A 72089-nucleotide genomic window follows, 5' to 3' on the forward strand; every position below is an offset into this window, starting at 1 on the left:
CTCAGCGCAAATTGGACGATGAAGAGGAGGAGCAGGAGACGGTTGCCTCCGCTACAGAGGGTAGTACCCATGGAAGTTTAATTCCATCTGTTCAGCGTGGGTGTTCAGAAGAGGATGAGGAGATTGAGAGTGATCCTCCTGATGACAACAGCGTAGTCTTGCCTGTTGGTACTCTGGCACACATGGCTGACTTCATGTTAGGCTGCCTTTCCCGCGTGTTATACGCATTTTAGACAACACGGTCGACCCCCGCTACAAAGAGAACTTCTCATCTCTCATGTGGAGAGGACGAGCAAAAGGCTGGAATACCAGGAGGTCCTTGTCGAAAAATTGCTCCAAAAATCTGTGATGGCTAACCTCCGGCTGTGATAAAACTACAACTCCCAAGATATACTGTTGCTTGGCTGTGCTCAGAACCCCATAGAAATGGAATGGAGAATGCTGGGAATTGTAGTTTCACCACAACTGGAGTGTCGGAGGTCAGCCATCACTCTAGACCAGGGATGCTCAACCTGCAGCCCTCCAGCTGGTGCAAGACTACAACTCCCGGCATGTCCTGACAGCAGGGCAGGTGGGAGTTGTAGTTTTACAACAGCTGGAGGGTCGCAGGTTAAACATCCTTGCTCTAGAGTCTAGACCATGTGACTGATCAGTGGGGTCCCAGGTGTCGGACCCAGGGCAGGGGGTCTTAGCCCAATCTTCTTAATAAATGTAGACCAGTATCAATTGCAGAGCATCACCCCCATCATGCCCGTCCTCACCTGTAGAGCATCACCCCCATCATGCCCGTCCTCACCTGCAGAGCATCACCCCCATCCTGCAGAGCATCACCTCCATCCTGCCTGTCCTCACCTGCAGAGCATCACCCCCATCCTGCCCGTCCTCACCTGCAGAGCATCACCCCCATCCTGCCCGTCCTCACCTGCAGAGCATCACCCCCATCATGCCCGTCCTCACCTGCAGAGCATCACCCCCATCATGCCCGTCCTCACCTGCAGAGCATCACCCCCATCATGCCCGTCCTCACCTGCAGAGCATCACCCCCAATATGCCCGTCCTCACCTGCAGAGCATCACCCCCAACTAATGTCCTCAACTGCAGAGCATCACCCCAACTAATGTCCTCACCCCCAACATATGTTCTCGTCTACAGAGCATCACCCCTCCATTCTGCAGACTATTCCGTCCACCCATAGCCCCTGCCTGCAGAGCATCCCACCCCTCACACAGGGCACAGCCCAGAGGAAGCAGCAGATGACTCCCCAGCTCCGCACAGCGTCTCACGTCAGAGCTGAGAATAAGCCACGCCCCTTCCTGGCCCCGGCCACGTGACCTCCTTTAACCCTCTCCGCGCCGCCAGATCCCGGAAGCCCTGCGGACCCTCGTGTGTTTGAGGTAACGTGTGTGTCTGCAGTGTGTGATGTGAGGCCAAGGTACTGGGACCGCACAGCAGCCGCCTGACCCCCCCCCCCCCCCCTCCTCACAATGCTGCACTATCCAGCATGCAGCTGTTGTGAAACTACGACTCCCAGCATGCGCCATTCATGTATGGGTGTTCAAGCATAATGTGCATGCTGAGAGTTGTAGTTTCCCAACAGCTGGAGGACCAAAGGGTGCTGAGCCCTGCTGTAGTGAATGGGAGCCCCAGCCTGAGCTCTGCTAATGTGGGGGCGCAGTCAGTGATTGCTGGGGGGCACTGTGGCCATTGTCACCTCTTGGCTGATAGAGCAGGGGACCCCCACCCTCTTATGATGGCTGAGTGCCCCATCATATAATGACATATCACCGGGATACGCAATACATTACAATGGCTGGTCCCCAAGAGTGAAGGCAGAATTCATTTTTCCCTCTAGAGCAGCGCTCTCCTCCATCAGATGATCCATGTGCAGGGAGAAACCTCAAAGGGAACCTGTCATGGGATTCGTGTGGCCCAAACCACGGGCGGCATGAAATCCCCACAGGCGCCCTGCCTAGGCCTGATGCACACCGCCAGGCTTGTCACCCATACGCTGACGGTGACCTATTCATCTCTATGGGGCCGTGCAGATCTGTATTTATTGCTGATCCCTGTGGCCATTCTACAAATTCTAGAACAAGGGTGGGCAACCTCCAGCTGTTGTGAAACTACAACTCCCAGCATGCATACTTCCTCTACTCTTCTCAGAACTCTCACAGAAATGAATGGAGCCTGCTGGGAATTGTAGTCTCACAACAGCTGGAGTTTCAAAGGTTGCTGATCCCTGTCTTAGAACATGTCTTATTCTGGTCCATATCGTGGATGAGTCATTTCTATTAGGGTCCATTCACTGTAATTCTGGGTCCGCATCTGTTCCGCAATTTTGTGGAACGGGAGACCCATTCATTTCAGTGGGGCCGCAAAAGATGCGGACGGCACCGGTGTGGTTTTTCCGTGACTCCACAAAAACGATAACGTGTGTGCTATTCTTCGCGGACAAGAATAGGCATTTCTATCATAGTGCAAAATGCAGACCGCACACAGCCAGTATCCATGTTTTGCGGACCGGAAAACACTTACGGTCGTGTGAATGCGCACAGAAGGTGCCTGTTGTTTGTGGACTTCAATATGGTTATGGCCGTGCGCATGAAGCGTTGCACTCAGCTGTGTTTTAGGGATTGTTCACACGATGTCTGCACTATGTGCTCCACATAGGAACTTGAATGTTACTGGCAGTGGGTATGAAACCACTGCGCCAACCAACCACTTTGACTTTGGGCTAGACGTAAGGGCATTATCCTGACAGTCCCCTGGTTTTCACCCTTTAACCTCTATACTGGGATCTGGACTCCGCTGCAGGGGAGTCACCAGGCTGCTACCTCTTGGAATAGTCCTGCAGTGAGTGACAGCTGACTATGGTGATCGGAGACCCTGGTGCAAAGAACCAAGGGTTCAGAGCAGGCAGAGGTCATGCGAATCCATAAGGCCTCTTTCACACGGGAGTTGCGGGAAAATGTGCGGGTGCGTTGCGGGAACACCCGCGATTTTTCCGTGCGAGTGCAAAACATTGTAATGCGTTTTGCACTCGCGTGAGAAAAATCGCGCATGTTTGGTACCCAAACCCGAACTTCACAGAAGTCCGGGCTTGGGATCAATGTTCTGTAGATTGTATTATTTTCCCTTATAACATGGTTGACAGAATGCAAAGTAAAATAGCGCTGGAGGGGTTAAAAAAAAATGAAAAAAAATGTTTAACTCACCTTAGTCCACTTGATAGCGCAGCCGGCATCTGCTACTGTATTCTTTCTTTAGGACCTGGGTAAAGGACCTTTGATGATGTCACTCCGGTCATCACATGGTATGTCACATGATCTTTTACCATGGTGAATCACCATGGTAAAAGATCATGTGATGTACCATGTGATGACCGGAGTGACGTCATCAAAGGTCCTGTAACTGTATTTAATGCTCACCATAGGTCCTTCAACAAAGGAGACGCCGGGCTACGCGAGCAAGTGGATTAAGGTGAGTTAAATTATTTTTTATTTTTTTTAACCCCTCCAGCGCTATTTTACTTTGCATTCTGTATTCAGAATGCTATTATTTTCCCTTATAACCATGTTATAAGGGAAAATAATAATGATCGGGTCTCCATCCTGATCGTCACCTAGCAACCGTGCGTGAAAATCGCACCGCATCCGCACTTGCTTGCGGATGCTTGCGATTTTCACGCAACCCTATTCACTTCTATGGGGCCTGCGTTGCGTGAAAAACGCAGAATATAGAGCATGCTGCGATTTTCACGCAACGCACAAGTGATGCGTGAAAATCACCGCTCATCTGAACAGCCCCATAGAAATGAATGGGTCGGTATTCAGTGCGGGTGCAATGCATTCAACTCACGCATCGCATCCGCGCGGAATACTCGCCGGCGTGAAAGGGGCCTTAAACTTGTCCAAGGTCAGGGCAGGCAGCAGATGGTCAATACTATAAAAAAATCTATGGTCAGGACAGGTAGCGGAGTGTCAGAGACGTTAAACAGGTAGAGGGCCGGTACATAGGCAAACAGAACAGCACACAAGACGCTAGTCAGCTAGAAACCAAAAGCTCAGGCACCCTCCTAAAGAGGAAGGTGACTAAGATACCCTAAAGTGACCAACCATTGGCTGGAGGAAACTAGGTGCGTGCGACCTGGCCCTTTAAGGGCTGGGAAGCACATGCGCCTTAGACGCAGGTTGGAGGTCTTCACTGAGGAGCACGGGCTGCGGCCAGCAGAAGCTGGGTGGGGCGCTCTGGTGGGCAGCGGAGGGTAAGTGGGTCTGGACAGCAGGAACAGGAGAAGCAGGGTGAGTCACACGATGCCTGTGCCCACCCGGAGGACTGTAACAGCGGCCTGTGGACAGCTCATGCATTAAATGGACACCAAAAAGTCATTCCTTTGGCCTCCACTGGGTCGGCATCTGTCAGGATTTCCATTTTTTAAAATGGAATAATTAGCTCCACAGTCTCCATACAGAGCCATGCACAGTCACCTATGTGGCCGTGGGCATATACATGCCATAGGGCATATACATTGTTTTCTACCAGCCTGTTACCTGATGGCCTAGCGTTTGACCTTCTGTGCTCATCCTGATAAGTTGAGGCCTCTGTAGTTTTGGCTGGCGCTGTGCCCATAGTCTGTTTGAGCTGGTTTTATTGCCAGGAGTAGAGTAGGGTTTTGGTTGCCAGTCATTGTTCGGGGTTATTGATGTGGTTACCTGTATCCGGCACAGATTAATGGTGATGCAGCCTTCCATAGAGCGTAGAAATCTGGCACATATCATGGGGCACGACCTTTCCGGACTTTGGTTTTCCACAAGGGGATTGTTGATTTGGTTCAGGTCCTGACGATGGCCCCAGACTACAGAATGTAAGTTCCCGTCAGCCCAGGATACTGATCTGCTACCGTGCAGCGTAATGGTGTCTGGTCTGACAGTAGGGCCCATGTCCATGGCCTGATACTGAGGGCAATGAGCGGCGATGAACCGTTTGTTCCCAATCATTACCTGTTTGTCAGCTGCTTTTCCACGCAGCGACCGCCCCCTCTGTATAGGAATGAACAATCGCTGCCACGATCATTCATCCCCATACAGATTCATTGTTTCTCAGAGGACGATGTGCTGCCTACATAAACAGCGGATCAACGTCGGGGATGAGCATTTGTACAAATGTTTGTTCCCAGTAATCTTCCCATGAAAAGGACCCCCTGAATAAAGGGGTTGTGCAGCCTGTGCCTCAGGATAGGTCGTCATTGTCTGATCGGCAGGGGTCTGACACCCGGGACCTATCCACTGTTTGAAGAGAAGGCAGTGCTCCATGTGAGCGCTGCTTCCTCTTCATTACACTGCCTGTTGTCTCGGAAGTTTCGGCAGTGCAGTGTAATGACGAGTACTCCCCCCCCCCCCCCCCCCCCCATAGTACTTGTAATTACGCTACGCCACTGATGCATAGTGTAAAGTCCAAGAAGCAGCAATCGCATGGAGCGCCGCCTCCTTTTCAAACAGCTGATTGACAGGGGTCCAGGGTGTCGGACCCCCGCCGATCAGATATTGATGAACTATCCTGAGGATAGGCCATCAATACGAACAGGCTGCACAACCCCTTTAACAGCCTCTTGTCTGGATCCCAGCGATTTCCCCCCACCAAAGGTCCATGCTGCAGAAACATTAATGTCTGGGGGCGAGCGGAGCCGTAACTGGCTGCCGTAGCTTTCCATTACATGGTCGGGAGGGGGTTAAGGGTAAATAATGTTTTTCCTTGTATTAAGGACTGTGCCAGTAACTCCAGGGACCACTTTACTGATTGAATTGATAATGTAGTTGACCGTCCTTGTTTCCTGGCTGCTCTGTGTAATGATGAACCCGTAGTAATGTTGTGTAATTACTCCGTAGTCGCCCTAAATCCGATAAGTATGATTGACGCCCGTTCAGCTGTCATCCTTCCTGTTCTCCGTCTTCTCTGATCCAGTTCAGTGCTTCTGACTACAGCTGATAAGGAGCATATCGCGCGCTCGCCCATGTGTTAGGGCTCATGCACACGACCGTTGGGTGTTTTGCGGAATGGAATAGCCTGCCCCCTAATAGAACAGTTCTATCCTTGTCCGTAATGCGGACAATAATAGGACAGGTTCTATTTTTTTGCGGAACAGCCATACGGACACAGAATGCACACGGGGTAATTATTATATTTTTTTTTGCGGCCCCATTGAAGTGAATGGTTCCGCATGTAGGCCGAAAAAAAAAAAAAGAAAAAAACGTTCGTGTGTATGAGCCATTAAGGTGTGTTTTTTGGGTTAGTGCCCTTTTGTTTTTAAAAGCATGTAAATAAAAAACCCATAAAAATGCCAGTTGATAAAACACATCAAAAACGCTACAACAATGCTGAGCAATTTAGGTGTTTTTGAGGGTAAAAAAAAAACACAACACGAAACTGTGGTAACTATAGTTTCCCTAAGGCCCCTTTCACACGGGCGTGTTTTCCGCGCGGGTGCAATGCATGAGGTGAACGCATTGCACCCGCACTGAATCCGGACCCATTCATTTCAATGGGGCTGTGCAGATAAGCGGTGATTTTCACGCATCACTTGTGCGTTGCGAGAAAATCACAGCATGTTTTATATTGTGCGTTTTTCACGCAATGCAGGCCCCATAGAAGTGAATGGGGCTGCCTGAAAAATCGCAAGCAAGTGCGGATGCAGTGCGATTTACGCATGGTTGCCAGGTGACTATCGGGATGGGGAACCGATCTTTATTATTTTCCCTTATATTTTCCCTCACTGCGCTCATCACATGGTCCATCACCATTGTGATGGACCATGTGATGAGCGCAGTGACGTCACCAAAGGTCCTTTTCCTCCCAGGTCCTCAAAAAGAAGAAAGAAAACGAGCCGGGCTGCGCGAACAAGTGGATGAGGTGAGTTTAATTTTAATTTTTTTTAACCCCTCCATCCCTAATTCACTTCTGTATTCAGAATGCTATTATTTTCCCTTATAACCATGTTATAAGGGAAAATAATAAAATCTATGCAACACCGATCCCAAACCCGAACTTCTGTGAAAAAGCCCGGGTTCGGGTCTGGGTACCAAACATGCCGATTTTTCTCACGCACGTGCAAAACGCATTAAAACGCTTTGCACTCGCTCTGAAAAATCACGCATTTTCCCGCAATGCACCTGCATCTTTTCCCGCAACGCACCCGCACCGCCCGTGTGAACCCAGCCTAAGGCTCCCTGCACACCTTGTGGATTTGTATGCAGTAAATCTGCATGAAATCCACACCAAAAGCGCATAACAAACCGCACATAAATCTGCTTAATTTATTGTGGGTTTTTTTGCGTAGTTTTTATGCATTTTTTTCGTGTTAGCAACCCCTTTGAAGTCTATGGGGAAAACCACTGCCTGTAAGGTGGGCAGTCGCACAAACCACTGACAAGATGCAGATTTCAGATTCCACATGGCAGGAAAGTATACACAAATGGGGTCATTTATCAAACTGGTGTAAAGTAGAACTGGCTTAGTTGCCCATAGCGACCAATCAGATCCCACCGTTCATTTACCAAAGGAGCTGTGAAAAATGAAAGGTGGAATCTCATTGGTTGCTAAGCCAGTTCTACTTTACACCAGTTTGATAAATGACCCCAAAAGTGTATATGAGATTTGGCAAATCTTCTTCTCGCTGGTACTGTACTTACTCTGTGGTTGTTCAGCACAAATACCCGCGCAGGAAAAAACGGATGTAATCCTTGTGCCCAAGGGGGGGCTGCACACAGTGCTGATTACATGTGGTTTTGTTGCACAGATTTTGTGCAGAAAATACAGTATTAGCGCAATGAATGGGATTAGAGAAATCTCATGTACGCTTTGCTTTTTCTCTTAAGTGCGGAACTTGACCTACTGTGTGGATTTTGAAATCTGCAGCATGTTTTTGTGCAGATCTCACCCTTCTCAATTCGCATCCGATCCACACAAAAACGTTTTAAATAGTGCGGATTTATGTGTGTTTTGTATGTGCTTTTGGTGCGGATTTCATGCAGATTTTTTGCACATAAATCTGCAAGGGGGTGTTCATACAGGGTTTTTTCAGCTGACTTTTAGCGCGGCCTCTTCCTTTTTACCTCCCATACATCTCGATGGGAGGCAGTGCTGAGGATCATGGAGCAGTGGCTTATAGCTGCGGCCACGCCAAGAAGGGAGCGGTCCACGATCCTCAGCGATGCCTCCCATTGAGATGTATGAGAGGCAGAAGGGACGCAGCCGCCGCCGGGCTTTCAGCGAAATTTTGGCACAGGCTGTCTGCTCCAAAATTCCACCGAAAAAGCTGTTAAAATTTAAAGGATTTCTGTCACCTGAAAAATGGGTATTAAGCTGGCTGAACATAACTATATTAGGGCCATCTCACTGCCTCCCGCCGTTATTGAGAAAAACAAACTTTTATAATATGCTAATTAGCCTCTAGGAGCGGGGGGGCGTTGAGGTGTTGCACCTGCTCCTAGAGGCTCCGTTTGCCCACCTCCTTTTCATGCCCTTCTTCTTCTCTTGATTGACAGGGCCAGGGCAGCGCTGCTCTCCTCACGCCGGCCGTGTCTGCAGTGTAAATCTCGCGCCGTTCAGTATTCTGCGCAGGCGCAGTGAGGGAAGGACGCTTCCTGCCTGCGCTGGCGTGAAATTTACACGGCAGACACGGCCAGAGGTAGGAGAACGACGCTGCCTGGCCCTGTCAATTTAGTGTAGCAGGGCATGGAGCCTCTAGGGGCAGGTGCAACGCCCCCCCGCTCCTAGAGACTAATTAGCATATTATAAAAGTTCGTTTTTCTCAATAACGGCGGCAGGCAGTGAGATGGCACAAATATAGTTATGTTCAGCTGCCATTAGCACATCGCTACTGTCAGCCAGCTTAAAGGGCTTCTGTCACCCCACTAAAGTCATTATTTTTTTTTGGGCTAGTTAAATTACTTATATTGCGATATATGAAAATATAATGGTCTTACTTACTTTGATCCAGCAGTTTCTTCTAAAAACGAAGTTTTATAATATGTAAATTAGGTCTCTACCAGCAAGTAGGGCGGCTACTTGCTGGTAGCAGCTGCAGAAAACCGCCCCCTCGTCGTGTTGATTGACAGGGCCATCCGGGATCTCCTCCTCCGGCCGGCCCTGTCAGTATTTCAAAAATCGCGCGCCTGTGTTCATTCGGCGCAGGCGCTCTGAGATGAGGAGGCTCGCCTCCTCAGAACTCCCTCAGTGCGCCTGCGCCGATGACGTCTTCTATTTCGGTGATGTCATCGGCAGGCGCACTGAGGGAGTTCTGAGGAGGCGAGCCTCCTCATCTCAGAGCGCCTGCGCCGAATGAACACAGGCGCGCGATTTTTGAAATGCCGACAGGGCTGGCCGGAGGAGGAGATCCCGGCTGGCCCTGTCAATCAACACGACGAGGGGGCGGATTTCTGCAGCAGCTACCAGCAAGTAGCCGCCCTACTTGCTGGTAGAGACCTAATTTACATATTATAAAACTTCGTTTTTAGAAGAAACTGCTGAATCAAAGTAAGTAAGACCATTATATTTTCATATATCGCAATATAACTAATTTAACTAGCCCAAAAAAAAAAAAGACTTTAGTGGGGTGACAGAAGCCCCATTTTTCAGGTGACAGAAACCCTTTAAATATACTTAAAGAGGTTGACATGCTTGACGATCCCTTCTGGATAGAAAGGTCCCACACGGTTTCCCACTGCCAGGAACCCCATCGATTAGCTTTAGGGCTCATGCACGCGAACGTATTTTCTTTCTGTGTCCGTTGCGGTTTTGGGGAACTATTCATTTCAGTGGGTCCACTAAAAAAAACAAGTTACTCCGCGTGCATTCCGTTTTCATATGTCTGTTCCGCAAAAAAAACAGAACATGTCCTATTATTGTCTTACGGACAAGGATAGGGCTGTTCTATTACGGGCCAGCTGTTCTGTTCTGCAAAATACAGAATGCACACGAGCATCATACATACACTGCTCCAAAAAAATAAAGGGAACACTTAAACAACACAATGTAACTCCAAGTCAATCACACTTCTGTGAAATCAAACTGTCCACTTAGGAAGCAACACTGAGTGACAATCAATTTCACATGCTGTTGAGCAAATGGGATAGACAACAGGTGGAAATTATAGGCAATTAGCAAGACACCCCCAATAAAGGAGTGGTTCTGCAGGTGGTGATCACAGACCACTTCTCAGTTCCTATGCTTCCTGGCTGATGTTTTGGTCACTTTTGAATGCTGGTGGTGCTTTCACTCTAGTGGTAGCATGAGACGGAGTCTACAAGTGGCTCAGGTAGTGCAGCTTATCCAGGATGGCACATCAATGCGAGCTGTGGCAAGAAGGTTTGCTGTGTCTGTCAGCGTAGTGTCCAGAGCATGGAGGCGCTACCAGGAGACAGGCCAGTACATCAGGAGACGTGGAGGAGGCCGTAGGAGGGCAACAACCCAGCAGCAGGACCGCTACCTCCGCCTTTGTGCAAGGAGGAACAGGAGGAGCACTGCCAGAGCCCTGCAAAATGACCTCTAGCAGGCCACAAATGTGCATGTGTCTGCTCAAACGGTCAGAAACAGACTCCATGAGGGTGATATGAGGGCCCGACGTCCACAGGTGGGGGTTGTGCTTACAGCCCAACACCGTGCAGGACGTTTGGCATTTGCCAGAGAATACCAAGATTGGCAAATTCGCCACTGGCGCCCTGTGCTCTTCACAGATGAAAGCAGGTTCACACTGAGCACATGTGACAGATGTGACAGAGTCTGGAGACGCCGTGGAGAACGTTCTGCTGCCTGCAACATCCTCCAGCATGACCGGTTTGGCATTGGTTCAGTAATGGTGTGGGGTGGCATTTCTTTGGAGGGCCGCACAGCCCTCCATGTGCTTGCCAGAGGTAGCCTGACTGCCATTAGGTACCAAGATGAGATTCTCAGACCCCTTGTGAGACCATATGCTGGTGCTGTTGGCCCTGGGTTCCTCCTAATGCAAGACAATGCTAGACCTCATGTGGCTGGAGTGTGTCAGCAGTTCCTGCAAGATGAAGGCATTGATGCTATGGACTGGCCCGCCCGTTCCCCAGACCTGAATCCAATTGAGCACATCTGGGACATCATGTCTCGCTCTATCCACCAACGTCACGTTGCACCACAGACTGTCCAGGAGTTGGCAGATGCTTTAGTCCAGGTCTGGGAGGAGATCCCTCAGGAGACCGTCCGCCACCTCATCAGGAGCATGCACAGGCGTTGTAGGGAGGTCATACAGGCACGTGGAGGCCACGCACACTACTGAGCCTCATTTTGACTTGTTTTAAGGACATTACATCAAAGTTGGATCAGCCTGTAGTGTGTTTTTCCTCTTTAATTTTGAGTGTGACTCCAAATCCAGACTTCCATGGGTTGAAAAATTTGATTTCCATTTTTTTATTTTTGTGTGATTTTGTTGTCCGCACATTCAACTATGTAAAGAACAAAGTATTTCAGAAGAATATTTAATTAATTCAGATCTAGGATGTGTTATTTTTGTGTTCCCTTTATTTTTTTGAGCAGTGTATTTTTTGCAGATCCGTTTTTTGCAACAGAAAATCCTCTTTTGTCACTTTCTGGGACTGTCGCGGCGTGCTGCTCTGCGTCAGCATTGACGATCATTAGATCCAATGTTGCGTGACTATTATTACTATTATGAGATTTACTTTGACTGTAAGATGCCGCAGCAGAAAATCCGCAACGTACACGTTCCTTGTGTTGGGCCTTCAGAGAGAGACGTTCTTGTGGCCCCAGAGGGTCATTTGCATAAAACCACATTTTGAATCTGCCAAGTGGATGTGTGCCATTGTTATCACAGCAGATGAGGAGCCTGCGCTTCCTAGTTGTGTACGTGATGGGTATTTCTCAATCCATTCCAGTCTCATCCTGTCGTGGTATCTCCGCAGTATTTCTTACCGGCCCCTCCCTTGCCTAACAATCATTTTAAAGGATTTAGAACAGGATTGCCCCGTGGGCATTAGGGATGTGTGTGAGGTCTGTCGGTGTGAACATGCCGTAACGTTGTTGATTTTGGCATTGGCCGCTCCGGTTTGGAGCACATTTTCCTTCGTGTGTTTGTGTTAGTTTAGCGTCGCCTGGTGAGTACGTGTCTTCAATAACAGTCTTAGTGAACCGCTAATACCCGCTGTAGTGCCTCAGGTGCCCGGAGGGGGCGAGAACCCTGACATATTATGTCCTGAAGATACGTGTGCTTACTGATAATCAGTTTCTATGGTAACGAAGACGAATCAAAATGAGTGGACAATTGGGAAGATATTTTCCTCTTTACATTGGTATCTGTACATTTCCCCCGTTCCTCCAAGTGGGATCAGTGGTTTTCACTATTAGCATGCTCATGGGCAAACAGACTTGTACGTAGAGATGATTACAGGGGTCATCCAAACTATAAAACATGCTCCCCGGCACTCGCGTCGCTCCTGATCCCAATATGGCCGCCGCTGCTTCTCCCTGTCGCGTGGATCAAAACATCCGTCAGGGGCAGCCAATAGCAGGCCGCGACAAGCACGAGCCTCCCTAGCATCGCGTGTGATGTAGGGAGGCTGGTCACCGTCGCGGCCTCCTATTGGTTGCTCTCCCAGTCACCGGATGTTTTGATCCGTGCGATGGGGAGATGCAGCGGCGGCAGCTATATGGGGATCAGGAGTGACGCGGGTGCCGATGATTGGGTAAGTATTGTCTATAGAAGGGGGGCATGTTTTATAGTTTGGATAACCCCTTTAAAGGGGTTGTCCAGGAATTTACTAACGTTGAGCTATCCTCAAAGTAGGCCACCAATGTCTGAATATTGGGGGTCCCGCACCCCCGCCAAACTGCTGTTCTGCGTTCACACCGGAAGTTGGACAGCTCCTTCCCATGTGTAGTGGTCGGAGTGCGCTCCCATTCACTTCACTACACTTCAGCTGATCAGCAGACTGTCGGACCTCCGCTGATCAGACAATGGTGACCTATACTGAGGGTAGGCCACCACTTGTAAAATGCTGAACCATGCCTTAAAGGGGTTGTCTCACTTCAGTAAGTTGCATTTATCATGTAGAGAAAGTGAATACAAGTCCCTTACTAATGTATTGTGATTGTCCATATTGTCTCCTTTGCTGGCTGGATTCATTTTTCCATCACATTATACACTGATGGTAACCATGGAAACGAGCAGTGTATAATGTGATGGAACAGCCACCCTGCAATCCATCAGTGGGGGTCGTGCTTGCACACTATTGGAAAAAGCGTCAGCGTCTCTGTTGGCCGGGACCATGGGAGCGCACATAGGCTAGTGCTTTTTCCTATATTGTGCAAGCACGACCACCGCTGCTGGATTGCAGGGTGGTCGTAACCATGGAAACGAGCAGTGTATAATGTGATGGAATAATTAATCCAGCCAGCAAAGGAGACGATATGGACAATCACAATACATTAGTAAGTGGCTTGTATTAACTTCCCCTACATGATAAATGCCATTTGCTGAAGTGAGACCACCCCTTTAAGGCCTCATTCACACAGCCGTACCCAATTCCGTGCAGAAATTGGCCTGCGGTGAACATTTTCAAATCCACAGCATGTCAATTGTTTGTGTGGATTTTTAGTGCAGATTTGACCCTTTGCAATGTAACAGGTGAGATGAGGGTAAATCCAGAAGTACCTCTTGCGGATTTGGGTGCGGAAATGCAGAGAAACCTGCGTGAAAATGCGCACGGACTTTCTGTTTGTAGATGCGCTCCCATGCGCAGGTCGCTTTAGAATGAGGTTTTGTCTTGGATTTTGCAGCAGATTCCACATCTGAATTTCTGCTCCATGTCTTACTAGTGGACTGCGTTTTGAAGACCTCATCCACATGTCACCGAAATCTCGGCAGTTCTGATGTGGATTTTCACTATGGATTTAAAGGGAATCTGTCACCACATATACCAGCATTAATCCAGATGACATGAGAGATCTGCACTTGTCAGCTGAATGGTCCCAACCCCTTAGGCGGCTGCAATGTGGAGAAAATAGCTGGTTTATAATATGTAAAATAGCCCCTAGGTGCAACAAGGGTGGTGCAGTTGCACCCACAAGCTCTGTTCTTTGTCTCCACCACCGCTTTGAGTTACAGGCCGGGCAATGAAAACATTTTTACTCCTGGCCCTGAAGTCTCGCGGGAGTGAGCTCAGCGCACACGCTGTACAGGAACTGGCGCGGCAGTGCAGGCAGGGAGCAGAGCTTCTTGGGGCACCAATGCTGATATCTGTGGTGACAGGTTCCCCATAATATTTGCATAGGGTGTAATCCACAGGACAGTTCTAGCAAAATAAGGTAGTAAACCCTGGTTTCTAGGCAGCAATAAAACACCTGGCCAAGAGTAGATTCCTCTTCCTTGGCTGCGATTTTATGGAAACGTCCATCGAATCCTCAAACATTTATTGGTCGTTTGAAAGAAACCTTTGATGTGACCTGTCCTCAACCCATTCCCGACCCGTGACAATTAATGGTTTCGTTGTGATGATTTTGCAGACCTATGAGATGAATAATGGGTCTGGGATCATAATACAAAGCCATGTTCCTGCCAGGGTCCGATAAACTCCGATTTCCACAGTTAACCTTTTCAGTACTGTGATCAAACATGGAGGAGCCGCCTTGTAAGAGTCATCACTGGCCACCAGAATACATACATGCCTATTAGGCCATACTTGTATAGTGTCCTAATGCTTTCTGTGCAGATTTCTGTTACCAGCGTGCAGAAGTATCCCAGCAAATTAGGGGGTTATCCCATGACTAATGTAAAACATGAAAATCAGACGACATATAGTACATGACAAAGCCAGAACCAGCCCTGCACCTCACATGGATCCACAGATCTCCCCATTCATTGCTCTACTAGGGGGAGTGTCTTCTGCTGCAGCTAAGGGGGCGTGTCCATGTTCTCCCTATCACAGCTCAGGAGGTGTGTCCATGTTCTCCCTATCACAGCTCAGGAGGCAGTTGAAGGATGGAGCTGAGCATGTGCGGCCATCTCAGTGAGCCGGACCAAAAAAATAAGAAAAGGACAAACAGCAGGTGGCGCTATACAGATACGTTTTATTGAATAACTCAGTGGCTATGCAAATTTTTTTATAACATGCAATTACAACAGTCTTCAGATCCATGTGCTGGTTTGAAAACTGTAGAATATTTTTCATGGACAGCCCCTTTAACACATTTACTCTACATGGAAAAAAAAGTATATGGATACATAGAACAAGACCACTCCAAAAGACCAGCCCCTTATCAAGACCAATCTTTATTTCCACCATGTATGATGCATGCTGATAATCTTCTTTAAGAAGGCTCCCCCCCTCCCCCTCCAGAAGACCACTTTTCAATTCAATTTCCAGTGGTCATCTCAGGTGGATGAAGAGCACGAAGGATGCACAGATTGTCGCTCCATTGCACTAACGTGGCATTGTTTTTTTTTTTTTTTTTTTCAATTAACCCACTTGCTCTCTTATTCACTCAGGAGAACACAGGTAACGCAGACATGACGACGGAGGACTATCCCATGGAAATCCATGAGTATCTGGTGGCCTTCAATGACTCAGTTTCTACTGTTGATGACATGTTGAACAAAATGATATCAGTATCCAGGTCGGAGCTTCTCCAGAAAGTAAGTCCTGAACATTATGAGAATCAGTAATTTGAAGAAAATGGGTTTTGCTAATTTACAGTTTAAAAGGGTTCTCCGGGAGTAATTCCTTTTTTGCAAGTGCCCCCGGCCAGCCTCCATAAACGGGAGATTCATACTTACCTGTTCCCCACTGCTCCTGTCCTCCGCTCTGCCTCCCACATGTCCCTTTTCTCTCTGCAGCCTTCATCTCAAAGTGTAGGTCCACACAAAGTCGCCTCTGAATTTCATCACATATCCTCTGCAAGATCTACGTGTCCTTCTACACGGGACTAATATCTGACAGACTAAGCAGAGGCTCCCGATCACTGCTGCACTTACATTCAGCAATCATCTCTGCTGTATGGGAACAAGTGAACGATTCTGGGATCATTGTTTCAGCCAGAGGTCGCACTGCATTTTGTTTCAGAAGAGAAAAAATACTCCTCTTAGCATTTTTGAGGAGTTTTTTTTGTGGTAATTCATATAATACATAGGCCTACATAACGTTATAAGTTTTCCATCTATGCAGGGAAACCATTACTAGTCTCCTCTGTAATGTCGCCCATGTGCAAATAGCAAATGTAGACAATTTTAAATTTATTAAACATCGTACACTAAACATAAGGTCACTGCTGCCATAACACTGCCATACACAGTGCCCACACGACACTGCCATACACAGTGCCCACACGACACTGCCATACACAGTGCCCACACGACACTGCCATACACAGTGCCCACACGACACTGCCATACACAGTGCCCACACGACACTGCCACACACAGTGCCCACACGACACTGCCACACACAGTGCCCACACGACATGGCCATACACAGTGCCCATTATAGAGTCAGACGTGATGATTTTTTATGTAGTGCCCTCATAACAAAGCCATAAACGGTGCTCCCAAGACTATTCTGTAATTCTTTGGCTATAACTGTCAATTTCCTGCTCCGCATTCACCTGGGCCCAGTCACCCCACGCTGGGGCCTATAGATCTACTAGTGCCTGCATTGTCCACAGCACCTCTTACAAGAGGTTACTTACCACCTCAAGCCGCCACTCCACTGGCATTATTGGTGAAGATGGCGGCGCCACTGCACAGGCATTCCCTACAGTGGTCTCAGCGTGGCGCAGTGAAAGGCCTGGCAGCTCATCCAAATTGACAAATTGGCAGCCTCCTTACCAATAACAAAGCTCAATATGTAGCTCTGCTACATGCCCATTACACACTCAGCTCTAATACATGATCATTACACAGCTTTACTATATACACATTCCATACACAGCTACGTGCCCATTAAGTACACAGCTTTGCTACTTGCCCATTACACACACAGCTACTTGCCCATTACATACACAGCGCTGCCAGGTGCCCATTACATACACAGCGCTGCCAGGTGCCCATTACATACACAGCGCTGCCAGGTGCCCATTACATACACAGCGCTGCCAGTTGCCCATTACATACACAGCGCTGCCAGGTGCCCATTACACACACAGTTCCTCCCACACATGGCTGATCACATGACTGATGTCAGCACAGGTCCTGTACCCACAGTGTGCTGTTCAGTCTGGAGCTGCTCCTGGTGAGGGGCGGAGCTTCTTATCAGGAACGAGTGTTTATACCAATGCTCTTCCCCAATAATGTGACAGCTAATCGGTCCATGTAAAAGGACCATTACTCACAGATTTTGCTATAGGTTCATGGCAGATTTAACCCCCTATTCACTGAAAATGGTGAAATCAGCAAAGGAAAATGACTTGCTGTGGTTTTTAAAATCTGCAGAGTAGGTCAGTTTCCTCGCGCAAAATTTCCTCAGCGTGTAGATGAGATTTATAAAGGAAAGAGGAATTTCTCTTTAACAAGATATATAACAAACATATGTAGGTATTTATACATATGCTATCCAAGAGCGGGACTCTCACTGTTTTTCCTAGGAGTTCTGTTGGGATTTCCTCTGTTTCTTCCTTCCTTCTCACGTAGCTCAGCTTTCCTTTCTCTGTTATAACCTCCTCTCACGTAGCTCAGCTTTCCTTTCTCTGTTATAACCTCCTCTCACGTAGCTCAGCTTTCCTTTCTCTGTTATAACCTCCTCTCACGTAGCTCAGCTTTCCTTTCTCTGTTATAACCTCCTCTCACGTAGCTCAGCTTTCCTTTCTCTGTTATAACCTCCTCTCACGTAGCTCAGCTTTCCTTTCTCTGTTATAACCTCCTCTCACGTAGCTCAGCTTTCCTTTCTCTGTTATAACCTCCTCTCACGTAGCTCAGCTTTCCTTTCTCTGTTATAACCTCCTCTCACGTAGCTCAGCTTTCCTTTCTCTGTTATAACCTCCTCTCACATAGCTCAGCATACATCACCAAGCAGTTCTGCTTTAATGGAACACAAAGCATAGAAAATATACAATATCGCAACATTCATTTCTTCATTTCATCTGCTCAGCACCTCCTGCTCTATAACGTATTGCCTGCGGATTATTTCGCATTTTCACGGTGACTAGGTTCCCTATAAGCCCTAGTGCCTTGGTGTCCCCAGCCAGTGGAACAGATCAGCAGAAAGTTGACCCCTATTTTCTCTGCAGGAATTCTATGGGCGTGTTTGTTTTGGAACATGCAGAAAACCGTTTGGCCAAGTTTATGTCCTGTATACTTCTGTCATTCATTTGTAGGTTTATTGGGGGTCATTTATTAAGACCAGCATTTTAGATGCCGGTCTTAATAACCCCTGTCGCTGGCGGTGGATCCACCAAAATTGTGAAGAGGCGCCGGCCTCTCCATATCTTTGGCATATCCTGGGCCATTGTAAATGTAAGACAGCGTCCATTACTGGATAACCCCTTTACGCTGAGCTCAGCAGATTATTCTGCTAACAGTCGAACATCTTTGAGGCCGAAGAGGTGACGGTAAATTCCAATTTGATGGTAAAATATTTACCGGTCCTGCGAACTCCTAATGCATTATAATATTCCTCTGATCTTTGCTTTTTTTTTCCTATGAGAAATGTGCCCATCGCTATCAGAATTGCCGCTGTGTTGGGCAAAAGGCATTCTCTATAAGCAATAAGCAGGGTTTTCTTTGATGAACCTTTGATTGTTGGGTACGCCTGATGGTGTCAGTAACGCTCCGCGCTGAATGTACTGAGTGGCCTTTTGCCAAATATCTCTGATGAACAGAATTTGATATGTAAAATATTCATTCAGTACAATGCAATCAGAAGTGGAGTTTCTTAATGGAGACCTACCAGAAGAAATGTTAAAAATGGCCCTTGGGGTCCCTATACACTCAAATTAGAATTTTTTTTGCCACCTGTTACTTTTGCAGTTTTTATGTGGCCTTTTTTGCAAAGAGTATTTGCTCACTAACGTTTTCCCCTATAGATAAGGTGATGTAAAAACACCTGGAAAAAACCTGCCAAGAGCTACAGCATGTTGCTTTTTTGAAAAACAGCCAGTAAGACATAAAACACCACCTAAAAAAAAAAAACAAATAAAATGGCAATAGCAAATAAATGCTTGTGTGTTCTGAGTTTCATAGTTTCCATAGACCCTCAGCTAACATTTGGAGCTTGTGTTTATACAGTAGAAAATGCACTGAAAAAAATTTGGTGCAAAAGTGTAAAAACGTATGTGCGGACTCGCCCTTAAAGTTTATTCACACTACCGTATATATTTTGCAGTCCACAAAATACAGATACCGTCTGTATGACGTCCGCATGTTTTGTGGACCCATCGACGTCCGTGGTCCACATTTGCGGCCAAGAATAGGGCATGTTCCATCTTTTGCAGAATGGACCTACGGATGCGGAAAGCACAAGGATCATCTGTGTGTCCGTTCTGCAAAGGATAGAACATGCCCTATTCTTGGCTGCAAATGCGGACCTCAGAACCATTGATGTCATTGAGTCCTTGCGGACATCACACGGACGGTATCTGTATTTTGCGGACTGCAAAATACGTATGGTCACATGAATGACAGACCTGATACACTGCAATGCAAGAGTGTTTGAGTGTATTATCTAAGCAGTTAAATGATCACTTATTGGGAATAAAAAAATTTTTTAGAAGTTAAATAGTGTATAGAAAAATTCAAAATAGTCCTAATTAAAAAAAAAACAAAAAAAAACTTTGCCTTACACAAGGATTTTTTTCTTTGTGGAAAAAGAAAGAATAATAATAAAAAAAAATGAATTGGCACTGCCGCAATATCCGCCTGTGCTATAAAATTAACATGTTAGTTTTCCCGCAAGGTGAACAAGCTAAAAAAATAATAAACTATTAAATAAATAGTAAAAACACAGTACCAGAATAGCTGTTTTTGTTTCAACCTGCTTCTATAAGCAGAAATATAAATTGATTAATAATTTATCCCCCCCCCCCCCCCAAAAAAAAAAACTGGACTGATAAATTAAAACAATGCTCATTTTACTATCCATTTCAAAAAGTATTAGAAAGCTAGTCTAAAAATTTTCTAAGTACACAAGCTTCATCAGGTCTAAAGGCCTATTAGAGGGGTATTCCAGTTATAACAAAGAGGCACTCGCACAACAATTTGTGGTTAATTATGTGATGTAAGCAGGCTGGTAGTTCTCTTACTGGTGGCTTTATTTGCTTAGGGGCTGTGTTCTTTTTGCAGCAGCTCTGGTGGGAGGGGGGGGGGTGTCCTTTCTGCTGCATTTCTCCCCCCATGACAGCTTAGGAGGCAGTTTAACCCCTTAGTGACCAAGCCTGTTTGGGCCTTTATGACCAAGCGTTTTTCTTCCTTTTTTTATGGTCTCGTTCCAAGAGCTATAACTTTTTTATTTTTTCATCTATATAGCTTTATGAGGGCTTGTTTTTTACGGGACAAGTTGTAGTTTTTAATGGCGCCATTTTGGGGTACACATAACTTTCTGATTAACTTTTATTAACTCTTTCTGGGAGGGAGATGGGGAAAAAATAGCAATACTGCCACTGCGTTTTTACATTATACATTTTTTGGCGTTCATTTTTCGGTACAAATAACATAATATCTTTATTCTCTGGGTCAGTACGATTACAGTTTTGCAATAAAACACCTTTTATTAACCCCAAAAATTATTTTGCATTGCCACTTCACAAGACCCATAACTTTTTTTTTTATTTTTTTATATGGAATTGTGTGAGGGCTTGATTTTTGAAAGACAACTTGTATTTTTCATGGGTATGATTTTGGAGTAAATGCCGCTTTTTGATCGCTTGCTATTACGTTTTTTTTCGGTGGAAACTAAGAATAAATTCAAAATTCTGTCTTTTTTTATTTTTTATTTTTTACGGCGTTCACCATAGGGGATAATTTATGTAATATTTATGTAGTCCCGGTCGTTACGGACGCGGCAATACCAAACATATGGGGGATATTTTCTTTTTGCAATTTTTTTCATTGAAAAGCGTATTTTCAATGGAAAAAAAGGCATATTTTTTTATTTTATGGAATTTTTTTTTATTTAATAAATGTGTATTTTTTTTCTATTTTTTTACTACTTAATAGTCCCACAAGGGGACTATAATATACAGTATTTTGATTGCTTTTAAAATGTAATGCATTATCTCTATAATTCATTGCATTTCAATAGCAATGCTATTCGAACATTGACCAGCAGGCTGCGCCAGAGAGGCACAGCCTGCTGGAAGTAACTGAAGACAGGCTCGGGCCCTCATCGGAAGCAAGGTAAGCTTCCCAGCACATCAGCACCCCGCGATCGCATTTTCGGGGTGCCTGATGGGAGACAGAGGGAGTCCGCTCCCTCTGTCACCACTTTACATGCAGCGGGCGCCATTGCGCCCGGCATGTAAAGGGTTAAACAGCCCGGATCGGCACTCCTGCCGTTCCGGGCTGTTAGAGCAGGGACCCGGCTCTCATGTGAGAGCCAGGTCCACGCTCCCCGCTGCACGGGGGAGCCGCGCGGCGCTTAAACTGGGCCGCCGTAAAAACGCGGCGGCCCAGCCTAAGGCCCCTTAGGTGACCGCCGTAAAAACACGTATGGGTGGTCACTAAGGGTTAAGAATGGAGCTGAGCATGTGCGCCCGCGTCATTGAGGTGGATAGAGAAATAAGAAAACAAATAAAACAGCAAGTGGCTCTATACACATACATTTTATTGAATGACTATACAAAATTTTGATGAATATTTTTCATGGACAACCCCTTTAAAGTAAAACTTTCAACTGCACTGGTTGTATGAACTTGAAAAGTTCCCCAGTGATTTCACAATTTTTATGTGAAATATTTAGCCATTAAAGGTGTTGCCCCATGAAAAATATTCTTCAGTTTTTAAACCAGCCCCTGGATCTGAATACTTTTGTAATTGCATGTTATAAAAAATTTTGCCTAGCCACTGAGTTATTCAATAAAATGTATCTGTATAGCACCACCTGCTGTTTGTTTTTTCTTATTTCTTTGTCCGGCTCGCTGAGATGGCCGCACATGCCCAGTTTCATCCTTCATCTGCCTCCTGAGCTGTGATAGGGGGAGCTGAGACACGCCTCCTGAGCTGTGATAGGGAGAGCATGGACACGCCCCTTGAGCTGCAGCAGAAAAGACACTCCCCTTGAGCTGTCAGCTTGATATAAATCTAGCAGAGCAATGAATAGGGAGATCTCTGATCCATGTGAGGTACAGGGCTGGTTCTAGCTTTGTTAGAAGGAGATTGTCATGTACTATATGATGTCTGATTTTAATTTTTTACATTAGTCATGGGATAACTCCTTTAAGTGGCTGTGCTGCAGATTTTTATCTATGACCACCTCCCTGCACACTTCTTCCCCTGGAATCCTCCACCACATGTCATGGAGGCGCGCTCAGCCAACAGACTTTTATTCACCCTGAGGGCCAATAAAATCTCCTTGGCTCGCACACGCTCTTCAGTGGACTATGTGTTCCAGCTCTGGTGTTTATGGTCAACTCATTTCCTGTCTTTCCAGTGCTGACATATAGTGCTCAACCACATCAGGCCTGTGGGATGTCATAGGAACACCCTGGGTCTTAGGAAATCGTCCAGCGGAGGCGCAGGCCATCACAGCACTTATAAATAAATGCTTAGTGTTATTCCATTGACGCGTTTCATAAGCTCCCTGGCAAAGCACCTTTTTAATAGCCCTTTTACTGTGGGATATGGAGAAGGTCTGCAGTTCATGCATTACGTCGTTGTTTCTCTTTTGCAGATAGACCCACTGGAACAAGCAAAGTTAGATTTGGCATCTGCATACACCTTAAATTCTCTCTTCTGGAGTAAGTACTGCTCTCAGTGGTGCTGATAATGGAAAGGATGGAGAGGGAAGGTGCTTACATTCTTTATTTCTTTTTATTTAGTATACCTGACGACTCAAGGGGTTAATCCTAAGGAGCATGCAGTCAAAGGAGAGCTGGTAAGAAAAGCCGTTTAAGTTAAAGGGTTTTTCAAAATTTTAATACTGATGACCTAACCCGGGACCCCCCCTGATCCAGCTGTTGAGAAGGTAGTGGCGCCATGGCCTTCTCTCAGCATTAACTCTCTGGGTGCTATGCTCAAGTCTGATCACCGTGGCTGGCATCACTATGGAGACATCCTTGATCTAGGCTATTGACACCTTTGGGACACATTTTTTTTTATTATTGCATTGTACTGCTTTTGAGCTAAAAAAAAATTTTTCAATTGATTATTAAAAAAATTTGAACCCCTTTCTCTGTATAGCATTTAGATTCTCCAGTAGCAGGCTTTGAGTTTTTACTGTAACAGCTCAGCTAGATGGCTCCTATCGCTGATCTCTGACCTCCTAATACTCATTATAGCTTTTATTATATTACTGATAAGAATTGGGCTTAAAGAAGTGTTTGTGAGCTATTAGTTAATTAGAGATAATGGTTATTAGATGACCAGCACAAAGTGAAAGTACGATATCCACAGCTAGCAGAAGTTAACCCTTTATGAATATAATGAGATCTGGCGTTGATGCGGCTGCTTTCCGGCATAAATGCTGTGTTTTGCCGGAAAAATGCCTCTTCATGTAGAGGTTTTTTTTTTGTCCAGTCGGCATCCAGCATTTATACCGCAACAGCGCGCTGGATCAGGCATGCCGGAGATGTAACATGACCTTAGTATGCCGGTATATTGTAACAAAAAAGAAAGTTAAATGAAGGTCCCTTGATGGGATTACATCTTCTATATATATAAAAAAGGACGTATATCTGTGTGTATGTTCCGCGAAAACTCAAAAACGCAACCATCCATTTAAACGAAACTTGGTATACACATCCCTTGCTACCAGGAAAGAAAACTTGTTGGGGGGTCTCGCTTCTCTAGGACATACCGTTCCCAAGATACTCCAAAAAATTACCTGCTGCCTTTCACTTAAAGGGAAACTGTCTCAACTTTATGCTGCCCATACTAACGGCAGCATAAAGTAGAGACAGGTGAGTTGATTCAGCGGTCTGTCATTTAATTGTTAAAAGTAAGTGGTTGCCAACATCACAGTCATTGCAGACTGGGCCTGTAAAAGAGTCACGGCACCTGAGAAGAGTCCTGGTTATTCATGAATTCCTGCTCTCCTGCCCACTGCTGATGGCTGACAGTCTTCTACCTAGTTTTGTCCCTTTCTCTCTAGGATGAGAACTGCCAACCATCAGCAGATCGGTGAGGGAGCAGGAGATTATAAATAACCAGGACTCTTCTCAGTTAGATTTGACTCTTTTCCAGGCCTGGGCTGCAATGATTATGATGCTGGTTCTCAGCAACCCTTACATTTAGCTAATGAGTGACACACCCTAGATCAGCATTTCTGTCACTATTTTATGCTGCCCTCAGTGAGATCAGCCATAAAGCTGATGACAGGTTCCCTTTAAATCCTAACTGCCATACCCACGGTCCCATGTCCCTTATCAGCCAATAGAGGCTCGCAGGTCCTACACCAGGTTTCCATAAAACTGATCACAGGTGCCGGGTCTGGGAAGAGAAGTCTGTTTGGAAGGGAGTCATAGCCAATCACAGCCAGGGTTGAGAACAGAAGGCCAGACCAACTCCCACCACTAATCAGAGGCGAGCTCAAGTTACAGAATGAGAGGGGATTGCGTACTTTGTGTGCAGGCTGGTGACACGGACAGTAAAGCAGTTAGGCTACTTTCACACTAGCGTTCGGGTGTCCGCTCGTGCGCACCGTTTGAAGGGGCTCACGAGCGGCCCCGAAACGCAATCCGTCTGGCCCCAATGCATTCTCAGTGGAGGCGGATCCACTGAGTATGCCTCCGTCTGCCAGCGTTCAGCCTCCGCCTCCGCTCAGTGAGGCGGACACCGGAAGGCTGCTTGCGCGTTCGGGTGTCCGCCTTGGCCACGTGCGGAGGCCGAGCGGATCCGTCCAGACTATACAATGTAAGTCAATGGGGACGGATCCGCGTGAAGTTGACACAATATGCTCAATCTTCAAGCGGATTCCGTTCCCCATTGACTTTCAATGGAAAGTCTGAACGGATCCGCTCAGGACAAACTTTCACACTTAGAAAATTTTCTAAGTTTTAATGCAGACGCATCCGTTTCTGAACGGATGCGAACGTCTGCATTATCGGAGCGGATCCGTCTGATGAAACATCAGACGGATCCGCTCCGAACGCTAGTGTGAAAGTAGCCTATAACCCGCCAGCGGCCTGACAGGAGGAGCTGTTCACCTTCACTGGCTGCGTTATAACAACGGCACACCGAGAGCCGGTGAAAAAGGCTTTCCTTAACAGGTTAATTGTTTAACACTTAAGTTGGTGAAACTACAACTCCCAGCATGTGTGACCTAATGCTAGCAGTTGTAGTTCGACATCTCGGAGCGGCTCTGATCCCCTCAGTGAGTATTGAGGAGATCGGGGCCGCACTGCTGTCTTTCTGTGCCCCAATCTCACCCCCCCTTTAGGATGACCAAGAGGGAGAAGTTAATATTCAACGGCCCGACCCTGCTCCTCCCACTTTATGAATAAAGCAGGCGCGACGTCAGTGAGTGACGTTACTGCTGCCGTCAACTCTGCCTGCTATGGAAGCTTGTTAGTAAGTGCTGTACTGATACAGGGGAACAGGGGAGAGCCAGCTTTAGTTAAACTTATTACCGGTTAAGGATTAATGTCTGAAATACTGCGGTGAGCGGAGGGCCGGTGTATTGGGGGACACAGGTATGAGGGGGATCTGTGGATGACACATAGCAGTGTCATCCACAGATCCCCCATAACAGTGCCAACCACAGATCCCCCACCCCATAGCAATGCCATCCACAGATCCCCCACCCCATAGCAGTGCCATCCACAGATGCCCCCACCCCATATAAGTGCCATCCACAGATGCCCCCACCCCATATAAGTGCCATCCACAGATGCCCCCACCCCATATAAGTGCCATCCACAGATGCCCCCACCCCATATAAGTGCCATCCACAGATGCCCCCTCCCCATAGCAGTGCCATCCACAGATGCCCCTCCCCATAGCTGTGCCATCCACAGATGCCCCTCCCCATAGCAGTGCCATCCCACAGATGCCCCTCCCCTTAGCAGTGCCATCCACAGATGCCCCTCCCCATAGCAGTGCCATCCACAGATGCCCCTCCCATAGCAGTGCCATCCACAGATGCCCCTCCCCATAGCAGTGCCATCCACAGATGCCCCTCCCCATAGCAGTGCCATCCACAGATGCCCCTCCCCATAGCAGTGCCATCCACAGATGCCCCTCCCCATAGCAGTGCCATCCACAGATGCCCCTCCCTATAGCAGTGCCATCCACAGATCCCCCTCCCCATAGCAGTGCCATCCACAGATCCCCCATAGCAGTGCCATCCACAGATCCCCCATGCAGTGCCATCCACAGATCCCCCATAGCAGTGCCATCCACAGATCCCCCATAGCAGTGCCATCCACAGATCCCCCATAGCAGTGCCATCCACAGATGCCCCCACAATGATGCCCCCATAACGGTGCCACCCACAGATGGCCCCATAACGGTGCCACCCACAGACCACCATTAGTTCAAAGCACACCTTTGGTTCAAAATATTTTTTTTCTTATTTTCCTCCTCAAAAACCTAGGTAACGTCTTATACGGCGAAAAATACGGTAATTAAATATAAAATTTGTGAATTGGGACATTTAAACTTGCTTTTTTTATTTTATTTCAATTTAAATCTAGTAGGAGTCGGAGTCGGTTCATTTTTTGCCAACTCCGGGTACCCAAAATTGCCTCCGACTCCACAGCCCTGTTGTAAAGGGAGCAAAAGTAATGGATCAGAATAATAATCATAAATCAAAACTTTCACTTTTGAATACTTGGTTGCAAATCCTGTTGCAGTCAATTACAGCCTGAAGTCTGGAACGCATAGGACATCACCAGACGCTGGGTTTCATCCCTGGTGATGCTCTGCCAGGCCTCTACTGCAAACCGTCTTCAGTTCCTGCTTGTTCTTGGGGCATTTTCCCTTCAGTTTTGTCTTCGGCAAGTGAAATGCATGCTCAATCAGATTCAAGTCAGGTTGATTGACTTGGCCATTGCATAAACATTCCACTTCTTTTTCCTTAAAAAACTCTTTGGTTGCTTTTGCAGTATGCTTTGGGTCGTTGTCCATCTGCACTGTGAAGCGCCGTCCAATGAGTTCTCAAGCATTTGGCTGAATATGAGCAGATAATATTGCCTGAAGTACTTCAGAATTCATCCTGCTGCTTTTGTCAACAGTCACATATCAATAAATACAAGAGAACCAGTTCCATTGGCAGCCATACATGCCCACGCCATGACACTACCACCACCATGCTTCACTGATGAGGTGGTATGCTTAGGATCATGAGCGGTTCCTTTTCTTCTCCATACTCTTCTCTTCCCATCACTCCGGTACAAGTTGATCTTGGTCTCATCTGTCCATAGGATGTTGTTCCAGAACTGTGAAGGCTTTTTTTTAGATGTCGTTTGTTTTTGAGGCTCACCAATGGTTTACATCTTGTGGTGAACCCTCTGTATTCACTCTGGTGAAGAGTGTTCGTGATCTGGCCAACTGTTTTGAAGGGTGTTTCTTCACCAGGGAAAGAATTCTTCGGTCATTCACCACAGTTGTGTTCCGTAGTCTCCCGTGACTTTTGGTGTTGCTGAGCTCACCGGTGCGTTCCTTCTTTTTAAAGGGTTTCTATCACTTCGTATGACATAATTAGTTGTCAGACACTAGCGATCCGCTAGTGTCTGCTCTGGCCAACCATCCTACTATAATCACTTGTGGGCAGCGGTTTTGCTAAAAAACTAACTTTTATAAATATGCTAATGAGCCTCTAGGTGCTATGTGGGCGTCATTAGCACCTAGAGGCTCCGTCTACCTTCATACACAGCCGCTGCCCAGCGCGTCCCTCCAGCCCGCCCATGTCCTCCTCCGTGTGACGCTGCGGACGAGTTCTCGCGCATGCGCCGTGCGCGGCTGTATTCGGCGCATTTGAGATCTCAGCTCGGAGCGGTCAGACATTCAATGCGCATGCGCCGAATACAGCCGCGCATGCGCATTGAATGTCTGACCGCTCCGAGCTGAGATCTCAAATGCGCCGAATACAGCCGCGCACGGTGCATGCGCGAGAACTCGTCCGCTGCGTCACACGGAGGAGGACATGGGCGGGCTGGAGGGACGCGCTGGGCAGCGGCTGTGTATGAAGGTAGACGGAGCCTCTAGGTGCTAATGACGCCCACATAGCACCTAGAGGCTCATTAGCATATTTATAAAAGTCAGTTTTTTAGCAAAACCGCTGCCCCACAAGTGATTATAGTAGGATGGTTGGCCAGAGCAGACACTAGCAGATCGCTAGTGTCTGACAACTAATTATGTCATACGAAGTGATAGAAACCCTTTAAGAATGTTCCAAACTGTTGTTTTGGCCAGGCCTAATGTTTTTGCTATCTCTCTGATGGGTTTGTTTTGTTTTTGCAGCCTAATCATGGCTTGCTTCACTGATAGTGACAGCTCTTTGGATCTCATCTTGAGAGTTGACAGCAACAGATTCCAAATGCAAATAGCACACTTGAAATGAACTCTGGACCTTTTATCTGCTCATTGTAATTGGGATAATGAGGGAATAACACACACCTGGCCATGGAAGAGCTGAGAAGCCAATTGTCCCATTACTTTTGGTCCCCTAACAAGTGGGAGGCACATATGCAAACTGTTGTAATTCCTACATTGTTCACCTGATTTGGATTTAAATACCCTCAAATTAAAGCTGACCGTCTGCAGTTAAAGCACATTTTGATTGTTTTATTTCAAATCCATTGTGGTGGTGTATAGAGCCACAAATGTTAGAATTGTGTTGATGTCCTAATATTTATGGACCTGACTGTATATACATGTAAATGGTAATAAAGGTGATAAAAGAAATCTTATCATAATTAGGGTCCATTCACACGTCCGTTGTTTCTTTCCTGATCTGTTCAGTTTTTTGCGGAACAGATCTGGACCAGTTCTGTACCCATTCATTTTCAATGGGTCCTGAAAGAAATCGGACAGCTCAACGGACGTGTGAATGGACCCTAAGATGTATTAATATAATAATTCAATAAATAAATATATCCGTTAAATACAAAAAAAAAAAATTTACACAAAAAAAACATGAAAATACCTAATAATATATATAAAAAATACATGAGCATGCCTAATAAATAGTAATTTGTAGATATCAATAAAAAGCCGTATTATATCAAACTATAAATACATTGGGGAATAGAGTTTTTCTCTTTATGGTAGGTGGCCGAAATGAGTCAGGGGGGTCATTAGTAGTTGTTATGTTCTAGAGATTCATTAAGACCAAAGGGAATGAGGGAATTAAAACGAAAAATCCAATACATTTATTTTTGGCATAAATGTTGAAAGGATTTAGGGACCCATTCTACAGGGGTTAAGCTCAGGAAAGATGCATCACCGGAATGGACTTGTGCAAAGTGTCTTGAGACACTGTGTTTCATGTATTTTTTTCGTGATTTTAGAACGGTGGGAGTTCATACGGTCCCTCAGGTCCTGGGTGGTGCAGCCCACATATTGGTTAGGTACACTACATTGGATGTGCTGCAGTCCATGTGGCTATGAAGTATGATTTTTCTCGCCTGAGGTTGTAATCTCTACTTTTTTTCAACCATCACTTATTATGAAACACCATTTGCAGCGTTTACGTCCACGTTTGAACAAGCCCCTAGGTTCAATAGTGGTGATGGTAGTGGTGTTGGTCGATGAGTTTAAGTTTGGGGCAAGATGGTGCCAACATCTCCTTTTAAGACCTTGCTCTACGGAAGGTGAGGTGTGGTTGTGTAGCTACAGATTTACCTAAAATTTGGTTTTCTGTAGGATAGACAGATATAGATATTTATTAGGTATTTTCATGTTTGTTTTTTTACCGTATATTTATGTGTATTTTTTAAAAAAATATTTTTATACATTTATTGAATTATTATATTAATATCATCTTATAAGATTTCTTTTGTCACCATTATTTATTACCATTTACATGTATATATTCAATTTATTGCTATTATATATATATATATATATATATATATATAACATTTCTTCTTATAACAAGATTTATTTTTATCACACCATTTCCTTATATTATATATATATTTATATATATATATATATATATATATATATATAATCTATACCAATATACATAAATATATATAATATATATATATATATATTCTTATACCTATATATATATTCTATACCTAAATATCTATTACATGACTGTACCATCGATCAGTTTAATTGTTTAGAGAGCATTATCATTCAACTATCCAACTAAAAAAGGTGATTGCTTATATGAACTAGTGAAACTTTATATTTTGTGCCCATTATATATACATATATGTCCATTCTAGTACACTATTTTTATCATCATGACTCTTGTGATACCCGTGCACTGTTGAGCGGCTGGCTGCGCCTCTCTCCCCTCATATTGCGTTCCACAGTGGAACGCTACGCACGCATTTCCATTTCTCACATCTTCCCATCCTACTTTTAAGATCCTTTACCATTGCTAATTTCCTCAGTTTATTATATCTTAATAAGTACTAGGCACATAATATAGTTCGAAAGGCCAATTGATGTTGAATTGGCAAATTTGTGTGTGTGTATATGTGTATATATATTAGGGATCGACCGATATTGATTTTTTAGGGCCGATACCGATAATTTGTGAACTTTCAGGCCGATAGCCGATTAATTTATACCGATATTCTGGGAATTTTCATTTTTGAGAAAAAAAAAAATTCCTACACAAATCTGCTGAAAATTAATATGTTTATTGTTAATGTGTATTTTTTTTGTTTATTGTTAATGTGTATTTTTTTTTATAAATCTTTTTCATTATACTTAATATTTTTGTGTTTTTTTTTTTTTTACTAACTTTAACCCCTTAGGGACTAGAACCTTTGTCCTATTCACCCTGATAGATCTCTATCAGGGTGAATAGGATCTCACACTGTCCCTGCTGCTCTGTGCATAGTGCACAGAGCAGCATGGAGCTGAACATGGCAGCCAGGGCTTCAATAGCGTCCTGGCTGCCATGGTAACCGATCGGAGCCCCAGGCTTACACAGCTGGGGCTTCCGATCGGAGGAGCAGGGGAGAGGGGATCCTGTGGCCACTGCCACCAATGATTAATACTGGGTGGGGGGGGGGCGCACTGCGCCACCAATGATTAATACTGGGGGGCTTGGGGGGGCGCACTGCGCCACCAATGAAGATAAGTCTCTCGATCATTCATATACAGGAGGCGGGAGCTGGCTGCAGAATCACATAGCCGGCTCCCGACCTCTATCAGCGGTAGCTGCGATCCGCGGCACCTGAGGAGTTAACTACCGCGGACCGCAGCTATTGCTCATAGAGGTCGGGAGCCGGCTATGTGATTCTGCAGCCAGCTCCCGCCTCCTGTATATGAATGAATGAGAGGCTTATCTTCATTGGTGGCGCAGCGGCCACAGCCCCGCCCCTCCTCTTATGTTCTATCACCCTCATTGGCGGCAGCGGCAGCAGCACAGGGGGAGGAGACGCTGCTTCCTTCTCCCCTGTGCTGCGGAGGGAACACAGAGAGCGCTGAGAGCAGCGCGTTCTGTGTTCCCCATACGTTATCGGTATATCGGCAAAAATTGATGCCGATACCGATAACGTTCAAAATCCTCAATATCGGCCGATAATATCGGCCAAACCGATAATCGGTCGATCCCTAATATATATATAATATCACCATGTGCACTCCTCTGTTATATTTTATTCTGCTCTTGAGAGAGGGGGATATACCCCGAAACGCGTTGAGCTTTTTGATCAATAAAGAATTCTCCTCTTGGAACCCTGGTTATCATTCTTTTGGGACTTGGAGGCAAATTCATACCATTTGACGAACAATCTCGGCGGGGGAGGGGAAGGGTATAGGTGTTTTATGCTCATCCTATACCTCCCTCCCTGGTGAAGTAAGTCCCCCATTCGCTATAACATTTTAATATTCTAACATCTTATCACTGCAGTATCGTCATTCACCTGTTAGAATACGTTAAGTCCACATTTATAAAATAGTCTTGTTGCTTACTCAAGTGTTTCACCTTTACCTATTCTCTTGACTATTACCACTCTCTTGGCGCCTCTGTGCCATTCCCTTCCCTTCTCTGACACCACCTGAGCTCTATAGGGGAATACAGACACTTTTTTTCTTGTTTTTTTTCCCATCTCTGCACAAACTTCGCAGTTTACTTGGGTGCGGCCTTGGGAATGGTACTCAGAGTGCCCTATATCCACCTTCTTCTATCATACCTTCCTGCCCATTAATAGTCTCCTTGGTGCTTATTAACCCATCTTTCCCCATTTCCCAATTTTTCTCTCATCCATACAATTACTAAAGATGGAGAGATCTGGAAAAGCAGAATGGAGTTCCGAATTCCTTTAACCTCTTAAGGACATAGGGGCGTACAGGTACGCCTTGTGCCCTGGTACTTAAGGACACAGGGCGTACCTGTACGCCCTGTGTATTTTCGATCACCGCCGCGCGGCGGGCGGTGATCGGAACCCCGTGCCTGCTCAAATCATTGAGCAGGCACTTGGGGCAATGCGCCGGGGGGTCCGGTGCCCCCCCCATGTATGCGATCGCAGAAAACCGCAGGTCAATTCAGACCTGCGGTTTTCTGCGTTCCGGGTTGTTTCGGGTCTCTGAAGACCCGATAACCCGGAACAGGATGGTGATGGTGGTGTGATTTCACCCCACCAATCACCATCCAGCGATCCTGAGTGGTGATGGTGACATCACCACTCAGGATCGCTTTCGATTGGTCTGTGGGCGGTCCGGCGCCAAATTCAAAAGAGGCAGGCGCTCCTCTCCTCCTCCTTTTGTGTTCCGGAGCCGGAGGGGAGAGGAGCTGCCTGCACGTGTGTCCACCATCGGTGCCAGCACCCCCAGGACCCGATCTGTGCCCCCAGGACCCGATCTGTGCCCTAGCACCCCCCATCAGGTACATAGGGACAGCATAGGGAAAGTTTGGTTTAGGCAGGGAAAAAAAGGGAAAGTTAGTTACTGAACTTTTCTTACTTTGATTGCATCACCCTAAGTTAGGGTGTCTGGGGTCCACAGCACAGCTGTGTGACCCTAGACCACCCAGGTGTGCCGCCAGGCGGAGCAAGGGGACCGCCATGTTAGGGACCCTGTGGCCCACACTAGTACGAGCAGCTCTGGGGCTCGTACTGGTTTCCCGGCCCACCAGTTAAATCCACCGGAGCCCCCTGCCGGTGAAACTTGTCTGGTGTAGCCCAGAGCGATACGAGCCCGTGATTCCTGATTTTGTAGGCCAATCAGGAATCCAGATTTCCACTTAGGCTACACTGAATATGACTTTTTTTGTCATTTTTTCAGTGACCCACTGGTAAATCTGATGGTGGAGCAGACGAATCTGTACGCCCAACAGTTCGTCGCTCAACACCCGGGCTCCTTTTTGGCCAGGCCCGGTGGCTGGACGCCGGTCAGTGCAGCCGAAATGAGGATATTTTGGGGCCTCGTGCTGCATATGGGCCTGGTCGAAAAACCCCAGTGTCAGGCTGTACTGGAGTGGGGACGTCCTATACCAGCCCCACTTTACAGTACAGCCATGACACGCTCCCCGGTTTGAGGCCATCCGGAATGTCTGCATTATTCCCGATAATGCAGCATGTCCCCCCCGAGGTGATCCTGCCCATGACCGTCTGTATAAGATACGGCCGGTCATCGATCACTTTGGGGCCAAATTCATGGAGTCCTTTGTACCTGGAAGGGAGGTCGCGGTTGAGAGTCTCTCATTGCGTTCAAGGGAGACTCATTTTCCGCCAGTATGTGCCCTCCAAGCGGGCGAGGTATGGCGTGAAGCTATACAAAATTTGTGAGAGTACCTCAGGGTACACTTACAAATTTTCGTGTGTACGAGGGGCGAGATTCCCGGATTCAACCCCCAGAATGTCCCCCCCACTCTGGGTGTTACCGGGAAACTTGTGTGGGACCTTATGTACCCACTGCTGGATAAGGGTTACCACCTTTACGTGGATAACTTTTATACCAGTATCCCCTTGTTCCAGTCCCTTGCCGCCAGATCCACGTCCGCATGTGGGACCGTGCGGAAAAATCAACGCGGCCTCCCTGCCCACCCCCTCCAGGTACCTATCCCCAGGGGTGAGACCCGTGCCCTTACCACTGGAAACCTGTTGCTGGTCAGGTATAAGGACAAGAGGGATGTCCTTATGCTGTCCACAATTCATGGTAACGGCATCACCCCTGTCCCTGTGCGAGGTACCGCGGCAACGGACCTCAAGCCCGATTGTATCGTCGCCTACAATCGGTATATGGGAGGAGTTGATCTCTCGGATCAAGTCCTCAAGCCATATAATGCCATGCGCAAAACCCGGGCATGGTACAAAAAAGTTGCGGTCTACTTGGTGCAGGTTGCCATGTACAACTCTTTTGTACTATCCCGAAGCGCTGGCAGCACAGGGACATTCCTCCAGTTCTATGAGGCAGTCCTCATGGCCCTGATCTTTTCGGACCGGGAAAGAGCAGGCCGGAGTACCTCGGGAATTGGAGGCGCCCGGATCGTCCCTGGCCAACACTTTCCAGGTGTGGTCCCCCATACTGGAAAGAAGGGACGAACCCAAAAAAAGTGCAGAGTGTGTCGCAGGAGGGGGATACGGAAGGACACGACTACTCAGTGCGACACGTGCCCCGATCATCCGGGCCTCTGCATTGACGGTTGCTTCAGGGAGTATCACACTTCCATGGAGTACTAAATTTATATCCCAATTTAGCACTGACATCGGATAAAAAAAAATGGTTCTCAGACCTGAGACACCCAAAAAAACTAAAATAATTTATTAAAAGTAGACATATTAGGTATCGCCGCGTCGGTAATAATCTCCTCTATAAAACTACCCCATGACCAACCCCCCCAGATTAACACGGTCACCTTACATAATAAAAAGTTTAATAGCAAGCGATCAAAAAGTCATATAGCCCCCATAAAAAGTCATATAGCCCCCATAATAGTGCCAATAAAACCGTCCGCTCCTCCCGCAAAAAATGAGCCCCCCACATGAGATAATTGGATAAAAATTTTTTTTAAAAATGACCCTTAGACTTTAGAGATACCCAAAAAATAATTTGTATCAAAAAAGATAATATAGTCTAAAACCTAAATAATTGTAAAAAAAAGTAGACTTATTAGGTATTGCCGCGTCCGTAAGAATCTCCTCTATAAAAATACCCCATTACCCAACCCCCCAGATTAACATGGTCAAAAAAATAAAAAATAAATAGGTGCAAAAAAAGAATTTTTTTGTCACCTTACATAACAAAAACTTTAATAGCAAGCGAAAAAAAAGTCATATAGTCCCCAAAATAGTGCCAATAAAACCGTCCGCTCATCCCGCAAAAAATGAGCCCCACATGAGATAATTGGATAAAAAAATAAAAAAAAATGACCCTTAGACTTTAGAGATACCCAAAAAAAAGATTTGTATCAAAAAAGATAATATAGTCAAAAACCTAAATAATTGTAAAAAAAAAGTAGACTTATTAGGTATTGCCGCGTCCGTAAGAATCTCCTCTATAAAAATATCCCATGACCTAACCCCCCAGATTAACACGGTAAAAAAAAAAAAAAAACGGTGCCAAAACCGCTATTTTTGGCACTTTTCCATTTCAATCCGTTTTTTCCGGTAACAAAACAAGGGTTAACAACCAAACAAAACTTAATATTTATTACCCTGATACTGCAGTTTACAGAAACACCACATTTGTGGTCGTAAACTGCTGTATCAGTAAAAAGGGAGGCCGCAAAAGGAAAGGACTGACATGGTTTCTGGAAGGCCGATTTTGATGGCCTTTTTTATTGACACCATGTTCCTTTTGAAGCCCCCCTGATGCACTCTAGAGTAAAAACTCCCCAAAACTGACCCCATCTAAGAAACTACACCCCTCAAGGTATTCAAAACTGATTATACAAACTTTATTAACCCTTTAGGTGTTCCTCAACAGTTAATGGCAAATTTTTGGTAACCTTGCCTCACAAAAATGTAATATAGAGCAACCAAAAATCATATTTACCCTAAAAATAGTCCCCAAAAAAATGCCACCTTATCCCGTAGTTTCCAAAATGGGGTCACTTTTAGGGAGTTTCTACTCCAGGGGTGCATCAGGGGGGTTGAAACAGGACACGGTGTAAATAAACCGGTCCATAAAAATCAGCCCTCCAAAAACCAAACGGCGCACCTTTCACTCTACGCCCCGCTGTGTGGCCGTACATTAGTTTACGGCCACATATTGGGTGTTTCTGTAAACGGCAGAGTCAGGGCAATAAAGATACAGTCTTGTTTGGCTGTTAACCCTTGCTTTGTTAGTGGAAAAAATGGGTTAAAATGGAAAATTAGACAAAAAAATGAAATTCTCAAATTTCATCCCCATTTGCCAATAACTCTTGTGCAACACCTAAAGGGTTAACGACGTATGTAAAATCAGTTTTGAATACCTGAGGGGTGTAGTTTCTTAGATGGGGTCATTTTTGGGTGGTTTCTATTATGTAAGCCTCGCAAAGTGACTTCAGACCTGAACTGGTCCCTAAAAATTTAGTTTTTGTAAATTTCTGAAAAATTTCAAGATTTGCTTCTAAACTTCTAAGCCTTATAACATCCCCAAAAAATAAAATATCATTCCCAAAACAATTCTAACATGAAGTAGACATATGGGGAATGTAAAGTCATCAGAATTTTTGGGGGTATTACTATGTATTACAGAAGTAGAGAAACTGAAACTTTGAAATTTGCTAAATTTTTCCAAATTTTTGTTTAAATTAGGTATTTTTTGGTGCGAAAAAAAATAATTTTTTGACTTCATTTTACCAGTGTCATGAAGTACAATATGTGACGAAAAAACAATCTCAGAACGGCCTGGATAAGTCAAAGTGTTTTAAAGTTATCAGCACTTAAAGGGACTCTGGTCAGATTTGCAAAAAATGGCCTGGTCCTAAGGTGTAAAAAAGGCTGTGTCCTTAAGGGGTTAAACGAAAATATCCCTTTGCTGATGAAGATTCAGCCTTATGGGATAAAACTCCTAAAATTGATACCCCTGTCGCCCGCATGTCGAAAAAGACGTCCCTGCCCTTTGAGGATATGGGCCTGTTGAAAGATCCCATGGATAAAGAATGTGAGGATCTTCCTAAATGTGCATGGGAGACTAACACAGCCATGCTAAGACCCAGTATAGCTGCCACTTGTACCTCTAGATCTTTATCCGTCTGGTTAACGCAACTAGAAGAGCACCTGGCAGCAGGGATCCCAAGGGAAGAGATCCTAGCTTTGGTTCCCATTTTAAGGCAAGCTGCAAATTTCCTATCTGACGCCTTAGCAGACCTAGTAAGACTCTCAGCCAGATCCTCGGCCTTCTCAAATGCCACACGAAGAGCTATATTGCTCAGGTCATGGTCTGGAGATGCCAGTTCCAAGAGTCGTCTATGCTCCATTCCATGTGAGGGGGATAGACTGTTTGGTTCAGTCCTTGAAGATATATTGGACAAGGCATCAGATAGGAAGAAAGGATTCCCTTCTGATTCAAGATTCTATCAACAGTGCCGTTCCTTTCGAAATCAAAGGAAGGCTAGACCAGATCAGAAGAGAAAGGAGAGCTCAGGAAGATGGCAACTCTCTAGAGGAAGAGGGAAGGGATTCTTATTTAACCCTGAATCCACTACAAAACCTGCCCAATGACACCAGGCTTTCAGGTAGGAGGCAGTCTAAAGATGTTTTCCTCAGCCTGGGAAAAGATTTCAACCTTTCTATGGGTAAGAAATACTATAAGAGGTACAAGCTAAAAATTCGACACACCTCCACCGGATTACTTCACTTTCAACAGACCATTATGCCAAATACAAAAACAGCAGGCCCTAGAATCAGAGATATTGTCTCTTTTGCAAAAACAGCTTATTGTCCCAGTTTCAAAGGATCAGGAGGGAAGGGGTTTTTATTCGCCCATCTTTCTAATAAAGAAACCAAACAAGACTTTCGGAGTAATAATCAATCTAAAGGAACTAAACAGATATATGACCTACACTAAATTCAGAATGGAAAAAAATCAGATCTACAGTAAACCTCCTGTCTTGCAATTGTTACATGGTAACTGGATCTTTCAGACGCGTACTACCATGTTCCAATACACAGAGGATATAAAAAATGTCTCAGAATCGCAATATTTCTAAAAGGTCAAAAATGTCACTTTCAGTTCCAGACACTACCTTTCGGGCTATCGTCAACCCCCAGAATATTTTCAAAAATCATGGCAGAAGTAACCGGGTTTTTGCTTCTCCAGCAGCCCCATCCCTTCGAGATCTTCAGAGACATCTAAAGATTGTCCAGGAGAAAATGGTGGAACTAGGCTGGTTAATAAATATACAGAAATTAGATCTAGTTCCCAGCCAACAAAATACATTTTTAGACTACTAGACTCCCACAACCTTATGTCTTTTCTCCCTCGGGAGAAACAGATTTCCTTGTGTCAAAGGATATCGCTATTCGGCGAGTCCAGAAGAGTGTCGATCAGGGACATCATAACGCTATTGGGTCATCTAACATCCACAATTCTTGCAGTCAGATGGGCCCAAGGATCCTACAAAGTTTTCTCTTAGAGTCCTGGAACGGAGATCAGGACTCTTTAGATAGAAGAGTAAAGATTACATTAACCTCCTCCCGACCGCCTAATGCAGGGATGCGTCCTGCGGGCGGTCGGTTTGTTCCTCCTAGACACATCGGCGCGTCATCTCGCGAGACGCGAGATTTCCTGTGAACGCGCGCACACAGGAGCGTGCGTTCACAGGATCGGAAGGTAAACGAGCTGATCTACAGCCTGCCAGCGGTGATCATTCGCTGGCAGGCTGTAGATGCGATTTTTTTTTTTTTTAACCCCTGAAAGGTATATTAGACGCTGTTTTGTTAACAGCGTCTGATATACCTGCTACCTGGTCCTCTGGTGGTCCCTTTTACTTGGATCGACCACCAGAGGACACAGGCAGCTCTGTAAAGTAGCACCAATCACCACACTACGCTACACCCCCCCCCCCCCCACTTATTAACCCCTGATCACCCCATATAGACTCCCTGATCACCCCCCTGTCATTGATCACCCCCCTGTAAGGCTCCATTCAGACGTCCGTATGTGTTTTGGGGATCCGCAAAACACGGACACCGGCAATGTGCTTTCCGCATTTTGTGGATCCGCACATTGCCAGAACTATATAGAAAATGCCTTTTCTTGTCCACAATTGCGGACAAGAATAGGACATATTCTATAGGCTCTACAAAAAAACGCAGTGTTCGCCCGATCAGACCTGATCTTGTGCGCACACTTGCGTTCAGTCCGCCCCACCGCAGTGACAGAAATTAGTTTTTTTCTGATCACTGCAAAAACACTGTAAAATCGCTGCGGCGCTATAAAGATCACTTTTGAGGGGCATGGCGAGTTCATAGAAGATTTTTTTATTTTTTTGGCACAAGTTAGCGGAAATTGATTTTTATTTTATTTTTTTAATTTTTTTTTCTTACAAAGTCTCATATTCCACTAACTTGTGACAAAAAATTAAATCTCACATGAACTCGCCATACCCCTCACGGAATCCAAATGCGTAAAATTTTTTAGACATTTATATTCCAGACTTCTTCTCACGCTATAGGGCCCCTAAAATGCCAGGGCAGTATAAATACCCCATATGTGACCCCATTTTGGAAAGAAGACACCCCAAGGTATTTTGTGAGGGGCATGGCGAGTTCATTTAAAAAAAAAACTTTTGTCACAAGTTAGTGGAATATGAGACTTTGTAAGAGAAAAAATAAATAAATACATTTTCCGCTAACTTGTGCCAAAAAAAAAATATATTCTAGGAACTCGCCATGCCCCTCACGGAATACCTTGGGGTGTCTTCTTTCCAAAATGGGGTCACTTGTGTTTTAGGGGCCCTAAAGCGTAAGAAGTAGTTTGGAATCCAAATGCGTAAAAAATGCCCTGTGAAATCCTAAAAGTACTCATTGGAATTTGGGCCCCTTTGCGCACCTAGGCTGCAAAAAAGCGTCACACATGTGGTATCGCCATACTCAGGAGAAGTAGGGCAATGTGTTTTGGGGTGTATTTTTACATATACCCATACTGTGTGTGAGAAATATCTCTGTAAAATGACAACTTTGTATAAAAAAAATGGGAAAAGTTGTCTTTTACAGAGATATTTATCTCACCCAGCATGGGTATATGTAAAAAATACACCTCAAAACACATTGCCCTACTTCTCCTGAGTACGGCGATACCATGTGTGACACTTTTTTGCAGCCTAGGTGCGCAAAGGGGCCCAAATTCCAATGAGTACTTTTAGGCTTTACAGGGTTGCTGACAATTTAGCCCCGCCCAAAATGCCAGAACAGTAAACACACCCCACAAATGACCCAATTTCGGAAAGTAGACACCCCAAGATATTCCCTGAGGGGCATATTGAGTCCATGAAAGATTTAACTTTTTGTCATAAGTTAGCGGAAAGGGGGACTTTGTGAGAAAAAACTAAAAAATATCAATTTCCGCTAACTTGTGCAAAAAAAAAAAAACTTCTATGAACTCGCCATGCCCCTCACGGAATACCTTGGGGTGTCTTCTTTCCAAAATGGAGTCACATGTGGGGTATTTATACTGCCCTGGCATTTTAGGGGCCCTAAAGCGTGAGAAGAAGTCTGGAATCCAAATGCCTAAAAATGCCCTCCTAAAAGGTACTCATTGGAATTTGGGCCCCTTTGCGCACCTAGGCTGCAAAAAAGTGTCACACATGTGGTATCGCCGTACTCAGGAGAAGTAGGGCAATGTGTTTTGGGGTGTATTTTTACATATACCCATACTGTGTGAGAGAAATATCTCTGTAAAATGACAACTTTGTATAAAAAATGGGAAAAGTTGTCTTTTACAGAGATATTTATCTCACACAGTATGGGTATATGTAAAAATACACCCCAAAACACATTGCCCTACTTCTCCTGAGTATGGCGATACCACATGTGTGACACTTTTTTTGCAGCCTAAGTGCGCAAAGGGGCCCAAATTCCAATGAGTATCTTTACGATTTCACAGGGCATTTTTTACGCATTTAGATTCCAAACTACTTCTCACGCTTTAGGTCCCCTAAAATGCCAGGGCAGTATAAATACCCCACAAGTGACCCCATTTTGGAAAGAAGACACCCCAAGGTATTTTGTGAGGGGTATGGTGAGTTCATGTAAAATTTTATTTTTTGTCACAAGTTAGTGGAATATGAGACTTTGTAAGAAAAAAATAATAATAATCATTTTCCGCTAACTTGTGACAAAAAATAAAAACTTCCATGAACTCACTATGCCCATCAGCGAATACCTTAGGGTGTCTACTTTCCAAAATGGGGTCATTTGTGGGGTGTTTCTACTGTCTGGGCATTGTAGAACCTCAGGAAACATGACAGGTGCTCAGAAAGTCAAAGTGCGTAAATTCACATTTTTGCACCATAGTTTGTAAACGCTATAACTTTTACCCAAACCAATAAATATACACTTATTGCATTTTTTTTTATCAAAGACATGTAGAACAATAAATTTAGAGAAAAATGTATATAGAAATGTAGTTATATTAGAAAAATTTTACAACCGAAAGTGAAAAATGGCATTTTTTTGCAAATATTTTGGTAAATTTCGATTAATATCAAAAAAGTAAAAATGTCAGCAGCAATGAAATACCACCAAATAAAAGCTCTATTAGTGAGAAGAAAAGGAGGTAAAATTCATTTGGGTGGTAAGTTGTAGTGCAGAATTGTAAAAAGTGGTCTGGTCATTAAGGGGGTTTAAGCTAGGGGAGCTGAGGTGGTTAAAAGGGCTTCTGTCACCCCACTAAAGTCATTATTTTTTTTTGGCTATCTAAATTCCTTATACTGCGATATGTCAATATATAATGCTCTTACTGATTTTCGTCCTGTAGTTTCTTAAAAAAACTGACTTTTATAATATGTAAATTATCTCTCTACCAGCAAGTAGGGCGGCTACCTGCTGGTAGCAGCCGCATCCTCCTTTCATAAAGACGCCCCCTCCTCATGTTGATTGACAGGGCCAGCGAACGCGTTCGTCCTCTGACTGGCCCTGTCTGCGTTCAAAATTTCGCGCCTGCGCCGTACCGGTCTTCAGTCGGCGCAGGCGCACTGAGAGGAAGCCGCTCGCCGCTCCTTCCTCAGTGCGCCTGTGCCGGGTGTAGATGTGACGTCATCGGCGCATGCGCATTGAGGATGGAGTGGCCGAGCAAGCGTCGTCCTCTCAGTGCGCCTGCGCCGACTGAAGACTGGTACGGCGCAGGCGTGAAATTTTGAACGCAGACAGTCTCTCTTTTGGTGAAAGATAAGAAAGAATCTTCAAAGAGGAGTCTTTTGGAGACCATCAGGTCGTCATAACAACCGACGCCAGCAGGCAAGGATGGGGGAGGCCACACAGAAGGTCAAGTGGTACAGGGTACTTGGAGTCCAGAGATGGCCTTAACCTCTTCAAATATAAAATAATTGATGGCGGGTTTTCAAAGGGCTTCTGTCTCTACATCCATCGATAAGGTCCCAACATATAAAAATACTGTCCGACAGTGCCACCACAGTGGCCTACCTAAACCGGCAAGGAGGGGCAAAAAAAACAAAAGACTTAAGGATCTGGCAGGGAGGATTTTCTGTTGGGCAGAAACAAATTGAAAATCATTAGTAGCCGTCCATCTAAAGGGTGAAGAGAACATCGTAGCAGATTATCTCAGCAGAGAGAATTTAAGAGCAGGAGAGTGGTCTCTAGACCCCGATATGTTCAAAGAAATGGGGGATTCCGAAGGTGGATCTTTTTGCAAGTCAAAAAAAGACAGCTTGAGCTATTTGGTTCCCTCTCCAGCCAAGACCAGCCACTAATGGGGGATGTCTTGTCAAGCCCATGGCCAAAAGATCTCCTTTACGCCTTTCCACCTTTCAATCTAATTCCATGAGTGTTGATAAAGGCGATTGGAGGAAAAAGCACAATGAATACTAATTGCGCCTGGTATTCCATCCAGATGTGGCAAGATTGCACCTAACCTCCTGGAGAGTGAGCAAGCTCAATTAAAGCAAAGGGGTCTGTCTGAGGCTGTGATCACCACTCTTTTGTTCAGTAAGAAATAAACAACTTCCAGGATCTATACAAGAACATGGGAGGCCTTCGTTGATTTTGCAGGAGACAATTTGTACCACAGCCAAGAGCCAATATTCCGCTCATATTGGACTTTCTACAAGCAGGCCTTAATAAGGGGCTCAAGCCCAGTACCCTTAAGGTACAGGTATCGGCATTAAGCAACTTTTTAGAGGCAGACTTTCCGTTGATAAAGCAGTTTATAAGAGGCACATCGAGACAATGCCCGTTTGTACATTCCATTGTTCCGCCCTGGGACCTGAGCCTGGTGTTGGAGGTTTTAATGGACACACCTTTTGAACCTCTGGATGAAATTCACTTAAACTCTTAACTAAAAAAAACACCTTTTTACTAGCAATAACATCAGCCAGAAGAATAGGAGAAATCCAAGCCTTCTCCTGTAGAGCCCCTTACATCTCGGTGTTAGAGGATAGCATTAGCCTTAAACACACTCCTATGTTCCTACCCAAGGTTGCCTCTAGGTTCCATCGCCAGCAGGAAATATCTCTTCAATCCTTTTGCAAAAATCCATCATCTGAGCTTGAGAGGAAATCTAATTTGGACGCCAGAAGATGCCTACTAACTTACCTGGAGGTCTCCAAGAAATTCAGAAACTCTGATCATCTCCTCCTTCAATATAAGGGCCAGCATAATTGTAAGGCAGCAAGCAAAGGTACCATCGCCAGATGGATAAGAAGCGCCATCGAGTTTTGTTATCATCAAAAGTACCTGACTCCCTTAAGGGGATAAAAGCTCATTCTACCAGAGCTGTATCGGCCTCATGGGCAGAAAATGCCCCGACCCCGGTAGAACAAATTTGTAGAGCAACTACATGGGCAAATCCAAATACCTTTTTTTAGACATACGTTGGATATACTTCAAAATCATGATTTATCATATGGCAAAAAAGTATTATCTACAGTAGTCCCACCCTAACAAGTTTTTGTTTTTCTGTTAATCCTCCTGGAGTGCCGTTACAGAGGCGCCAGGAAAAGGGTAAATTACTCTTACCGGTAATTGGTTTTTCCAAAGCCTCCGCAACAGCACTGGATTTCCCTACTCATGTTATTATGATTATTGTGGGATATATTATGTTATTGTACTGTTGAATATTCCAAATACAGTTCTTGCATTACAAAATGAGTCCTATCTCATTAACTGAAGCAGGTAGAGGAAGGGGGCCTTTTAAACTTGAGCTTCTACGTTGTTTCCTGTCCTGGGGAGGCGTGGACATCCTCCTGGAGTCCCGTTGTGGAGGCTATTGGAAAAAACAATTACGGTTAAGAGTAATTTACCCTTTTCATCACTGTCATTTGAATAAGACCTTAGCTAAAATCAAGAGTGAAGCCTGCACAGAGATATTTGGCCTATTTGGCTCTGTCAGTATTTAGTCAGTATTTTTACATCGGTATTGGTAGTTTCACACTAGCGGCAAGGAACTCCGGCTGTTGAACAGGCGGGTGAACAGCCTGTTGGACCCATGCTGCAGCTCCCCCATTATAGTCAATGGGGCTGGAGAGGTAGTCCGGGGGCACGTGTGCACTAGCGCAGCACGGATCCGACAGCCTGCCGGAGTTTTTTGCCACTAGTGTGAAAGTACCCTAAGCCAAAAGCAGTAGTGAATCCTAAACACAGCAGAGGAACAAATCTTTCTTTTATACCTTTTCTCTGTAGGTTTCACTCTTGGTTTTGGCTTACAAATACTGACCGTGTGAAAGAGGCCATACGGTATAACAGAAAGATTTGCATCTCTTCTGTGTTTTTGACCCCCACCTGATTTTGGCTGGCAATTCTTGATGGAAATGACTAAGAACACTGACGTCTGACCTACGCCTAAAATATTCACAAAGAAAACTAAAATTTGTCCTGCAAAAAATTTAAAAAAAAGCACACAAGAACCCAGATTGCTGCATTGATGCAAAAACAAAAGTTAAAAGTTCTTGACTGGTGAGAGAAGATAATGGCATGATCCTAGATGTCTTTTATAGTGTTAGTCCGCCTTTGTAACTATTTCCTATTGATCCAATACATCAATAATAATGGCCTCAGGATACAATATTTTTAACATACAAGGGTCTTTCGTCAGCCACCTCACAGGTGTGGCATATCAAGGTGCTGATTAGACAGCATGAATACTGCACAGGTCTGCCTTAGACTGCCCACAATAAAAGACCACTCTGAAATGTGCAGTTTGATCACAGCACAATGCCACAGATGTCGCAACGTTTGAGGGAGCGTACAATTGGCATGCTTACTGCAGGAATGTCTACCAGAGCTGTTGCCCATGCAATAAATGTTCACTTCTCTACCATAAGCGGTCTCCAAAGGCGTTTCAGAGAATTTAGCAGTACATCCAACCGGCCTCACAACCGCAGACCACGTGTAACCACACCAGCCCAGGACCTCCACATCCAGCATGTTCACCTCCATGATCATCTGAGACCAGCCACCCGGACAGCTGCAGCAACAATTGGTTTGCATAACCAAAGAATTTCTGCACAAACTGTCAGAAACCATCTCAGGGAAGCTCATCTGCATGCTCGTTGTCCTCATCGGGGTCTGGACCTGACTACAGTTCGTCGTCGTAACCGACTTGAGTGGGCAAATGTTCACATTCGATGGCGTCTGGCACGTTGGAGAGATGTTCTGTTCACGGATGAGTCCCGGTTTTCACTGTTCAGGGCAGATGGCGGACAGCGTGTGTGGCGTCGTGTGGGTGAGTGGTTTGCTGACGTCAACGTTGTGGATCGAGTGGCCCATGGTGGCGGTGGGGTTATGGTATGGACAACGAACACAGGTGCATTTTATTGATGGCATTTTGAATGCACAGATATACCGTGACGAGATCCTGAGGCCCATTGTTCTGCCATTCATCCACGACCATCACCTCATGTTGCAGCATGATAATGCACGGCCCCATATTGCAAAGATCTGTACACAATTCCTGGAAGCTGAAAACATTACATTTCTTGCATGGCCGGACATGTCACCCATTGAGCATGTTTGGGATGCTCTGGATCAGCGTATACGACAGCGTGTTCCAGTTCCTGCCAATATTCTGCAACTTCGCACAGCTATTGAAGAGGAGTGGACCAAGATTCCACAGGCCACAATCAACAACCTGATCAACTCTATGCGACGGAGATGTGTTGCACTGCGTGAGGCAAATGGTGGCCACACCGGATACTGACTGGCTTTATGAACCCCCTCCCCAGTAAGGCAAAACTGTGCACATTTCAGAGTGGACTTTTATTGTGGGCAGTCTAAGGCACACCTGTGCAGTATTCATGCTGTCTAATCAGCACCTTGATATGCCACACCTGTGAGGTGGGATGGATTATCTCGGCAAAGGAGAAGTGCTCACTAACACAGATTTAGGCCTCTTTCACAGGACCGTTTTTTTTTTTTTTCGTTTACGGGCCGTTTTTTGCGTTCCGTATACGGAACCATTCATTTCAATGGTTCCGCAAAAAAAACGGAATGTACTCCGTGTGCATTCCGTTTCCGTTCCGTTGAAAGATAGAACATGTCCTATTATTGCCCGCAAATCACGTTCCGTGGCTCCATTCAAGTCAATGGGTCCGCAAAAAAAACGGAACACATACGGAAATGCATCCGTATGTTTTCCGAATCCGATCCATTTCTGCGGAACCATCCATTGAAAATTTTATGCCCAGCCCAATTTTTTTCTATGCAATTACTGTATACTGTATATGCCATACGGAAAAACGGAATGGAAAAACGGAACGGAAACACGACAGAAACAAAAAACGAAACAACGGATCTGTGAAAAACGGACCGCAAAATACTGAAAAAGCCATACGGTCGCGTGAAAGAGGCCTAAGACAGATTTGTGAACAATATTTGAGAGTAATGGGTCTTTTGTGTGTGTAAAAAATGTTTCAGATCTTTGAGTTCAGCTCATGCAAAATGGGAGCAAAACCGAAAGTGTTGCCTTTATATTTTCAGTGTATTAACCAATTGTAACTTGAGGGACCACTGTGGTCCTCACTAAAACTGTCCTAGCGTTTTGTGTATTCAGCTCCTTTGCGGACCTGTGTCTATGGTTAGACTTCATTACTTCCTTCCATTTTTTCCCCCTCATTGTCTGTAGTTAGTCAGGTGGAAGAGAGAGACATGAATGCAGGATTTGACTATGCAGAGTAATTGTCCCTAGAGACACATAACTGTGCATAAGGGCTGCGTACACAAAATATATATTTTTTTAATAATTACTAATTGCCAAGTTGCTTCATTTTAGATGTGTCAGAACAATAGAAAATGGTTACAAAGGTGTTGATACCCTTTCATTGTTACCTTTTGGTTTTAGTTGTGTTAAAAAAGATTTTTTTAATGGTTTGCTTTACTGTACCCTGTGTACTTATCCATGCATTTCATTGTCTGTAAATCTATTTGCAAAATCCCAAGAACCCACAAGTAAAAAATAGGTTTATTGCACAATCTAATAAACATATGTAATTTCCACACTGATTTCACCTTAGGTCATGGCGTTGCCTAACACACAGGCTACGTGATTGGTGCTAACCAGCCAAAAAATGTAAATTTAAGATTAGACTAGATATGCATTAGGGTGTATCCGTCATAAGTGCTCATTGATTCCTGTTATTCCCTGCCATGTGGATACAGCTGTATACTGAGCATTAAAGGGCTTTTCCAGGATTTTAATATTGATGACCTATTGCCAGGATACACAGTGAGCAGTGTAATTACAAGCCGTCCCATTCACTTCTATCGGACGGTTCCGTAGTATACACTTGTATAGGAAGGCGTCGTCCCAAAGAAGTTTTCTACAGACACTAAATAGCATAGTAACATAGTTTATAAGGCTGAAAAAAAAGACATTTGTCCATCCAGTTCGGCCTGTTATCCTGCAAGTCGATCCAGAGGAAGGCAAAGAAAAAAATATTTTCCTCACTTTCGGGGAAAATAATTCCTTCCCGACTCCAATCAGGCAATCAGAATAACTCCCTGGATCAACGACCCCTCTCTAGTAGCTATAGTCTGTAATATTATTACACTCCAGAAATACATCCAGGCCCCTCTTGAATTCCTTTATTGTACTCACCATCACCACCTCCACAGGCAGAGAGTTCCATAGTCTCACTGCTCTTACCGTAAAGAATCCTCTTCTATGTTTGTGTGCAAACCTTCTTTCCTCCAGACGCAGAGGATGTCCCCTCGTCACAGTCCTGGGGATAAATAGATGATGGGATAGATCTCTGTACTGACCCCTGATATATTTACACATATTAATTAGATCTCCCCTCAGTCGTCTTTTTTCTAAAGTGAATAACCCTAATTTTGATCACCTTTCAGGGTACTGTAGTCCACCCATTCCAGTTATTACTTTAGTTGCCCTCCTCTGGACCCTCTCCAGCTCTGCTATGTCTGCCTTGTTCACAGGAGCCTAGAACTTTACACAGTACTCCATGTGTGGTCTGACTAGTGAGTTGTAAAGTGATAGGACTATGATCTTATCACGGGCATCTATGCCCCTTCTGATGCAACCCATTATCTTATTATATATATTTGGATTATGAAGGACAAGCTCTCCTTCTCTCCTATTGCCTAAAGGGAATCTTCACTTTGTAATGCCTATACTTTTTAGGAATACCATTTTGTCCTGATTTTTCTTTAAAGTAAATAAATATCAATTACATTCATATTGTCCCCTTAAAAATGCCCACATTGTGCAAAAATGTAGACATATTTGGTATTGCCACATTCAGAACGACAGGTATAATAAAGTTAATAAAATCATATGGTGAACACTGGAAAATTAACAATTCCATAACAATAGTGAGAAAAACTGAATAAAAGCTACAACAACTTGTGTAGCTTGAAGTATCATTGAAAAAACTACATATCGTGCAAAAAAAAGGCCACCTGATACTACAAATTAAAAAAATCAGTCCACCATGTGGGTATGTTGATGGGGGAAAAAAACTAAAACGTATGGGTCTTGGAACGCTCTCTCCACTTTGACACGACCAAGCAGTGTAAACGTCACCACACCTTTACACACTACCTCTAGGTGTAACGACAACGCCCCCGTTGCTCCTACAGACTCATTTGCATATATTAAAACATAATTTTTCTCAGCAATGCAAACACATATGAACATGGGACTAATACAGATGCCTTCAGCTGCCAAGTGCACATGTAGCAGGTCAGCCAGTGTCAGAGGTACAAAACTGCTGACAGATGCACTTTAAGGGGCTAATAAGAAGTAACTTTTCTTCTAAGACTGTGCTGCATAGCCATCTTGGGTACTTCAGGTGTCTCAAGACCAAGTATAGCAGTGTGGCAGTACAGCCATAGAACTGACTGGGATTGTAGTGCGACTTGCAGATTTGACACGACCATGACCCCAGATTTGCAAAAAATCCAGCCCTGCGGGATTTTTTTGTGATTCTAGCGTCACACTGTGACCCCATTCAGTTCTATGGCTACACTGCTACACTTGGTCGCGCGACACTTGAGGTACCCAAGATCGCTATGCAGCACCAGCCTTAGAAGGAAGGTTACTTCTTATTAACCCCTGCAGTTGCGCCCAAGAACGCTGTATAGCCCCAGCCCAATAGATGGTGTTTGGGAACCTGCCGTCAAAGAGTTAAATTACCCAGAAAGCCGTGAGTATCCCAACTTTATAACGGAGATTAAATATTTGAGTTGTATATGTATTTTCAGTCTTCCTGTGACTGCTATATTCTTTGAAACATTACAAGTGAAAGGAAGAGCTATGGGCTCCTGCAGCTGCGAGCGTAAATTATCCAGCTGCGACCTGTAACGTTATATTCTCTGCGCCTTGTAACAGTATATATCTTGTAGAGGCTGCAGGAATGAGAACTGTGCAAGCCGCGCCGTCATCCATCATTTTTACAAAGAGAAACCGTGACAAATAAAATAATTAGAACCACAAAGTTTAGCACCTAGCCAAAGAGCAGAGATTAGGATGTAAGCCAGTAGGACTTGGAGCTCTTCCTTCGGCTGGTGGCTTCCTTCTGTGAGCTGACCTTACTGTAAGTGATTATTATATATGATGGTAGCCGAGCATTGTAGGAGGCAGAGTGTATCTACAGGAGGCATATCAAAAGAGCTGTGTTCTGCATGGAGATAATGAACTTGTCTGGAGCGGGGAGACTACACCGTGATTCATTTATCCCATCAACAGTCTTCTAGGGTTTCACTTTATTGCGCGCTGCAAGAAGAAAACTTTTACCCTTTTTAAGTTATTGCCTTAGTATTGAGGGGTCCGTCCCCTCTCCTGACATATCTGTTTTACTAACTACTTGCATTCCCCATGTACAGTGCCATGAAAAAGTATTCATACCCCTTGAACTTTTCCACGTTACACCAACAAATCTAAATGTATTTTATATGATAGACTGACACAAAATAGCAAGTATGTGTGAAGTGAAAAGAAAATGATACATGGTTTTCAAAATTTTTAATAGATAAAAATCTAGAAAGTTTGGCGTGCATAACTTCTAGTAGGAGTAATACAAGAATGACACAAAATAGTCATAAGAAGGGATGCTAGTTCCTTTGTGAATCTGAAAAACAAGTTTTATGCAGATTAGGTCAAACGGTCGGTCCCCAGAGCTAACAATGTCCATTTAAAAGGGTTGTCCTGGTTTAGAGCTGAACCCAGACGTTTCCCCTTCTTTACCCAGGCAGCCCCTCTGAGATGAGCATCAGAGCATTTCTTGCTCCTTCCACCTAGCAGTGAGCCTGGTGACGTCACTGGCCTTAATGGGCAGAGTTTAGCGCTGCCATAGCCAGTTTTACAGTCTAGGGCAGCGGTAAAGCCCGCCCATTAGTGGCAGTGACGTCACCAGAAACACTGCTAGGTGGAAGCCTCCGCCTAGGAGAGACCCGGTACGTCACTGGATCTAATGAAAAAGCCCTTGACCTGTGCTGTTCAGCTCCGATGCTCATCTCAGAGGGGCTGCTTGGGTGAAGAAGGGCATATGTCCGGGTTCAGCTGTGAACCTGGACAACCCATTGAATTCAAGTCCCACTACTACCCTTTGCACTTTTGCCACCTCTTTCAGCTGCTGACATCACTGAGACACAAATCAAGACCTAGGACAGGGATCAGCAACCTCCGACACTCCGGCTGCTCTGAAACTACAACTCCAAGAATCCTCCTTTCACTTCTGTGGAAGTAACAAGAACAGACTGGGAGTTGTAGTTTCACAGCCGCTGGAGGTTGCTGATCCCTGGCCTAGGATGAGCATCACACTGCTCCTGCACAGGATTTCACTTTGGGTCTTAGTGATGTCAGCAAGTGGTGAAAAGGGGAGAAGCGGGGATCCTTTCACCTCATTTGCATATTGGATCAAAAATAGCTTTTTCGGATTTGGCAGATTAACAAAGGGAACAAAAGGTATATTTGCGTTTCTATTTGTGTCAAATACACAGCGCTGGGACCAGTTTAATGCGTGACAGTCAGTGAGGTGATAGACTCAATTTAAAGGGATATCACCATCTTATAATATTGTTGCATATCGCTAGGATATAACATAACATCTTGGTCTCCTTCCATGGAGTGAGGTCCCTTCATTTCTTTCTCTGCAGAGCAGCGTTATTAAAGTGAATGGGGCTGTTTTTTAGGTCTCTGTACTGTAGGTGGCCAGGAGTACCTGAAGTGTCATCAGAAAGTGACATATTGTTTAGATCAAGATTTTATGATCTATATACAGTACAGACCAAAAGTTTGGACACACCTTCTCATTCAAAGAGTTTTCTTTATTTTCATGACTATAAAAATTGTAGATTCACACTGAAGGCATCAAAACTATAAATTAACACATGTGGAATTATATACATAACAAACAAGTGTGAAACAACTGAAAATATGTCATATTCTAGGTTCTTCAAAGTAGCCACCTTTTGCTTTGATTACTGCTTTGCACACTCTTGGCATTCTCTTGATGAGCTTCAAGAGGTAGTCCCCTGAAATGGTTTTCACTTCACAGGTGTGCCCTGTCAGGTTTAATAAGTGGGATTTTTTTGCCTTATAACTGGGGTTGGGACCATCAGTTGTGTTGAGGAGAAGTCAGGTGGATACACAGCTGATAGTCCTACTGAATAGACTGTTAGAATTTGTATTATGACAAGAAAAAAGCAGCTAAGTAAAGAAAAACGAGTGGCCATCATTACTTTAAGAAATGAAGGTCAGTCAGTCAGCCGAAAAATTGGGAAAACTTTGAAAGTAAGGGCTATTTGACCATGAAGGAGAGTGAGGGGGTGCTGCGCCAGATGACCTGGCCTCCACAGTCACCGGACCTGAACCCAATCGAGATGGTTTGGGATGAGCTGGACCGCAGAGTGAAGGCAAAAGGGCCAACAAGTGCTAAGCATCTCTGGGAACTCCTTCAAGACTGTTGGAAGACCATTTCAGGGGACTACCTCTTGAAGCTCATCAAGAGAATGCCAAGAGTGTGCAAAGCAGTAATCAAAGCAAAAGGTGGCTACTTTGAAGAACCTAGAATATGACATATTTTCAGTTGTTTCACACTTGTTTGTTATGTATATAATTCCACATGTGTTAATTCATAGTTTTGATGCCTTCATAGTCATGAAAATAAAGAAAACTCTTTGAATGAGAAGGTGTGTCCAAACTTTTGGTCTGTACTATATATGTATATATGTATATATGTGTGTGTATATATATATATATATATATATATATATATATATATATATACTAATCAAAACTAAAAGACAGGCTATATATATATATATATATATATATATATATATATATATATATATAAAAAAAAGTTGAAAAACGGGCAGCACTCCATGAAATAAAATTGTCCTGCATGGGTGAATAAACTTTTTTCCAATTTTATTTTATGGAGTGTTGCCTGTTTTTCGACTTTTATATACTGGGTTTGCTTATATATATAATTTATTTGTTTGTTTTAATTCATATCACTGTATTTTAAATAACAATCCTGTAGGATTTCAAGTTGATCACCTAGCCTCATTATAGGCTGACCGTTCCTGTTTTGTACAGATCTCTTTTCAGCAGTCATCTCATTATGATTTCATGCATGATTACAGTGAAGGGTATATAGTGTATATCTATAATAGATAACACAGTAGGTGATGGACACAGCTTATCTATCCCCCTCCCTGCACAATGACCTCTGCACAGGTCACAACAGTCCTCCATAGAAGTAATGAGTCCTCTCCAGACTATAGGTTTCTATGGTCCACATATAAAGCATATCTCTGCATGATCATGTGTTAAAAGACAGCTACAATGAGAAAATAGAAACTGATTACAGAAGAGAATATGTTCTGGTTTTAATTCGGTAAGAATAATCATTCCTCATTTCCAGCAGCTCTCTGCTCTGGCTAACAGAGGGTGGCCTGAGCGCGAGTTTCCCTTATGCCATCCATACGCCCTAATAGGGCCTACGGAAAGCGGTTCCATAGATGAGACGACCCCTTTATCTGCCCATACACATATCCCAGCCAGAACAGTAGCTGCTCTATACTCCTGGAACAGGAATTTACTTGTGAGCAGCCGCCTGACTGTAGCTCTGTCTTCCTGTGCCAATCTCTGCAGCATTAGGAGGACTACAAGCCACCCTGGCTGGATACATCCTATACCAGGGTTCAGCAGCCTCCGACACTCCAGCTCCTGTGAAACTGCAACTCCCAGCAGGCACCCTTGCGTGGCAGTTCTCAGAGGTCCTGTAGAAGTGAATTGAGCATGCTGGGAGCTGTAGTTTCACAACAGCTGGAGGTTCCTGACCCCTGTCCTGTCCTGGTTTTCTAGGAAGGCCGATTCCCATGCTGCCTAGGATACACTGTGATCACAGGCTAATTCATTTCACGCCCATACGCTGGCTGCCGAACATCCTATCAGTGCAACATTTAGTTGGTGTCGCAGAGGGTTGTTTCAGGCTGTAAATATAGATTTCCTACATTTTTCCCCCCCAAGAGATATTAATGCAAAAATGTTGCATTAAGATGATCTCTATGTAAAAGCTTAAATCTTATCTGAGCTTTCTCCATTCCTGCAGAAGTCCATAAATATTGCAGACGGTGATTTACTAGCCAGGACGAGGGAGCAGCCCCCAATAGATGGAGGCTTTTTACACACTCGCATCCATTCACGCTTGCAGCCCTCGTCCTATCCCCTCATTAATTCATTTTCTCAACAGTTAAGAATTTGGTTCCACAACAAAGCTAAAAGCTTTTTTGGCTTCGTCGGGCTGTGTACTGTCCAGTAATCATGTATAAGTGACATATTTACAACTCGGAATAAATCTCTTCGGTTTGTCTTTTTTTTGTTCCATTAAGTTGAATGAACAGATTGAATATATATGCTCGGGATTTCAAGGTTTCTTGCCAACTGGGAACATCAAAGCGTATCACTTATTTCAAGTATGAAATATTACAAATGGGAATGAACTGCTTCCATTTTGACTTGTCACAGAGGAATAATAACTGAGCTCAATATACGTTTTATTATCCCCAAAAAATCAGAGCCAAGCAAAATAGAGAAATCGGTGCATTGTATGGGGCAACGTCATTCTCCTTGCGCTCTCCTCGCCTTTTTAATTGCCTGCACTGTTTCTCTAAATTATTGGGTCCACCTTGTTTTTGTCGAGGTCCAGCAAGAAGTACAGAAAGTTTAGTAGAAAGAAGGTAAATCTAATTCGTACTGAGTAAAAAATGTGAAAAAGGGGTTCTAGTTCTTTTCTTTTTTAAATATAAATTGTCTATTCTCAGGATAGGCCATCAATATCTGATCAGTAGACGCTCCGAATCCGCATCCCCACCGATCAGCTGTTCTGCAGTAGCTCCAGTGCCAGAACTACGGAGCTAGTGAATGGAACGGATTACTGCAGTGCCGCTCCCATTGATCTGAACAGGAGCCACTACACCAGGCATGCTCAACCTGCGGCCCTCCAGCTGTTGCAAAACTACAACTCCCAGCATGCCCGAACAGCCTACAGCTATCCGCCTACAGCAGGGCATTGTGGGAGTTGTAGTTTTACAACAGCTGGAGGGCCGCAGGTTGAGCATGCCTGCACTACACTAAACAGCCGATGGAGCCGTGTAGTTCCAACACCAAAGCTACTGCAGAACAGTTAATCGGGGGTGCGGGGTGTCCGACCCTGCTGATCAGATGGTCTGTACGGAGGATAGACCATCAAATGTATTAGGTAGCATGTGGTAAGGATAGACCTTGGTTATATCCCCTGTCCTCCATGGGAATTGCAGTCTTATTCACACCAGTGTATTCTAGGCTGCATTCACACTACTGTCAGAGGCTTCATTCTTTTCAGAGCCTCTGTTGGCTTGGATGTACAGTAGCTGTATTCTTCCCATCCAAATGAGGTACCCCGAAACGGAACGTCGGTAAACTTCAATATATGTCAGTGGAGTCTGTTAGGTGCCATTAGTGTTAGATACTGCGCTGGTTCATGGTTTCCATTTATAACAGAAGCAATGATGGCGGTGTAAACACTCATCACATCCATGACCTTGGAGTCATGGACAGTCCCGTCAGTGCTATGGTCTCTGTATTGCAGATTTGCACTTTACAGAGCTGTAATGCAGCCGTGTACATGAGGCTTAAAGGGGTTTTCCAAGACGTTACCATGGACACCCGGGATCCCCGCCGATCAGCTGTTTGAGAAGGGAGCGGCGCTCGCAGCAGCCCGTGGCCTTCTCTAGCCTTTTCTCAGTCAGTGACGACACGTCACATGGCTTAGGCGCAGCTCATCCCCATAGAAGTGAATGGGGCTGAGCTGCGATACTAAGCACAGCCGCTTTACAATGTACGGGGCTGTGCTTGGTAAGCTGAGAGAAGGCCGTGGCGCTCACAGGAGCATCAGTGTCTTCTCAAACAGCTGATCTGCGGGTTTCCTTTGTGTCAGACCCCACCGATCAGATACTGATGACTTATCCAGAGGATAGGTCTTCCGTATTAAAGTCTCAGAAAACACTTTAGTGGGCGTCCGAGATAATAAAAAATCTTGGAGAAGCCCTAAAATGGCTTAAAATAAAATAACATGTATACTCTCCTCTTTCCCCAGCGTTTTTGGCAGCACTGGTCTAGTTCTTCTGCTGCTGTTTACAAACCGCAGCGGGGATGTCCTGGAATACTGCACATCACTGCTGCAGCCAATCATTGGTCTATCACTGAGAACAGTGACTGACTGTAACAGTGACGTGCCGTATACTGGCATGTCACTGTGCATGTTACTGACGTGCAGGTTTATGGAATGTCACTGCTGCAGCCAATCGATGTTCGCAGCTAAGGACAGTCATTGGCTGCAGCAGTGACATGCCGTATCCCAGGACATCACCGCTGCTGTTTGTAAACGGCTGCAGGGGAACTGGACTAGTGTCGCTGAGTACAGCACTGCAGAAAAGGATAAGTATACACCATGCTTTTTATTTTAAGCCATTTTAAAGCTTGTTTAACATTTTTTAATATCTTGGACAGCCCCTTTAAGTTGAGTCTTGTGCTGGCATGTCTGTCGAACATGGTCCAACCAGTAGTTATAACAGGCAAGAATAGGGAGGCCTAGGAAGGAGACAGCCAGCTCATGGTAAATGCTATTAAGTGATACACAATGTGAACAAACAGTATAGAAAAATGAAAATATTCCTTTTGTGACAAAATGCCAAAACGAGCAGCTCATCTTTTCTTGCCTTCATTTTTGACAAACATGTTTGTTTGCTAAAATTACCTAAACACCTATTGCCCTTTGTTGGAGGGAAACAGATTTGATCCCTCTTTTCTGACATAATACTTTTTGAAATACGATCTCAGTGTTACCTTTTGTTTTTAAGGAAAGAATACGAAGCTATATGAACAGAGTGAAAGAAATAACAGACCGTAAGAAAGCTGCCCGACTTGACAAGGGAGCAGCGCAGCGATTTATAAAGCATGCTCTATCTGATCCCACTGCCGAGGACGGCACCCCAGCCAAAAAACAGTCAAAGAAGAAGAAATAGCAAATTTTGTCCAGATATTTTTATTTCATTTGCGTTTTTTTTTGTACTATTTGTTCTTTGTATTTTATTGATTGATTAAACCCTGTTCTATTTTTCCCCTGAAATGTTTTATTTCCTGTTGCAGATATAGCACTGCCAAATTCTGCCGTGATGTGCAGAGATAGTCAATCACATCTGTCCCTGCTTCCAGTAGGGATCACAATCTCCTTTATTATTCTCTCACAAACATACCAGCTACGGAGAGTGGGGGTCATGTACTAATCTTCTACGCCAGTTTTTATGGCGCACAAAAGTCGATAATTTTGTAGCAATTGTAATTTTGCAGCAAAATTTGCGACTTTTTTCTTTAGCTTTTTCTGACACCTTTGCCACTTTTCCAAAAAGTTGGCGGTGGAGGCTGGGCTGCAGGTGGGAGCTCGACAGCCCAACTCCTTTATCAACTTGTACGCCAGAAAAGTGGTGCTCATTACCCCAGAAATCTACTCCAGATTTGCGGATTTCTGTTCTGGACCGCAGAAGATGCGAGAAATTTATTTAAAGGTGTGCGCCTCCTTATAAATTGGTTGGATCTTCCACCAGTAGGGTTTTTATTAAGACCGGCATGTGAATGTTCAGAAAATACAGTTAACCTACTAGTATGGTTTTTGGAAACGTATGGGACTTCAGAGTGAATGAGGACTTTTAATTCAGCTAACCCCTCACCCCTGCTGCATGGGTCTCCTAACATTTGTGAAGGATAGTGATCATCGAGACTAAAAAAGAACTGAATTGCATCACAGGCCGAGTTCAGACTAGAAAAACAAGAAAGATTTGGTGCTTGACCTTCCTGAAGGATGATGCCTGCTGAGAGTTGCCTGTTCTGCTATGTGTAGCGCTGCCCTATGGCTAAATTAAAGGAACGTTATTTTTTTTGATAGCTCAAAATTTCTTATAGTTTTTAACCTTTTAACTATTTCTGTTGTCGGCGCTGTGCCTTTATTCTGAGCCCCATCAATTTTGTGTCTCTGTTTAATCAGTCAACTATTGTATCAATAGCAGTCGTCCAAGTGGTTTCTGATGTTCCACACGTTGTAGAAACTAGGGATCGACCGATTATCGGTTTTACCGATCTTATCGGCCGATATTCAGTATTTTGACCGTTATCGGTATCGGCATCTATTTTGCCGATATTCCGATAACGTATTGGGAACACAGATCGCGCTGCTGACAGCGCTCTCTGTGTTCCCTCAGCAGCACAGGGGAGAAGGAAGTAGTGTCTCCCTCCCCCTGTGCTGCTGCTGCCACTGCCGCCAATGAGAGGAAGGAGGACAAGAGAAGGGGAGGGGCTGTGGCCACCGCTCCACCAATGAAGATAAGCCTTTCATTAATTCATATACAGGAGGCGGGAGCTGGCTGCAGAATCACATAGCCGGCTCCCGACCTCTATGAGCGGTAGCTGCGATCTGCGGTAGTTAACCCCTCAGGTGCCGCGGATTGCAGCTACCGCTCATAGAGGTCGGGAGCCGGCTATGTGATTCTGTAGCCAGCTCCCGCCTCCTGTATATGAATAATTGAGAGATTTCTCTTCATTGGTGGCGCAGTGCGCCCCCCAGTATTAATCATTGGTGGCAGTGGCCACAGGATCCCCTCTCCCCTGAGCTGTGTAATCCTGGGGCTCCGATCAGTTACCATGGCAGCCAGGACGCTATTGAAGCCCTGGCTGCCATTGTAAGCTCCATGCTGCTGTGTGCACAAAGCACAGAGCAGCAGGGACAATGTGAGATCCTATTCACCCTGATAGAGATCTATCAGGGTGAATAGGACAAGGGTTCTAGTCCCTAAGGGGGCTCAAAGTTAGTAAAAAAAAAACAAACACCAAAATATTAAGTATAAATGAAAAAAAAATATATATATACACGTTAACAATAAACATATTCATTTTCAGCAGATTTGTGTAGGAATTCTTTTTTTCAAAAATGAAAATTCCCTGAATATCGGTATAAATTATCGGCTATCGGCCTGAAAGTTCACAAATTATCGGTATCGGCCCTAAAAAAATCAATATCTGTCGATCCCTAGTAGAAACCACTCTTTAGGCAATTCAACCACCTTATGGCCAAACATACTAGATCCTTTTACACGGTGTCTGTACGCGGGGTATATGAAGTCCCTGAAACCCTATACTATAGAGCCATAGGAACTTTACATTTTAATATGTAGGCCTCACTGCATAATACAACAACCATTGGAGCACGTCATGAGACTTTGGTGTGAATAGAACAAAATTCATGTGCATCTATGGGGAGGTGTATGGATCGTGAATTGTCTAGTGGCAATGCCACTCTCAAGTGGTGGGATATATTGATGCGTTGAAAGCAGGGGAAATGGGCACGGGTCAAATTGTAATAACTACACAGCTGGGTCAGAGTATCTCCAAAATTGTAGACCTTGTGGGGGTGTCCCTGGTTTGCAGTTGTTGGTATCAAAAGTGATCCAAAGAAGGACAACCAGTGAACTGGTAAAAAGGTCATGGACACCCACGGTTCATTGATGCATGTGAGGAGCGAAACCTAGATCTTCAGGTCTGATCCCACAGAAAAGCTATTGCAGCACAGTGTTGAAAAGGTTAGTCACTAAATTTTCAAAAATCGTTTGATAACCCCACCAATCCCTAGAATGAGGGGAGAGAAGCGTGTTATGAGCCCACTTCTCTCCCCTCGTTCTAGGGATCGTTGGGGTCTCAACGCTCAGACCTTCACCGATCTAAATTTTGTATCTGTTTCTAGGACATCAAAAGTTCTTTGAAGAGTTAGTGACCCTTTAATGCTGGCTATGGTGGGTTTCAGAACACATAGGGGGTCATTAACTATCCAGATACACCTATATTAGGCATATCTCTGGCGCAGATTGTGGCGCCGCCACCAAGATCATTTGTGCCGCAATCTGCAACTTTTCCCCATTTATGCCAGGTCTAAAAAAGTGGGAGTGGCGTGGACGAGGATGGGCAAGCAGGCCCGTCTCAGTCCTTATTTTCTATGTCTGTTTTAGGTGTGGAAAATGGTCTAAATGAAAGCCAGCCAGGAAGCCGTCTTACATTCAGAACTGGTGCTGGACACGCCAAAGTTATGGGGAGGCCGGCGCCTTTTCATAACTTCGGTGGATCCTCCGCCAGCTATAGGGGTTATTAGGACCGGTGTCTAAAACGCTGCTCTTAATAAATGACCCCCATAGTTCTTCATAGCTTGCTGCATAGCCACAGACCAGTCAGAGTACCCATGCTAACCTCTATCCACTCAAAATCGCTTAAAGTTGGGTAACACAGACTGTAACATATGGCTGTATTCTGTCTCTATGAATCCAGCTGAGCATCGTAAAGGACAGCTAAGGCTCCATTCACACGTCCGTAATAATGGGTCCGCATCCGTTCCGCAAATTGCGGAGCGGGTGCGGACCCATTCATTCTCTATGGGGACAGAATGGATGCAGAGAGCACACCGCCGATCTTCCGGTACGCGGCTCCGGATAAAAATAGAACACGTCCTATTCTTGTCCGCAATTGCGGACAAGAATAGGCATTTCTATAGGGGTGCCGGCCGGGTGTATTGCGGATCTGCAATACACTATGGACGTGTGAATGGACCCTAAGAGGGCAAATACTCCAGTGCCACGCAGAAGGGAAAGGCCTGTCTTATGTGTCATGTTACTCTTTATAAGGTCAGACACGTAACATCTACTTAAGTATTGCAAATGCTTCTTACATTTTGGCAATGCACATCACCTGAATTTTGAACAGTTGAATAGTAATCTTTGTCAATATAGGTACACACCCATTATGAAAACAGGTGTGTGAGGTTTTTATGTTTGTGTGCCAGTTAATTTAAGGAAATAGGATTATATATTAAGAATCACTTTTTTCTAGGGTGAAATTTGAAAGGGAAATTTGCCCTGGAGATAATTGGCCAATAACATGACTGTGTGAGGACATATGGTGCACTGTGCGTAAGGGTCCAGCAAAATCGCTTCCGTTACTGATAATACAACCATCTGCATCCGTTATGAACGGATCCGGTTGTATTATCTTTAACATTGCCAAGACGGATCCGCCATGAACTCCACTGAAAGTCAATGGGGGACGGATCAGTTTTCTATTGTGCCAGATTGTGTCATAGAAAACTGATCCGTCCCCATTTAATTGCATTGGGGGTCATGATGGATCCGTCTTGATCAGTTTCCAAGGACGGAAAGCAAAATACGTGTTGCGGTTTGCTCTCCAGTCTGGGAACGCAACTAAACGGAACGGAATGCATTTTGGAGCGTTCAGTTCAGTTCAGTTTTGTCCCCATTGACAATGAATGGGGACAAAACAGAAGCGTTTTTTTTTCCGGTATTGAGTCCCTATGACGGAACTCAATACCGGAAAGCTTAAACGCTAGTGTGAAAGTACCCTAATTTGTGCTGTATTTGTATGTATTAATATTTGCCTCCTTAATTTACTCTTCTAAACATTTACATTTAGAATGATTGAAGGGTTTGTCTGAAATCTAAAAATGTTAGGGGTGTCCAGGTATGGGCTGAAAATAAGAGAACACTACTCACCTTGTCAGAACCAGAACAGAAATGTCAGGGCCATTAACCCGAAGCATCAGGGACAGGAGGCGCAGCTCTGGAATCGGGAGGCTCTGACAAGTTGAGCAAATTTTTTTTTTATTACTTACAGCCCATGTACGGCCCAAGAATTTTTTGGACATTGGGTCAGGATTCAGTGCGGGTGCTATGCGTTCACGTCACGCATTGCACCCGCTTGGAAGACTCGCTCGTGTGAAAGGGGCCTTAGGGCTCATGCACAAGTTGCTCTTTTTGCAGTCTGCAAAACATGGATACTGTGTTTTGTGGGTTCCGAATTTTGCGGAACGGGATGTTCTGCCCTCTGTAAAACAGACAAGAATAGGACATGTTCTATTTTTTTGCAGGCCCGCTGAATGGACATACGGATGCAGACAGGACACGGTGTGCTGTCCACAAAAATGTGCGCCCCCTTTGAAGTGAATGGGTCCGCTTTTGGATGTGGACAAAAAATACGCCCCTGTGCGTACTGACCCTAAGGCCAGTTTCACATAGCTGTGCTACGGTCTGAGAAAAAAAACATTTTGACGGGCACGTTTCCCATACTTACTGCAGCCTAACCATCCCAAACTCACTACTGCGTCATGATGATCTATATTGCTGTGAGTTCCAGCTTTACTGTGGGTCCACAGTCCTGTAGTCAAATTATGCAGTGGGATCAGGACAGTAGACCTGCAGTGAGGCTGGGACTCTCAGCATTATACACTCATTGACAGAAAAAAAGAATGCACATAGAAATGTCGGATTGCTGCAAAGCTCAGCAAGCAGTTCTATCTCAGGCAGATATGTAAATGATTACAGGTGTTGTCTGATTAGATACTGAATCTTGCCACAAGAGGGCATAAAAATGCTTCCCTTGCTGCCTTCTAAAAAGAATCTCTCAGAGGCTACTTTTGGGTAGTGTACCTCTTGGTGAGAGATCATTGACTGGTAGACATCCGTCTATTACCCACTCGAAAACATTTTGCCCAGTTGACAAACTTTGAGGGGAAAGCATCATTGGACTGAGAGAAGCAGGATGGTTGTTTTTTACTCAAAAATTGCTTGCCATCTAGGCAGTCCTGACCTAGCGGTTAGTAGGTGTTGGCAGCATTGGTTACATGAGGGCACACGCACATGGCGAACAGGCTCTGAATGGCCCAGATAGACCATTTGATCCACTAACAAGCACAAGCAGCTCCCACAGTTTCATTGTCCACCATCCAGACACGGGTCGCACCTTCATTACACTCCCCTGTCTCTGCCCCGAACCCCTTTCAGGTGCTTAGCAGAAGGAAATTTGGTGTACTGGCGCCCATTACGTGTCCTGCCATTGACAGCCAGCCGCCATTACCTTTGTTTGCAGTGCTATTGTGAACAAGAAACCTGGACTGCTTCGGACTGGAACGGTATCATCTTTAGCAACAACTTCTGTTTCTGTTTGGGATCTGATGATAGTCAGGATCGAGTATGGAGGTCTTGTGGTGAGCGCTTCAATCCTGCCTTTGCTGTGGAGCCACACCCTGCCCCAACTGCCGGGGTGATGATCTGGGGAGCCATGGCATACGACGGTCACCCCTAGTAGCGATATGTGCAGAACATCCTGCGGCCACGTGTTCCTCTCATGGCAGGGCTTCCAACTGGCATCTTTCAGCAGGATAATGCTCGCCCACACACACAGCAAGGATTTCTCTGGAATGTGTCCACCAGATTACAACACTTCCTTGGCTGCCCGGTCACCAGATTTATCTCCAATCGAGCATTTATGAGACCAGCATGGACAACAGCTTCAGTGACCTACGAGGGTGCAGGATCTACAGGTTCAGCTGTAACATCTGGGGGCAAATGTGCCGCAGGATATCATACAGAACCTGTATGCCTCCATGCCCAAACGTATCTCCTCTTGTATCCAAGCTAGAGGCCGTCTCTCATCTTGTATCCAAGCTAGAGGCCGTATCTCCTCTTGTATCCAGGCTAGTGGTGGCCCAGCAGGGTCCTAGAGCCTCCTTTCAATTGTACAGTTTTCCCCAATAAGCTTCTCCTTTCCTAATATTGTAATCACTTACCTATCTCATAATTACATCACACATAGAAAGTTTCCATTCCGACAACTCCTCCTTGCTGTTTTTTTTTGTTTTTTTGTCAATCGCGATAATAATGCAGCGGATACAGTTAGGGTACTTTCACACTTGCGGCAGACGATTCCAGCAGGCAGTTCCATCGCCGGAACTGCGTGCTGGATTCGGCAATCCGGACGCAAACTGATGGCATTTGTCAGACGGATCCGGATGCGGTTCCGTCTCTCCGGTGTCATCCGGAAAAACGGATCCGGTATTAATTTATTTTTGCATTTTTAAAGGTCTGCGCATGCGCAGACCGGAAACCCGGATCCGTTTTGCCGGTACGCTTAATGCCGGATCCGGCACTAATACACTTCAATGTAAATTAATGCCGGATCCGGAATTCCGGCAAGCGTTCAGTATTTTTGGCCGGAGAGAAAACTGCAGCATGCTGCGGTATTTACTCCGCCCAAAAAACGTAAGCGGGACTGAACTGATGCATCCTGAACGGAAAGCTCTCCATTCAGAATGCATTAGGATAAAACAGATCAGTTTTTTTCCGGTATTGAGTTCCTGTGATGGAACTCAATACCGGAAAACAAAAACGCTAGTGTGAAAGTACCCTAAGCCAATCCGCGATCAGTCCAATAATTGTGGCTGTCCCACGGACCGTTTTTACCCGACTGAAACCAGCCTTAGTGAACAATGGAAGAAGAAAAGTGCTTTTGTTTCTCTTACAATTATAGGGGTTTCCCCAGAAAAAAGCTCCACTCTAGTCCTCAGGCTGTGTCCAGTATTTCACCTAAAGGAGTTATGCCATGATTGATGAAAATCAGATATCATATGGTACACGACAATAAAGCTAACAAAGCTGAAACCAGCCCTGTACTGCAGATGGATCCAGAGATCCCCAAATTTACAGCTCCAATTGCTATGCCAGATTATTTTTAGCCTGGCAGCTCAGGGGTGTGTCCTTTTTGCTGCAGGTTGCTCCCTGTAAGGTCTCATGCACACGAATGTAAAGGCTCCATGCCCCTGCTAATAGCAGTCCGCGATGCATGGGCACCAGTTATGTGAATCCCATATTGCAGTGTGGACCCTTTGACTTGAATGGGTCCGTGATCCGCATAATACGGTAAAACATAGGACAGACCCAAAAGTTTATGGAAGCGCTTCAGAGTGTTTCCGATCTATGCCTCCAGGCCGTGAACGATAGGACCTGTCAATGGGACTGCTTCTGCAGCACGGAATGCATATGGCCAGTGCCCCTATATTGCGGACCCGCAATCCGTAATATGGGCACAGAGCCCTTACGTTCGTGTGCATGAGCCCTAACTGCCACAGCTTCTAACAGAACATATGGCTAGTGGCAGTTGAAGCTTTAAACTGAGCGTGTTCGACCAGCTCAGTGAGACGGACAAAAAAAATAAAAAATGAAGAAACAGCAGGAGGCGCTATACAGATACATTTTAGTGAATACCTCAGTGGCTATACTAAATTATTAATGACATATGCAATTACAAAAGTATTCAGATCCAGGAGCTGGTTTGAAAAATGTAGAATATGGTTTGTGACACCCCTTTAAGCTCTATGTAAATGAAAATGGTTGAACTGCATTACCAGGCACAGCCCATGGGCTAGGGTGGCGCTGTGTCTAAAAAACTAAAACAGAAGAGCTTTTTTTTTTCTTCTAATCTCATAAGCCCCTTTAAGACAGGTTATAAAAACGTGGCAGCGTGGCTGGAATAAGAGATACTCACTGTTTCTATTACCTTTTAATCCTCCCAAGAGCTACTGCCGTGTGGTAAAAGTAAGTCATTTATAAACAGAGTGCCCATATAAAAGCATTGTGCTTTGGGGGTGTATGTGAGTAAAATCCACCTATAACATTTTCCCAAGTCTAATTACATGCTATAAAATATGTATTAAACTAAATGATGGTTGTAATTAGTGAATCTCTTCAGGCGAACGCTCCGCACACATCTGTGAATATCCATATTGTGGAGACGGATGAGAGCGGCTGCAGGCTGCACGGCAGTGTAATACTCTTCCTGGGATCAATTTGTTGTGCATTTCAGCATAGGATCATTGATGATTATTGTTCAGAGGCTTAAAAGATATTATGAAGATCATCAAAATCCACTAATTGCTATAGAAGGGGCTTGGATGAGCTGACGAGCAAAGCCGTTTTTGTGCAGTATTTATTTAAGGACATGGGAAAGCAATGTAGGACAAGGCGGTAGTTTATCTCAGTCTGATTGTGACAGTCCCATCAGGTGTCCGCATCTCTTACTATACCCCCTATTATACACTCATATTATATCCCCTCTATTATATTCCTTCTATTATACACTCATATTATACAGGGTGCCATTTATATGGATACACCTTAATAAAATGGGAATGGTTGGTGATATTAACTTCCTGTTTGTGGCACATTAGTATATGTGAGGGAGGAAACTTTTCAAGATGGGTGGTGACCATGGCGGCCATTTTGAAGTCGGCCATTTTGAATCCAACTTTTGTTTTTTCAATAGGAAGAGGGTCATGTGACACATCAAACTTATTGGGAATTTCACAAGAAAAACAATGTCAGATTTTATTGTCAGGGTCCCCTCATCAGTATTATACAATGACATTATATACATAGACACTGTAGGAAACCGAGGTAGCGGTTGCCGGGCCTCGAGAGCTTGATCTTGACTAGCGACAGAAGTGGGGGTTGTGAAGAGGTTGCTTGGGGGGGGGGGGGGGGGGGGGTTCAAAAATTTCTGTGGGGCCCATTCAGTTCCTGTTATGCCACTGCCCAGAGGTTAATCAGGTGTAAGCGCACGCACAAACTGTTTAGTGCATAACGGTAGTTCCTGAAAAATGTCTGTCCCCAGTGATCTGACTCCCAGGCCTGCCCATAAAGATGTCTCCTTTAGGGCTCACACAGATGACCGTGGTTTTTGGTCTGCATCCGATTCTCATTTTTTGTGGATCGGATGTGGACCCATTCACTTCAATGGGGCCGCAAAAATATAGAACATGTCCCATTCTTGTCCACATTGCAGACATAGATAGGACGTAGGACTTGGCTTAGCTTCCCATAGCAACCAATCAGATTGCACGTTTCATTTTTCAATGGAGTTCTGAAAAATGATTTAGAAAAATGCATTGAAAATCATTCCATATTAAGTACTTCTTTGAGAAAACAGCCGAATCCTTAGTTGCCAAATCCGCCCCATTTTTTTGGCTGACCTGGGCGGTCTATAAATAGTTAGTCCAAAAATGGGAGAAAGGCTGCCACTGAGGAAGGGGTAAAAGGTCCCCTAAACGCGTCTGGCGTGAAAGCTGAGAACTCCCACCGGACTAACAAAGAGGCCTCTATACAGATGATCCTAAAAGTCGGATAAAGATATTCGAATTACTGGAGCGCTCCAAACAGAACAAAAAATTTTATCCAACTTACGGCATCAGTTCCCGCGATACTTCGCTGTGAGATACAAGCTGGAATCCCGCTGCAGACCACGTGACACGCCGGCGTCTGCTTGAGCAGTTTGGGATAACACACACAGCAGCGACTTTAATATAGGGTATGTAATGCCGAAATATTGGACATATTAAATCGCAACCTACCAGGAGAAGGTAAGACCCGTCCATTTTTTCATACAGTGCAAACCAGCACCTTACTTGCAATCACCTGTGGCAATTGGGTCCGGACATTCAGTATTAACAAAAAGAACTACCTATCCCCGCCAAGGATTCTTTGTTGTAAGACGGCACTTGTATTTTATATATCCATTATCATATGGCTTTGCAATTTTTTGTTTTTATTTTATTGTGATTTTTTTTTATTTCCATTGATATTAAACAGTGTGATCACGTCATATACTGTATATTGTAATCTGTATCCACACATATAGAGTGCCAGTCCGTACTATTAATTTTATTTTCAATATTTTTCTCTGTAAGGGTGATACAGCCATTTGGACTAGAGCACCTGCTCCCTGATCACATAGGAGTGAGCTATTCCTATTATCTTTGTCTAGCTTTTGACAATTTATATTTACTCTCCAGGGAAAATATGCCGAGTATGGCTAATTCCATCGTGGGGGGAAGTTTAGTATTGGCTCTTGACCCTATGCCCTGAAATATACTTTGCCAGAAATTATTAATAACCGGACAGCTCCATAACATATGAAGATATCCAGCCTCTGGGCAAAGACATTTCAGACAACAAAGTTCTTTCTCTTTATTCTTGTACATTTTGGAGAGAAGTTCCGGAGTATTATATAACCGATGTATGATTTTAAACTGTATCAGCCGATGTTGACTAGAGAGGGAGGCCTTTTTAGTGTTTTGATATACCTCACGCCACTGAAGTGTATTACCAAACCCTAAATCCGCTTCCCATTTCCCAACGCTTTTAAATTTAATAACCGTGCCTAAATCCATTTGTAATCTAGCATATATCTGTGAAACCTTCACGTTCTTCCCATATGACGTATAACAAAAAACTAAGAGTGACTGCGTGGGAGACATTTGAAAAGTTTTATGTGCAATTGCGTGCTTAAGTTGTGCATATCTATAATGATTTAAAACCGTAATTGGTGACTCGTGAAATATTTCCGCTATGGGTTTTAATTTACCTGCAGTGCAAATATGTGACACCATCGTGATCCCTCTCCGACTCCAATAATTTTTATCGTTTAGGGCCAAGAATTCTTTTTTTTTTAAATTGTCCCAAAGCGGGGTGAACTCTAGGGCCTATGTAACCTTCAAAATGGATTTTATCTTATTCCATACTTTCTGCAGCATTATGCTTATGGGGCAGGTATTTTCCCTGCGACCAAAACTACCGGCCTCCAATATGCTGAATAAGTTCTGTATAGGGCGCTTATGTTGTTTAATAAGGTATGATAACAACAAACTGTCCCCGGTATTAATGCACCATTGCAATTGAGAGCACAAATAATATCCCTGAAAATAAGGGAGGCCAAGGCCACCATCGATTTCAGCTAGCCACAGATATCTCAACTTGATACGCACCCTTTTCCTGCCCCAATCTCTCCATCAAATTGAAGATGTTATCCTCCATCCAGATGGGGCAGGGGCCAATCACATACAGTATCAATGGCAGCAAAATCATTTTGACCAGTGCAATTCTATTGATCTGCGAGAGGGGAAGTTTCTGCCAAACCCTAACCTTCTCCTTTATTTTGTTTATCGTGGGAATGATGTTTATTTAGTCTGTTATAATCGCTTACCGACCCGCCAATCTTTATCCCCAAGTACACAAAATAGTCCGATGGTGATATCACTTTTACTTTGATATTGCTTTGTGGAGGAGCTCGATTCAGAGGAAGGAGGACAGATTTAGACCAGTTTATCTCATAGCCTGCAACCAGACCAAACTCATCCATTGTCTGCATAACACGAGGGACATTTTTCCATCCATCATGTAAATACAGCAATATATTGTCCGCATATAGACTGATCTTGTCCCCTGCCCCATTTCATCCAAATCCCCCAATTTCATCATCGGCTCTAATCCTGCAAGCAAGGGGCTCCATAAAGATTGCGAAAAGTAATGGAGAAAGCGGGCAACCCTGTCGGGTACCACGCTGCAGGCAGATGGCAGGGGAGAGCACCCCATTGATGTTGACTCTAGCCATTGGACCATTGTATAACATTCGGACCTAGTCAACAAAACTTTTCCCCAGATTCATCTTGTACATGGTCTGCCATAGGAAGGACCACTCCACCCTGTCGAAGGCCTTGGCGGCATCCCCCCCTCCTATCTGTATATTCAAGAAAGTCCTACGTATGTTCGTCTGAATCTGACGCCCAGGGATAAACCCCCGTCTGGTCTACATGTACTAACCCCTTTATTACTTTTTTAAATCTATTTGCAAGGACTTTGGCGACTATCTTATAGTCTGAGTTAAGTAATGATATGGGTCGGTATGACTCCACTTTATTTCCATCTTTCCCTCTCTTTAAAATCAATGTGATGGTTGCCTCCATTAATGATGGGGGTAATTTCCCTTCAATACAGGATTCGTTTAATACCTGCAATAGCCCTGGCTATTCTAATGCAATTATGACTGTGTGGTTAAAACATCTCGTCTGAATATACACTAATAAACCTAATGCACAAGTCTAAGTTTCGGTGGTAGGAATAATAGAGGATTGGCATAACTTAGAGTCATAAGAACAGATCCTCCAGAAGGGTTATTACATGAGGAATGCAATGTGTTACTAGAACAGACATGTTAGGAGAGTTGACGGGTCCTCTTTGAGGGCTCTTGAAAATGTCCGTATTACACTCTAGGGGACATTTACTAAGCTCCCCTTTTTTTGGGGTAGAAAAAAAAACAACTGGCATATTGGCAAAGTCTGTCTTCAATTTGCGCCTCATTTAATATGCTTTCATAAATCTAGTTTGTCTTTTTTTGTTTAAGTCTGACCTCTAGTGGTCGTTTTCTTGTAGGACAGATTCAAATTCACTAAACTGGTCTAATTAGTATGCGCATGAAAATGTGGCGCAAGTGTGGTGAATTTTGGCAAATTGTGTAGGCAACCACCACTCAAAACAGAGACAGAAAAGTACTCCAGCCCTGAGGTGGCGTAGAAATTAGACTGTTTTTATGACAAAATCTGGAGCAAAATAAGGCGCACCTACATAAATAGGACAGAAATTAGGTGCAAAAGTTTGAAAACTTCTGAATGTGTCTTAAAACTGAAAATAGGTGCAACAGGCGCAAAAGCTTCGCAAAAACTGTTGGTAAATGAGACTTGAAAAAAAAATAAGACAGTCAGAAACCGGCTTTTTACTCATGAAAACAGGCAACGACACTTTAGTAAATGTGCTCCTCTGTGTTGTGCAGAGCTGTAAGTCATAGAAATGCATGGAGCCTCACCGGGCCATGGTGGGGATCAGTTTGTGAGAACACAAAGGGGCACATTTATTAAGAGCAGCGTTTTAGATGCCGGTATTAATAAAGCCCTGCACTAGCGGTAGATCCGCCAACGTTATGTAGAGGCGCCGACCTTATGTAGAGGTGCCACCGTCGATTCTAAATGTAAGACAACTTCCTAGCTCTCTTACATTTAGACCATTTACTATGCCTAAATCAGGCGTAGAAAATGGCAAATGAGACGAGCCCGCCGGCCCGTCCCCTTCGCCGCCCATGCCACACCCACTTTTTTTTTGATCTGGTGTGAGCGGGCAAAAGTCTCAGTCTTGTGCCAGAAATATGCCTAATTTAGGTGTATTTCAGCTTCATAAATGACCCCCTACGCATCTACTGGGCCTGTGGTTTATAGGGCCCCTATTAATACCAGTGTGTCATTCTACATTCTTCAAGGCATCAGATTTTTTTTTACACCTACTTATGATTGTTATTGGTTACTTATTTTACATGATCTGATTTGTATTGTACGTTTGGTTGTATTAGGTATAATTATATGTATATAACTCTAAGTAAATAACACCATTGGGAAAAGATGTTATACTGATTACCAGGTAGATGCATCACCTTCTGTTCTAACCGTGGGATAAATCTAGGTTATTGAAGTAGCAATCCACATCTCCTTGTAACATAACACTTAAAGGGCCTATAATCTATTCATCCGCTAATATATGCTCTACATTGTATTCCGCCTTTTTGACGTGTCTGAATTTATTTTATAGGTAGCCGCCTTGCACTGCTAAAATCAAATCACCTCCTGGAGAAGTTATGTCTTTCAGGCCTCATGCACACAACCGTATGTATTTTTCAGTGTGCAAACCGTAGATCTACAAAATACGTGCATCCCTCAATTTTAATGGCCCCCCATTATCAAAATGTCTATTTTTGTCTGTAACGAGGACAAGCATAGGACATGTTATATTTTTTTTTGTTACAGTTTTGTTTAGTTACAGTAGAAAAGTGGAGTGTAAAGCCTGTATTAGACAGCCCGATGCGGCAGGCGATTGTCGGAGGAGACTGCTGCTATTACATGCAGTGATCTCCTCCGCGGCATGGGGAGGAGCGATTGTTATGCCATCGCTCGTCCTCACGCTGTATAGTG

General features: G+C 44.6%; 1 protein-coding gene and 1 long non-coding RNA gene across 3 annotated transcripts; one reads left to right on the plus strand and one right to left on the minus strand.

Moving 5' to 3' along the window:
* Positions 1-1240: 1240 nt before the first annotated feature.
* Positions 1241-57482, plus strand: C1D (C1D nuclear receptor corepressor). 2 transcript variants are annotated; one of them, XM_040430058.1, is made up of 5 exons: positions 1241-1394; positions 15524-15670; positions 22851-22917; positions 22999-23054; positions 57223-57482. In XM_040430058.1, exons 2-5 carry the CDS (start codon positions 15545-15547, stop codon positions 57385-57387), a joined length of 414 nt encoding a protein of 137 aa, XP_040285992.1. In that variant the 5' UTR covers positions 1241-1394; positions 15524-15544; the 3' UTR covers positions 57388-57482. The 2 variants fall into 2 exon arrangements, with proteins under 2 accessions (XP_040285992.1, XP_040285994.1); XM_040430060.1 differs by lacking the exon at positions 1241-1394 and adding an exon at positions 4179-4301.
* LOC120999184 lies at positions 49613-56253 on the minus strand. Its single transcript, XR_005778507.1, has 3 exons — positions 56122-56253; positions 51452-51455; positions 49613-49624 (listed from the first exon to the last, which is right to left on the minus strand). It is a non-coding gene; the product is annotated as an uncharacterized LOC120999184 (long non-coding RNA).
* Positions 57483-72089: the final 14607 nt, after the last annotated feature.

This window comes from Bufo bufo, chromosome 4 (genome assembly GCF_905171765.1).
Source record: "Bufo bufo chromosome 4, aBufBuf1.1, whole genome shotgun sequence".
Lineage (NCBI taxonomy): Eukaryota > Metazoa > Chordata > Amphibia > Anura > Bufonidae > Bufo > Bufo bufo.

Coding starts and splice junctions, on each gene's coding strand:
- C1D (XM_040430058.1), top strand. CDS start 15,545: ATGACGACGGAGGACTATCCCATGGAAATCCATGAGTATCTGGTGGCC. Junction 22,918..22,998: donor CTTAAATTCTCTCTTCTGGA/GTAAGTACTGCT, acceptor CTTTTTATTTAG/TATACCTGACGACTCAAGGG. Junction 23,055..57,222: donor ATGCAGTCAAAGGAGAGCTG/GTAAGAAAAGCC, acceptor TTTGTTTTTAAG/GAAAGAATACGAAGCTATAT.